The 62,878-nt window shown below is 63.9% G+C and overlaps 3 protein-coding genes across 11 annotated transcripts in view; all 3 read left to right on the top strand.

Annotated features, from left to right (window-relative positions):
* The first annotated feature begins 4,352 nt into the window (after positions 1–4,352).
* KLF16 (Kruppel like factor 16) lies at positions 4,353–13,862 on the top strand. The gene is made up of 2 exons (XM_042977611.1): positions 4,353–4,919; positions 13,445–13,862. Exons 1-2 carry the CDS (start codon positions 4,439–4,441, stop codon positions 13,744–13,746), a joined length of 783 nt encoding a protein of 260 aa, XP_042833545.1. The 5' UTR covers positions 4,353–4,438; the 3' UTR covers positions 13,747–13,862.
* A 7,731-nt stretch (positions 13,863–21,593) lies between these two features.
* Positions 21,594–43,307, top strand: REXO1 (RNA exonuclease 1 homolog). Its single transcript, XM_042977610.1, has 16 exons — positions 21,594–21,854; positions 33,233–34,974; positions 36,020–36,124; positions 36,899–37,112; positions 39,167–39,330; positions 39,736–39,867; positions 40,014–40,137; positions 40,860–40,973; positions 41,118–41,255; positions 41,372–41,485; positions 41,593–41,666; positions 41,858–41,968; positions 42,407–42,522; positions 42,619–42,757; positions 42,903–43,023; positions 43,118–43,307. Exons 1-16 carry the CDS (start codon positions 21,698–21,700, stop codon positions 43,204–43,206), a joined length of 3,654 nt encoding a protein of 1,217 aa, XP_042833544.1. The 5' UTR covers positions 21,594–21,697; the 3' UTR covers positions 43,207–43,307.
* A 3,146-nt stretch (positions 43,308–46,453) lies between these two features.
* Positions 46,454–62,878, top strand: part of ATP8B3 (ATPase phospholipid transporting 8B3) — an 18,373-nt gene continuing 1,948 nt past the window's right edge. The window contains exons 1-26 of one of the 9 annotated variants that reach the window (XM_042977607.1): positions 46,454–46,772; positions 47,929–47,987; positions 48,450–48,541; positions 48,970–49,083; positions 49,929–50,027; positions 50,254–50,315; positions 50,731–50,803; positions 50,908–50,978; positions 51,390–51,472; positions 52,701–52,859; positions 52,946–53,034; positions 53,520–53,710; positions 53,833–54,041; positions 55,724–55,755; positions 55,845–56,001; positions 56,376–56,567; positions 56,647–56,759; positions 57,251–57,385; positions 57,496–57,607; positions 58,455–58,530; positions 58,756–58,873; positions 59,097–59,487; positions 59,594–59,817; positions 61,859–61,942; positions 62,099–62,338; positions 62,531–62,669. In XM_042977607.1, coding sequence (XP_042833541.1) covers positions 47,939–47,987; positions 48,450–48,541; positions 48,970–49,083; positions 49,929–50,027; positions 50,254–50,315; positions 50,731–50,803; positions 50,908–50,978; positions 51,390–51,472; positions 52,701–52,859; positions 52,946–53,034; positions 53,520–53,710; positions 53,833–54,041; positions 55,724–55,755; positions 55,845–56,001; positions 56,376–56,567; positions 56,647–56,759; positions 57,251–57,385; positions 57,496–57,607; positions 58,455–58,530; positions 58,756–58,873; positions 59,097–59,487; positions 59,594–59,817; positions 61,859–61,942; positions 62,099–62,338; positions 62,531–62,669 — 3,304 coding nt within the window. In that variant the 5' untranslated portion in view covers positions 46,454–46,772; positions 47,929–47,938. Of the gene's footprint in view, positions 46,773–47,928; positions 47,988–48,449; positions 48,542–48,969; positions 49,084–49,928; positions 50,028–50,253; positions 50,316–50,730; positions 50,804–50,907; positions 50,979–51,389; positions 51,473–52,700; positions 52,860–52,945; positions 53,095–53,519; positions 53,711–53,832; positions 54,042–55,723; positions 55,756–55,844; positions 56,002–56,375; positions 56,568–56,646; positions 56,760–57,250; positions 57,416–57,495; positions 57,608–58,454; positions 58,531–58,755; positions 58,874–59,096; positions 59,488–59,593; positions 59,818–61,858; positions 61,943–62,098; positions 62,339–62,530; positions 62,670–62,878 lie in introns of all 9 variants that reach the window. The other 8 variants (XM_042977602.1, XM_042977601.1, XM_042977604.1 and 5 more) reach the window with 8 other exon arrangements.

Below are 62,878 nucleotides of genomic sequence, written 5' to 3'. Positions count from 1 at the left end.
TGCCCCTCCCCTGCTTGTGTTCTGTCTCTGTTTCTCTCTCTTAAAAATAAATAAAAATTAATAATTTTTTTTTAAAATAAAATTTTCATCTTGGGGGCACCTGGCTGACTCAGCCAGTGCAGCCTGCAACTTCTTGATCTCAGGGTTGTGAGTTCGAGCCCCATGTTGGGTGTAGACGTTACTTAAAAAAAAATTTCAGGGGCACCTGGGTGGCTCAGTTGGTTGAGCGTCCGACTCCGGCTCGGGTCACGATCTCGCGGTTTGTGAGTTCGAGCCCCACGTCTGGCTCTGGGCTGACAGCTCAGAGCCTGGAGCCTGCTTCGGATTCTGTGTCTCCCTCTCTTTGCCCCTTCCCCGCTCATGCTCTGTTTCTCAAAGATGAATAAATGTTAAAAAAATTTTTTTAAAAATTTCAGGGGTGCCTGGGTGGCTCTGTCAGTTGAGCGTTCAACTCTTGATTTGGGCTCAGGTCAGGATCTCACGGTTCCTGAGGTTGAGCCCCGCGTTATGGCTCTGCCCTGACGGCATGGAACCTTCTTGGCATTTTCTCTCTCTGCCCCTCCCCATCTTGCTCTCTCTCTCTCTCTGAAATAAACATTTAAAAACCCTTCATCTCGGAATACTTTGGGCTCTACAGAAAAGACAGCAGTGAGTCCCATCTACGTCTCACCTGGTGCCCCTCATGTTAACATCTTGTCGGAACCAAGAAGTTCACTTGTGTGCGTCAGCGTTAACCACACTCCAAACTGTATTCTAGTTGTTTCACTAATGTCCTATTCTGTTCAGCATCCCTCATGCTGTTTACCCATTTTGTCTCCTTAGTCTCTTAAACTAGGACACTCCTTCATGTTTCTTGTGCTTCATGACCTTGACAGTGTTGGGGACTAGTCAGGGGTTTTGTAAGATGTCCCCTGACCTGGGCCTGTCTGAGGCTACGTGAGGGTTATGGGTTTGGGGGAAGAACGTAGAGTCGAGGTGTCCTTTTTGTCACCTCCCATCAAGAGTCCTTGATGCTCCTCGGACATCATCCTGAGTTTGACCTTGATCTTGACCACCTGGCTAAGGTGGGGTCTACCAGGCCTCCCCACAGTCAGGTTACTGCCCTCCCCTTCCCTGCTCTGTTCTTTGGAATCGAGTCCCGGAGTACAGCCTACACTTCAGTGGGAGGGATGTGTTTAGAAAAGAAATTTTCATATAGAAAACCATAAAAAAGAAAGGACACATGGCCTGTAATTGCACTGTTTAGGTACCTGCTGACATTTAAAGAGAACAAATGATACATACACATGGGTTCCCAAAAAACTTGAATTGCATAAAGTATTATTAAAACTATTGCAGTGGGTGCCTGGGTGGCTCAGTCAGCCAAGCATCTGACTCTTGATTTCGGCTCAGGTCATGATCTCACGGTTTGTGGGTTTGAGCCCCAAGCCAGGCTCTGCGCTGACAGCACAGAACCTGCTTGGGATTGTCACCCTCTCCCTCTCTCAAAATATTTAAACATAAAAACAAAACAAAAAAAAAACTATTAAAAAGAAAGTCTTCACTCAAAAAAAAAAAGCTAAGGTCATTCCAGCATGTGTATACACACATTTGCACACTGGAGCTTTGATTCTGACCCTGACCTATCTGGGGCACCTTCCTCGCGGGCACACGGTCTGGGGCATCCGCAGCAGGGATGCCCCCACTTTTTGGAACCCTCCGCTCACCTGTGCCCCCAGGAGTCCCTCCCTTCCACAGCTAGTGACTGCCCCCTGCCCTGCTTGGGTCTTGCAGCCGGGTGAGAGCTCTCCTGACCCCTTGGGAACCATCAGGGCAGGGTAGAGACCGGCCCCCAGTCACGGGTGAGGAAACTGAGGTAGAAGAAAGCAAGCACTGGCTGCCGTGGGTGTCCCAGCAGGTGTGCACTCGGGCCGCCTCTGTATTTTCCCCAAACCCTGTGCTGCCTCAGCTTTGCCCACAGGCAGGCCACTTCGCTGTTCTCCCCCAGCCTTGGTGTCCTCATCTGTGAAATGGGGATGCCACTTGTAGGGTCGTCGTGAGAACAGTGACAAAATGAGGCAGAGGTGCGTGTGGGGTCAGAGTGGGGCGGGGATGGTCGAGCTGTGCGGGTGATAACTGAGCACAGGTCCCGCGGGTGCAGCACGGGCTCCCACGCAGGGACTCCTGCCCACAGAGCGGCCGGCACAGCCCACAGATGAGGTCTGAGATCCCAATTATTGCCAGGAGTAACGACTTGTGGGCCACCCTGTGGGGAACAGCCAGGACGCAGCCCTGACCGCTTTGCTCACATCCTCTGCAAGAAGGTGCCTGCCTCTGCCCTGAGTGTGGCCTCGACCCACACCTGCCGGGGGGACCGCGTGCTCCAGGCCCCAGGTGGGGCTGCTGATGCCACGTTTCCCCAGCCACCCCCCTCTTCCTCCACTCTGTAGGTCGGTGCCCACCTACCACCTATGCCCTGATCTGACTCCCAGCTGCCTTGCCCTAGACCTTGAGCCCCTTGAGGGCAAGATGCTGGGGGGAATGGCTCTGAGCTCAATAAACATCCCTGGAAGCAACAAATGATTCCCGGCGTCTTTCTTGTCCTGGTCGTTGCCTAAGTGCCCGGTGCAAGCTGTGGGTGGGGGAGCCTCAAGGTGCTTCTTGCCTTGTCTGAACTTGGAGGGCCCTTTCTGTAAAGACTGGGCAGCACCTAGGGGTGTGTGTGGAGGGGATGTCTAAGGCCCCTGAGGGCTGCTGAGTTGGTGGGAGACTGGGGAACCCCCCCCCCAGGTGGTTCACCTCCTAGACCTTTAGAGGCCCAGGGGCCCCGGGCCGGCAGGAACGAGGGCTCCCAGTGCCCACCTGGATGGTCCGCGGCCTGTCAAAGGGGCTGTTCATCTCTGCGGCCCTCAGTCTACCGTGTGTCCCTCTCCCGCCCTCCTCAGTACGGCCACGTGCAGGGTGGGGGTCGCAGGGAGGGGCCGAGGGAAGACAGTCGAGGATGGGGCCAGCCTCCGTCCACACGCGGGCAAGCAGCTCTGTTCCCAGGAGCCCACCCTGGCCATTGCAAGGCCCTCACAGCCAGCTTAGGAAGGGGCGGTGCTATCGTCACCAGGGAGGGGGCCACCTTGTCCCACTTCCGCGTGTCACCCCCCCACCCCCCCCTCCCGCCTCGGACTGCTGGCTAGGCTGACCCCCTGCGTCCTAGCCGCTGTCGAACTCCCCCGGCCTGGACGTCCTCAGGGCTTCCACAGGCCCCACTTTTCCCCTCCGAGTCCCAAGGATCCCTGCCCAGCGTCGGGGAACGATGTTCCCAACCCTTGTGTACCGCCGGGCCGGAATGCTCTGCCTCGCCGAGGGGTCCCGAGCCCGGCCCGTTGCAACCCCACCCGTCCCGATGCGCCGACCCCGCTCCTCCTCCAGCGGACACGGGCCTTCCCCACCCGTGAGCGGGGCGCAGGAAGAGAGACGAATGCAGGTTCACTGGGCGGGGCGCCCCACTCCTCCCTTGTCCAGCCGCGGGGCTCCGGGAAAGGCGAGAGGGGTTCCCGCAGAAGGGGGCGAAGGAACGAAGGGGAGCGCGGTCCGGCAGGGCCCAGGTCAGGGGAGAGAAGGTGGGGGGGGGGGGGGGGAAGGGTCGCGCACGTGGCCGGGGGGGCGGGGCTGGCCGCTTCCGCACCCCCACCCGGCCACGTGGGGAGCGAAGCCCTCCCCCATCGAGAACGGGGGCGCGCCCGGGGCCGGGGTGGAAGCGTCCGGGGAAGGGGCGGGCTCCCGCCGGCCGCGCGCCCTGGCGTGGGGTGGGCGCGCCCGCGAGGGGGCGGGGCGCGCGCCGGGGAGGGAGGGAGGGCTGCGCCGGGAGGGGGTGGGGCCGTCCGGGGAAGGAAGGAGGGACGTGCCGGGACGGGGCGGAGCGCTCCCGGGAGGGAGGATCATACCGGGGGAGGGCGGAGCTTGCCGGCGTGGGGAGGGGGTCCTCCGAGAAGGGCCCGGGGGCGCGCGCCGCGGGTTACGGAGGCGGGGTCTCTGGCTGGGGGCCCGCGTGGGGAGGGCGCGCTTGGAGAAGCAGGCGGGGGCGCGCTCCAGGGCCCGAGTGGGCGCGCCGGGGGCGGCTCCTTCGGCCCGGACCCCGCCCCCGGCGGCCGCGCGCCGCTGGCAGGGCGGTGGAGGGCGCGCCGGGCGGGGGGCGTGGCCGCGCGCCCCGAGGGGGCGTCCTCCGGGCGGGGCGGGCCGCGGCCGCCCCCGCGGGCTCCGGTGCGTCAGGGCGCGTCAGGCGGGGCGGGGCGGGCCGAGCGCGGGCGGCGGCGGCGGCGGCGCGCGCCGGCCTCCTCCTCCTCCTCCTCCTCCTCCTCCCCCTCCTCCGCCTCCCGCACTCGAGCAGCCGCCGCCGGCCGGACGGGCACCGCTCCCGCCGCCTCCTTTCAGCCCGCTCGGCCCGCGCCGCGCGCCTTTGCCCGGCATGTCGGCGGCCGTGGCGTGCGTGGATTACTTCGCTGCCGACGTGCTCATGGCCATCTCCTCCGGCGCGGTGGTGCACCGCGGGCGACCGGGCCCCGAGGGCGCGGGCCCCGCCGCCGGCTTGGAGGTGCGCGCGCCGCGCCGCGAGGCCGCCCCACCCGGGCCCCCGGGCCCGCCACCGCCGCCCCCCGCCGCCTCCGGCCCGGTCCCCGCCGCCACCACCGCCGCCGCCGCCGCCGCCGCCGCCGCCGCGCCCCACCTGCTGGCCGCCAGCATCCTGGCCGACCTGCGCAGCGGGCCCGGCGCCGCCCCGGGGGGCGCCTCGCCCGCCTCCTCCTCCTCGGCCGCCTCGTCCCCGTCCTCCGGCCGCGCCCCCGGCGCCGCGCCCGCCGCCGCCAAGAGCCACCGCTGTCCCTTCCCGGGCTGCGCCAAGGCGTACTACAAGTCCTCACACCTCAAGTCGCACCTGCGGACGCACACAGGTGAGCCCCGCTCCCCTGTCCCGCGCGCGCGCGCGGTCTCCTGCGCCCCTTCCCCCTCCGGGACCCCAAAACTGCGTGGCGCGTGGGGGGCGGGGAGGGGGGCGCGCCCGGGCCGCCGCCGCGCCGGCCGGGCGGGCGGGGCCTCGGTGGGTGGGGCGCGCGCAGGGGGCGTGGCGGCCACGCGGTCGGGCGGCGCGCGGTTGGCGGGCGCGACGGTGGTGGCTGCAGGCGCTCTCGGGGCGCGCGGCGCGATGGGGTCCGTGGGCGGGATCGGGGCTCCCGGACCGTCCCCTCCCCCCTCGGCTCCGTTTCTCCTTAATTTCCTGTGGCGTTTGGGTCTGGGGAGTGGATATTGTGGTTGGAGCACGTAGCTCTGAGATGGTTGTGTTTTCCTTTCCCTGTCTCAGTTTCCCTATCTGGAGAGGGAGGAGGAGCCGCGCCGCCGCCTCCGGGGTGGCATCGAGGATTCACCCCCGAGGGCAGCAGAGCGCCTGGCGCGGGAGCCGGGGTGGGGGGGGTGCCCGCGCGATTTTTTTTTTTTTTTTTTTTCCTTATGAGTTTTAATACGGCGGAGGGCGGGGCTGAGAGTGAGGGTTGGGGCCAGAGTCGGGGTGGGGTGGGGAGAGGGATTTGAAAGGGGACCCTTGAGGGAGTCAGGTCCTCATCGCGTTTGGAGGCAGGCTTTGGGGGAGGGTTCAGCGACATTTGTCACCTCTCACAGCCGAGCGGGGGGGGGGGGGTGCGGCGAGGGGACGCCTGGAGGAGTCTGAGGCAGGGCCGCCGTCATCACCCTGTCACCCCCTCCCTTGTCCCCCTCTGGGTCCACCACCCTCGACGCTGAGAATGGTCTCCAGCTGGGAGTTTGGGGTGTCAGGGGGAAGGTGGGTCTTGGTGGCTGGCCCGGGCTTGAGTGTGGAAGGCGGTCCTGCCCTGGCGGTGGGCATCTGGCCACCGGCTGTGAGGATGTACTTCGATTCCAGCCCTGCCCCTCTCCAGCACGAGACCTATTCCGGAGCTCAGTTTTTTCATCTGTGTAAAGGGCTCACGAAAGTCTGCCTTCTGAACGTCACTGTTTCTCCTGTCGCAACACTGGCTCTGTGGACACACTCTCATTGTGGAGAGAGGGCAAGAAAGCAGGGCTGGCCATAGTGGTGTGGTGGGGACGTGGTGGGGCAGCCTCAGGCCATTTGCAAGGCCTCGGATGCCAGGCGCCCTCCTCCCTGCTCTACCCCCCTCCCCGCCTCATGTCTTGTTCAGTCCCCATCCTGCCCACAGGGACATACAGGCTCTGCTTGCTAGTGGGCGTAAGGCAGGACAGGGCAGCCGGGGCAGACTTGAGGGGGGAGAGTCTGTATTTCCTGCAGGATCCTCTGTCCTCTTCTGAGCAGTCCCTGGGTGTTACCTACACTTTGAGGCACTGAGGTGTGTGTGAGGGACTCCTGGGGGGCCGTGAACACAGAGAGGCATCTTTATTTGGATCTGAGGGCAGATTCCTCTCTGGGTGGGGGGCTGGGGTCAGAGCAGAGCCCTGGCTCATGCAAGGTGAGTTTGCCCGTCTGAACAATGGGGGTGCTGGAGCGGGAGACCAGCCAGAGAGGGACCTCGTTTCTCCCACTGTATTCCTCCGCCTGTCCTAGGTAATTGTTGCCTGGCGAGGCTCTGGTGCACTGATTTGCTTTTCCCTTCTGGGTCGGTTGAAGGGGGTGGCCAGGCCACCTCCTACAGCGGCTCCCAAGAGACCCTCCTCTAGGGTGTCCTGGAGTGCTCCAGAGCCTCCATAGGCCCCCCAGGCAGTGGCGGCCGGCTCCCTAAGCCCTGGGAGAAGAGGGACTCCTTACTGGGCCCAGGACGCCAATGTTGTCATCCATGTTTTAAACGAGAAAATTGGGCTCATCCGGGGAGTGTCCCAGGGGAGGGTGGCCTCCCTGGATGGATCCCTAGTGCCAGTAGGAACTGTAACTCCGGGTATCCTCTCCCAAAGTCCTCTTTCATAATTATGGTGTGGGGACCCAGAGAACGCAGCTCCTGGGCCAACCCTGCTATTCCTGAGATTGGAAATCCTGGACTTAGGCACCCCTGGTGTTCTGTTTCTCGAGGGTTTCACACACTTGTCTGCATAAGACTGTGGGTTCAGTGTATCTGTGACCCTCCCCCCCCCCCCCCCGGACCACAGAGCCCCGCATAGCTTTTCTGGCACCTAGTTGGGGGGGGGGGGGCGAGTCGCTGCCCTCATACCTGGCTTGGGGGTGGGGAAGCCATGCTTGTCCCTGGTGCCCCAAGGCTAGCTTGGTGTTGCCCATTCACAGGGGCTGGCCTGGGGACAGATGTGAGGAGGAACAATAATTAGAGGTCAGCTGTCTGCCGATTGTCCCCAGAGGCCTGTCTCCCCCTGCTCTGCCTGAGGTTCACTCCTCCTCTCAGTAAAGAGAATGAAGTCCAATCCCAGCCTAGTTCCATTTTACAGATGAACAGACTGGGATCAGGTGCCTGGCCAGGGTCAAGTGTGGTACCCCCACCGTCCCTGCTCCGCTTGGCTTGGGGGTGGTGAGGCTGGGAGGGCAGTGGAGTCTTTCAGAGGGCCACCCAGCTGCAGGGGCAGGGCTGTCCTGTGCTCCCCCGGGGCCTGGCCTGCAGCCCCAGCACAGAGCTCTCCTGTGTGGGGTGGGCAGGCACTTCGGAAGCTTCAGGAGAAGTTGACGCTGTTGCTATGGATACGGAGATGAGAGGAGACGGGGCGGGGGTGGGAGGAGAGGCTGGCTGGCTGCTCCCTGCTCTCCCAACCTCCAGATCCGGACCGCTCCCCTGCCCCAGAGCCCCCAGCTCTGAGCACGCGGTGAGCCCTGCGCCTTCTGGGGCCTCAGGCTCCTTCCTGGCAAGAGGGAGCTCAGATCGGGAAGTGGAACTTCTAGGCCAAGGTCTGATCCCCGGGGCACAGCTGATGGGCACCCTGGGGAGTTCTGCAACATCCCTGGCCTTGCTCACTCCATCCCAGGAATCCCAGGAACGTACCCGGTTGCGACCAGTGACAGGTGTCCCCTGGGGGAGTTGCAAGGTCACCCCCCAGGAGGGACCCCCTGTTTTACTCTAAAACCCACTCTCCTTAAGTTTGAGGAAGATCAGGTAAGGGTCCAGTGTGCAAGGTACTGCGGGGAGAGCCCAGTCCCTGTGCCCTTAGATTCCGGAACCTTGGGAGGGGGTGACAGTGGCAGTGACGGAGGAAGAGGCTTCTCAGCTGACAGCATGGGGTCCTGTGGGGCAGGAAGGGGTGTGTCCCCAGAGAGGGGACCACACCCTGGCCTCAGGGGATGGGGGCAAGGGCCCTGGGGCATGAGTTTTGAGGATGAGGTGGAGAAGTGAGGTGGGGAGGGTCAGAGCAGGTGAAGGGTTACATTTAATCCCAAGGGCAGGGTGGAGGGTGGGCAGGAAGGCAGGCCCGGCTTTGCAGAGGAAAATCCGTTTATGGAGCAGGGATTAGGGTCCCGGGAGAGGGGTTGAGGAGGGCTGTGGTAGGGGAGGGAGAGGGGTGGGCCAACCCACAAACCGGGGCCAAGTAAGAAGCCCCAGGACCCAGAGAGTAGGAGGTGGCTAGGGTGAACCCTAGTTTTTCTGACTGAGCAGCCCAAAGGGGGGCAGGGCAGCAGAGGTGGTGTTCTTTGCTGAAGAGCCCCCCCCAGGGGAGAAGCAGATGGGGAAACTGAGGCCAGGAGGGGAAGCAGGCATCGCCCTCCCAGGGCTGAGCTGGCATAGACCCCACCCTCTCCCCCTGGCAGAGCTGTGAGCTCCTTTAAGGACAGGTGGGGTTCAGGAGACTGGTGGCTTATAGGGGGCAGGGTAGGACACTGCCAGGCCAGAGGGGGTGGGGGTGGCCTGTGAGCTCCCTCCTGTAGCAGGCAGGGTGCAGAGAGCAGCTGGAGCTGACTTTAGGTGCCCGTGCTGTAACTGGGGAGTGCGGGAGGGCCCCCAACATTGTGGGGGGCGATAACCACCCCCGCCCAGGCTCCCTGATAAACGTGGCCCAGATGGCCTGGGAGCGGGCAAGTGATACCAGTTCCAGGAGCCGGCCGCCAGGGGAGTGAGGGCTGGAGGGCCGGCCCTCACTGTCACCCTTGCCCAGCACTGTTCTCCCCATCACACATGCTGGGGGGGGGGGGGGTGGTGGTGGCTGGGGGCGGTGTGACCCTCTCATCCCCAGGCACCAAGAGCCCCCATGCCAAGGATGCCCGTCCGGGTGCCAAGCGGGTGATGGCAGTGTGGGTCTTCAAGGAGGAAGGGGGGATGAGGGGCTGCACGTGGCTGGCCCTTTAAACAAATGGTAGTGGGAGCCCCTACCTGGGGGGGGTGGGGGCAGGGCGGGGAGGAGGGGTGAACCGCATGATGAACCAACAGTTAAGCCAGCAGCCCAAGCTTGGCTGGGAGCTCTCCCAGCCGCAGACTCTCTCCACAGATGCGTTAGGTGCCCATGGCATGCCAGGCCTGTGCCCTCGGCTTTGCAGTCAGGTGAGGGGGCAGATATCACACCTAGGAGATGCTAAGCACAAGGTTATTGAAGCTAAGAAAGGGGACAGTGAAGTGCACCAGCGGGGTAAAAGGTAAACACTCTGGCTTTGATCCTGGATCAGGGAGTAGCTTTGGGAGTTCCCGAGGGCAGAGCACAGACTGGGCGGCTCAGCCCCAAGCCTATGGGCTATTGCACCAGTCCAGGCAGGAGCTGGAGTCTAGAGCCAGGGTGGGGTCTGGAGATACTGTGAAGGCGTTACTGATGGGATTTGCTGCCCGGTACCACGCAGGCCAAGGTGAGGGATAGAGAGATGGCTGGGGGATGCCTGCCTTAGTTTTCGTGGCAACAACACAGTGCTTGAAAGGGGAACCCTATGGGAGGAGCTGGGATGTGGGGTGGGGTAGGTGGTAAGCCTTGGCTTTTCGGGGGCAGGGCCCAGGGGGTGGTTAAAGTCACAGAACATGGGGCGTTTTGGTGGCTCAGTCAGTTGAGCGTCTGACTCTTGATCTCAGCTCAGGTCGTGATCTCACAGTTCCGGGGATGGAGCCCTGTGTCAGGTCCTGCGCTGACCGCACGGAACCTGCTTGGGATTCTCTCTCGCTTTCCCGCTGCCTCCCTGTCCCCCCTCGCTTCTGCACACTCCTTTTCTCAAATAAATTCAGGAAATAATAATAATAATAAAATCCCAGAACGGGGCACCTGGCCGGCTCAGTAGGTGGAGCATGAAACTCTTCGTCTCGGGGTGAGATTGAGCCCCACGTTGGGTGTAGAGATCACTTAAAAACTATGAAATAAAATCGCAGAGTAGACAAGCCTCCCGTGGGCTGGTCTTTGTAAAGCCATAATGGCTACTTGAAGGGGACCCCCTGCCCTGCTCTCCAGACCTCAGCATCTATTTTCCACCTTTCTGCTGTTATTTCCAGAACTGCTCTCTGGGCTCTTTCTGGACTACCCGGGGGCCGTCTTCAGGTAGTCTCAGCTGCTCCCCGCCTTCTGTAGCTCTGCGAGAGTGCTCCCTCACTTGTCCTCCCCCATGCAGTCTTCCTGGTAGGTGGGCGTTTGTTCCGGTCAGCTGGCAGACACCCGTCCCTACCCCTAGGGATGACCTCAGGAGGTCACGGTGAAGGTTAGTTGTCAGAGCCCTGGTCCTTGGCCCCTGGCCCTGCGGGGGGAGGTGGGGCACCCACCCCACGCAGGCCAAGCCGTCCTGGCTCAGGGACCACCTTTGCTCTGTCCTGTATCAGGTCTCAGGACCTCTTGGCCTCCATTTTTCTGAGCCTGTACGGCACTGTGGTGGCCCCAACTGTCCCGAGGTCACCCCAGCCCAAGTCAAAAGGTTATGTCCACCAGGGCCCCGTCCACCACATCTTCCTCTAGTCCCTGTTCCAGTCTGCTTTGGGGCAGCCGGTGGCCGTACCTAGGGTCCCCTCCGGCTCTGAGCTTCCTGGTTGCTCCCCACCAACCTCCTGGCTAGTGGGCTGTGGGAGGGTGACAGGGCCTGGTGTCTTGCAGGCATTCGCTCGACGTTGTGGGGGCGGCGGGAAGCCTCCGCGCCCAGGTCTCCGCCACCCGCGTGTGCACGTGAGCGCCCCAGCAACTGGGTGTGGGGCGGGGCTGGCGGGCGTCCAGCCGGCGGCAAGTCGACCCCGACCCCCCACCCCCCACCCCCCCGCCCTAGAGGGAGCGGGACCACGTGAGCGAGGCCGGCTGGGCTGCGGATGTCCCCGCCGCCACCGAGCTACGTGCGGCAGCTGTGTTCCCGGCGGCTGCATGTGTCCTGCCCCAGTGGGCGCTGGCACCGCTCTTGCAACCTGCTCATTGCAAAGTAGAACTGCCGGAGGAGGGGAGGCTGGGAGGCGGGTACTAGTCCCGCCGCCCGAAATGGGGAAGTGAGCCAACTGCGGGGCGCGCCAGCAGCGGGATGCCCGCCCCCCCTCCGCCCCGCCTGCGCCCTGCAAGATGGCGACAGGACCGCACGCCCCTCGGAAGGGGCGCCGCTCCCCCTGGCACCAGGTCTGGTCTAAAGCCAGCAGCCCCGCCTCCAAAACCGGACTCCCCTCCCCCAGACTGCAGCCCCGGGGAACTGTCAGATCCAAGCCTTCCGCCATCCAGGTGGGGTAGGGGTCCTTTCCGGGCTGTTTTGAGCTCCGTGGTTCCGTAGACGAGGCCCTTGCTGAGACCCCTCCCCCTGCCTTCTGGATTGTTCCAGGGAAGGGTGCAGCCCCAGAGATTTAGGGTCTGCGAGGTCTTGGGCATAGTTGTGTAACCTCCCCTCCCCCCCGGGGGTAGGTGACAGCTCACCTGGATTCACAGTCTCCTGGGGCATGCCCTGCCCCAGGCGTGAGCCTGAGCCACAGGCAACCCACAAGAAATCTTCCTGGGGGGACCGCTGGACTCCACCTCCTCCTTTGGTGCTGGTGGTAGCCAGGAAGAAGGGGTGGGGGAGGGGAGGTTTTGGTCCCGCTCTTTCCTGGGCCCTGGGAGATGGCAGGAGCCCCTCTGCCTCTTCTGACCCCTACTCCCCTCCCCCACCCCTCCCCAGCGGTTCTCCCCGGGACAGTCCCTTAGCTTTCAGAGCAGAGATGTCCCTGGCCTACCCTGTTGCCCCCGCGGCCACAGGTCTGTCCCGTGGGCCTTCCTGCTGGCTCCTGGTTACCTCCACCATCGGTCCTGTTTGGGGAGCCTTTCTCTGATCCTAGACCGTGTACCTTCTCCTGGGTGTGTTCCCTGAGACAAGGTCAGCCTGGATCACTGCAGGGCCAGCATGTAATCCAGGATGTGACCACCCTGACCGCTCTGTGGCCTCCCCCAATTCCAGCGCTCTACCTTCCTATGTGGGGCTCCATCCAGTGCCACAAAGGGTATAGCACAGGGGTGCGGGCATCACGGATCGGTGTCCACACCCCCACCACACACACACTCCAGAACTCGTGGACAAAGCAACGCCTGGGGAGTCCAGGGTTCCAGGCGCGGGGCGCAAGGGTGCAAGCTCCAGGGTGCTTACCACCCTTGGCCTGGGGCGTGGCGGGGTCCCCGGTGGACCCTGCGTAGAGGTGGGGCCCTCGGCGCTCCCGGGTCGGCCGGGGAGATGCTGATAATACTCGCTGGGGGTCGGGTTGAAGCGTTCTGGGGCTGAGACCCCAGACGCGAGGGGTGGGTGGGGACAGGGGCCCCGGGGCTGGCAGCGCCGTTCGGTTCACGGCAGGATGGGCGAGGCCAGCCGGGGAGGTGGGAGGGGTCTGCAGAGGAAGTTGCAGGGTGGCGGCCCGCCCCTCCCCTCACGGTCTGTTCCGCGGGGGCGGGGTGAGGCCAGTGGCCGTGGCCTCCAGGCCCTCCCCTTCCCGGCGGCCGTCTGTGCCTGGGCCTCGTGCCCTTCTCCTCCCTCTGCCCCCGTGTGGGGCTGCAGGTGGCCCTAGAGGCCCTTCACGTGTTCTCCATCTATAGAGGGGCCACAAGGGTCAGGGGGTCGTTGGGCCACGGGGATCCGCCCAGGCACCCCCACACCGACTTTGCGTCCGGGGTGGTCATTTTCAAAAGGAGAGGGCCAACGGGTTGTGAACACCTGAGAGCCTCCGGTAAGCTCCAAAGGAGAGCGGAGGTGGAGGTGGGGACGGCGGGATCCATTTGCATCGGGAGAAGCCCCTGCAAAACCCCGCATGCGTTCCGAGCAGGCGCGCACGTGTGTGTGGCTCGTGCACCGCGAGACCCTGTCACGGATGTCACGGAGGCGGTGCGGTGGTGCCGCGGGGGCGGGCCTGGAAGGGCTCGGGCTCCGCACGGTCTTCTTTTAACGCACGGAAACTGCTCGTGGAATTACTACGAGTTCATGGGAAAGAAAGGGCAGGAATACTAATTAGGGGTTCTTGAAGCGAGTGGGGCTTTCCTCTGCACATTTCCACGTGTTGAATTAACGCCCGGAGTTCAGCCTCTAGAACCGGGGCGCGGGGGGGGGGGGGGGGACGAGTTGCCCCGCCCCCCTCCCCCCCTCCACTGACCCTGCTGTCTGCCCTCTGCCTCCTCTGCCCAGGTGAACGCCCCTTTGCCTGTGACTGGCCTGGCTGCGACAAGAAGTTCGCGCGCTCCGACGAGCTGGCGCGCCACCACCGGACGCACACCGGCGAGAAGCGCTTTCCCTGCCCCCTCTGCTCCAAGCGCTTCACCCGGAGCGACCACCTGACCAAGCACGCGCGCCGCCACCCCGGCTTCCGCCCGGAACTGCTCCGGCGCCCGGGCGCCCGCAGCACCTCGCCCAGCGACTCGCTGCCCTGCAGTCTGGCGGGCAGCCCCGCGCCCAGCCCCGCGCCCAGCCCGGCCCCCTCTGGCCTGTAAGGGCCCTAGTCCAGCCCACCCTGCCGCACCCCTGCTGGGCCTGGGCCTGGAGCACCAGCAAAACGCCTGCTGTCCACAGCCCGGGGCGGGCCACGGACCGACGGCCGGTGTCCCCGACACTGGGGGGGGGGGGGGGGGGGTGGCCCTTGGGAGGGGTGGCTGGGGCCCCGTGTGTGTAAATAGCCATGTCGGATAACTCTCTTCCTATGTGTTAAACAGGAACCCCAGGTGGGCAGCCGGCCGGCGCTCCCCTCCCCCCATCGCCACCTCCCTGCTTCGGAGAGGGTGGGTCTGGGGGGAGCGGCCCAGGAAAGGGGCACGTAACCAGTGCTCAGACTTGGCCCCCCAGCCCCCCTCTCCAGGTTGGGATGATGTGTGCAAAGAGCCATAGATGAACCGGGGGTTCCCGCGGCCCCACCCCCACCCCGCCCGGGGCCCCCCACCCCACTGAAAGCCATTGGAGACGTTCAGGGAATTGGGGTGCGGCTCCAGCCGCCCCCATCCGGGTATTCAATCTCAGGTGTCCACAGATTCTGCCCTGCCACCCAGCTCCCCAGCAGTGGGGGCAGGGTGGGGAGGGGGGAGGCCGGGAGGGGGGAGGCAGTAGGGTCCAGGTTTTGCTCCTAAAACTGGGGTAGGGAGGGAGAGAAAGGGGTTCTTCCAAAGAGCATTTTGACTCTCGTTTGGGGAAGGTGGATAACACGGGCTGGGGCAGATGCCTGCTTATTTATTTTCCTCTGTCTCTGCTGGTAGGAAGGAGGGGGCCGGTGAGCGGCCCCCCTCTGGGTGGGTGTGTGAGTGTGTGAGTGAGGACTGCTCCCTTCGGGGTAGAGTCCCCAGCATTGGCCTTCCATAGCATCACATGACAATCAATCCCTCCTGTTTGGGACCATGACAGTCATTGAGCATCGGGCAGCCCTTCCCTGCAGGTGCCCCTGGACCAGAGGTTGAGGTCCTGCTTTGCAAGGGCAGGAAGCATGAGGGCTGACCCCTGAACCCCATGGGATAGCTCGCTTTTTTGGACCGGATAGAATATTTTTTCAGGCGCCAATCCCTTTCTTGATCTGGGCCCCATGGGTGGTCCATTGTCCTCAGGGGGTGTGGGTGTTGGGGGGAAGGTCTGTATGATTCCTACTTATGGTAGGGAGGGGTAAGCGCCATGACTCCTCCTGGTGTCTTCCCACTGTGGCTTCGGTCGGATTTCATTTTGGGTAGGGACTGAGGGCCGTGCCCTAGAATGGAACAGACCCAGGGTCCCTGTCCCAAGACCCTGAAAGGACCTATCGCCCACTGTTGGCTGCAGGAGGTTTTTGGCACCCACGTGTGTTCCAGAACCCTTCTGTCTCCCCACTGGGGGCTGGGGATCTGGATGGCGGTGTGGACTGGACCTGCCTTAGCAGGATCAGGGGGTGGGTGCCTGGGGTCCTGGGGAGGAGGCCAGGGAAGCCCTTTGGAGCTGGGCTGGGAAGGGTCTTCTGGCCCAGTCTCTGGGCAGATCTTGGCAGGGCTGGCCCATTCGTGCCCTTAAACCCTCCCTGCCAGCAGTGTTGGTGAGATGCCTTAGTCTGTGGGGGCAGGCTGGGGTCCCATTTTCCTTTATGTCTTTATGGACGTCCTCCTGATTGTCCCATCCCTGGCTGGTGCCTGTCCACAGGACGTGAAGTGTGGGTCTGAGGGCCCAGGAGGCCGAGGACTCGTCCCTGGCCCCTCTCCCATGTCCAGGGGTCGGGCCAGACCTGTGCCCCTCCTCCCCCAAGGAGCTGGAGGTCACTGGGACCCGGTTCCAGCCACTTCGCTGTGGCATCTCAAGGGGAGGGCCCCAAGGGACTCGTGCTGTCAGGTGGCGCCCCCCCCCCCCCCACCTTACCCTGCCCTGCCTGGCCTTTTCCTTGTATTTAATTAAACAAGCCCTTTTTTAAACCCGACTCTGGTGACTGTGTGGTCTTTCTCACCTCTGGCCTTCAACCGGAGAACTCTCTGAGTCTCCGTCCCACGCAACAGGGTAGCCCCCAGGTCACCAGCGTCCCGCTGCAGAAAGTGAGGCAGTGGGGCCCTGAATCTCCGGACCTGGTGGGGGCATGGGATGACGCCCCCTCAGCCCTAAGGCCTGGGGAGGGGGCTGCTGGAAGCAGAGCGCGCTGCCGTCCCGTGTCACCCACGCCTCTCGCAGCTGCACCCCCCTCCTTCCCGCTCGGTTACCCGGCAACCGAGGCGCGGTGACACGGCGCCCGGGGCGTCCCGCGCCCGCCCCCTTCCGGCACCGGGAGCCGGGCGGCAGGGGAGCCTGCGCCGCTGGGGCTGCTCGTGGGCGTGACAGGGCTCCTCCCCAGAGTGTCCCCCGCCCCCGCTGTCTGTGCCCCGCCTGGCCCCTGTGCCCAGGGGGCTGCCCACGTTCTGCACGCCGGCCGTGTGCCAGCTCCCGACTGGAGGCGGCCGAGCGGGGGGGCCCCTTGGTGAGGGCTTGGCGTCCCCGGGAGCACCGAGAAGCCGATGAGGGTCTCGGACCCCTTCCTAGGAGATAGACACCCAGATTCCAGCGGTCTCCCGAGCCCCGAGGGCGGGTGTGGCTTGGGCGGGGAGCCAGACCCTCCCCAGGGCCTCCCCGGAGTCCGTCCCCGGGGAAGGCGGAGGCTGCGCCCTCTGGCGGCCGCCCCTGTCATTGCACCGCCGGCTCCTGCCGCGCCCTCCTCGGGGTCCGGGGTCCGGCCCTGGTGGCCGCGCAGGTGGCCCTCGCCCTTTCTCGAGGTCGGCCTCCCTGTTGCATCCCCTAGCTCCTGCTTCACTTTGTCCCCCTTTCTACCGGCTTCTGCCCCGCAGGCCCGCCGACGTTGTTCCTTGGACCCCTGTCCCACTGTCCCTCTCCAGCCCTTCTGGCCTTTCTGCCCCTTTGGGCAGAGTTCCTGGAATTCGGGGAACGCAGCCCCTGCCTCCAGTCTCTCTTGGACACCATCCCACGTGCTCTGAACAGCTCGAAGATGTCCCCCTCCTGCCTTCTCGACACTCCCTGGTCATGCGGCCTCGGGGACCCCTGACCCCCCAGGCTAATGTTCCCCTCTGGCTGTGCTTCTTGTACGGTCACCTCCCCTGTGTGCAGACGATACTCCCTGGTCCGACACTAGGACCTCACCCTCAACTCCAGACCCTGAAGGTGCCAACTCTCACCCCCAGGCCGCCCAGTCCCATCCCCCCCCCCCCCCCACTCGGGCACTGGTACCTCCATGTTTCCTGGTGCGGAGGCCCAAATCCTTGACCTTGACTCAGTCTCACTACCACACCCATTTCCATCAGGAAATCTCCCCGGAGTTTTCAGAGCACATCCGAAATCTGCCCACTTGTACCCGGTCCTGGCGTCCACCCAGTCCACCACCTCGTCTCCTCATCTCAGGCAGTCTCCCCCGCCCCTGGTCCCCGGGGTCGCGCGGCCCCACCGTCGCCCCGCCCCCGTCCGCCCTCCCCTCAGCGGCCACCAGAGGACGGTCGTGAGCGCCCGAGTCAGGTCCCGCCCCCTAATGCCTACAGCCCTCGGAGGCTCCCACCTCCCTCCGTGTGAAAGCCTAAGTCCTCACGGAAGTCCCCAAGGCCCTGTGCGACCTGCCCCCATCCCCTGCATCCCTTCCATTCCTCCGTGTTTCCCTCTTGCCCACTCTGCTCCAGCCACGCGGACCTCCCCTCGGTTCCTCCAACACGCAGGCCTGGTGCTGCCCCCAGGGCCTTTGCACAGACTGTGCCTGCTGCCTGGAATACCCTTCCCCCTCTTTAGAACTGTTCATATCCCACCGTCCTCAGAGGACTACACGGACCACCTGTTAGTCCCCTACCCTGTTCTACTCCCCCTGCCCCCCCCCCCATAGCACTTAAATCATGCTATATCATTTACTTATTTCCGATTGTCTGTCTCCCCCATTGAGAACACTACTCCCACCGGGGTCGGGACCTCTGCCTCGTTCACCGATGTTTCTAGCACTGTATCTGGCATACAGTAGGTACTCGGTGAATATTTGCTGAATGGATGACCAAGGCCATCCTCGGGCGTGGATGGAGACCAGGCGGGCTCTCGCAGAGGGGGGCCCTCGCTTCACCTCGCACGCGCCGTCAGACCACTCTCAGGGGCGCACCCTTCTGTTATTGGCGATGACAGGTGTTGAGAGACCCCTGCATGAGGGGCCTCAGGGCCTCAGGTGGCTGAGGTGAGGAGGGCAGTAGGCTGGGAGGGTCGGTGGCAATCACCAGCCGCTGGACCCAAGGGTGGCCAACTGTTCATACAGAGGCTGGGATGGCAACTTTTAGGTAACGTCTCCCCAAGTTTTAAACATGGGCGGCAACAGATTTATATCATTTGAAAAACTAGTACAGCACTCAAAAAACCTAGTCCCCAAACACGCACATTGAAAGCAAACACACGCTGCACAGCAGCACAGAGCACACCGCCCAGAGACGCCGCAGCCAGGGGCCCTTGACAGGTGAGCGGACATGACCGTGTCCACCGCGCACGCGCACATCCCTCGGCCGGGAGCAGGAGCGAGGCGCCCACGCCCAGCGCCCCGCGGACGGGACCCTGAACACAGGCGCGCCGCGGGACAGACTGAACACACGACGCTCAGGGAGGGAACCAGACGCGAGAGGCCACACGGGGTGTGAGTCCTCGTGTGTGAAACGTCCAGAACGGGCTTGTCCACGGCCAGGAGGGGGGCTGGGGGGGGGGGGCGGGGAGGGGGAGGGCGTGCCGGGGGAGGCGATGGCTGATGGAGATGGGGTTTCTTTTTGGCTTCAGAATATTCTGGAATTACACAGAGGTGACGGTTGCACAGAACAGTGAATGTACCAAATGCCCCTGAATTCTCACTTTTTAAAATCAAGTAATTATTTTTTTTTTGTAATTTTTTAATGTTTATTTTTAAGAGAGAGAGAAAGTGCCAATGCAGGAGGGGCAGAGAGAGAGAGAGAGAGGGAGAGACCGAGAATCCCAAGCAGGCTCCATGCTGTCAGCACAGAGCCCTACAAGGGGCTCAAACCCACGAACCATGAGATCATGACCTGAATCGAAATCAAGAGTTGAACGCTTAACCAACTGAGCCACCCAGGCACCCTATTAGTTTATTTAGTAAAGTTTATTTAGTTTGCAAAAGAGAGAGAGAGAGAGAGAGAGAGAGAGAGAGAGAGATTGCAAGTGGGGGAGGGGCAGAGAGAGAGGGAGAGAGAATCAGAATCCCAAGCAGGCTCCATGCTGTCAGCAGAGAGCCTGATACAGGGCTCAGACTCACAAACCTGATCATGACCTGAGCTGAAGTCAGATGCCTAACCGACTGAGCCACCCAGGTGCTGAATTTTCACTTTTAAAATGATTAATTTGGGGGGCAGCTGGGTGGCTCAGTTGGTAGAGCATGTGATTCTTGACCTCAGAGTCATAAGTTCAAGCCCCATGTGGGGGGTAGAGGTTACTTAACAATAAAATCTTAAAAAATAAAATAAAATGATTAGTTTTGTTAATGTGAACTTCCCCTAAATAAAAAAGGGGAACGAAGCGGGGAAGAATTTGTCCAGGATGCCCTGTTGTCCCATCCACCCCTGCCCGCATTTCTTGTTTTCAGTCACTAAAGTCTTATCCCAGTTAGCACACATCACATGCGGTTTTCTGCACCCGCCTAGAACTGAGGACACATTCCTTCCCTGAACATTCATTGATCCATGTTATAGATGTGTGTTTAGGTCCTGTGTCCAGCCGGGTCCTGTGGTCACGGGCCCTGGCCCTGAGGTTCCCTTAGTCCGATGAGGGGTGGGTGGAGGCAGGTGTGAAAAAAATTTGTTCGCTGTCGGGGATAGAAAATGTCGTGAGGCTGCCGTGGCGGGAGACCCTCGGGGAGAAATGTGGTTGTCAATTGGAGAAACCCCACTTCATCCTCCTCCGTGGCTCCCAACCCTTTGTGGCTCCCCATTGCCCTCCTGGTTTGGACGACAAGCACCCTCACACATTCACAGCCGCAGGTTGCCTCTTGCCTGGACACTTGCTCAAGAAAGAGTGTCTGCGCTCAGAATCCCCCCCCCCCGCAATATTCCGTGCACCCTCCACTGTCAACGCTTACTGCGTTTGAAACCAGGGGCTCTCGGTGATCTGGCCAAAGAGGCAAGGGCTCTCCGCCCTCAGGGCCCACTGACCAGCCACCAGACAGACTTCGGACAAAAATCAGATCGTGTCCTCTGGAGAGTCGTCTCTGACCCTCTCCACCCCACCTGCCCTCCATTACTGTCCTTCTTAGTCAATTAATTTGTAATTGCGGTAAAAATACGTAACAAAACGTTCCCTTTTAACCACTTGCGAGAGTACAGTTCACTGGCATTAAGCAAATGCACACTGCTGTGCAGCCACCCCCACCATCCATCTCCAGAACTTTCCATCTCCCCAAACTGAGACTCAGTCCCCATGAAGCACCGACTCCCTGTCCCCTGGCCTCTCCTGGGCTCCCACCATCTACTCTGTCTCTGTGGACGGGGCTCCTCCAGGGGACCCCCTGTGAGCTGGGTCACACAGGATGTTGCCCTTCTGTGTCTGGCTTCTGTCACTCTGCACAGTGTCCTCCGGGTCCGTCCACGTGGTGGCAGGTGGCAGGACGTCCTTTCTTCTTCAGGCTGAATAACAACATTTCATTACATGGACAATCCGCATTTTGTGTGCCCACTCACCTGTTGATAGATAAGGGCTGTTCCCATCTCTTGGCTGTTGCAGATTATGCTGCTGTGAACAGGGGTGTACAAGTACCTCTTCAGGATTCTTCTTTCCATTCTTTTGGATATACAACCCGAAGTGAGATTGCTGTATCACAGGGTAGCTCCATTTTAAACTTTTTGAGGAACGACCATACTATTTTGGCTGCACCGTTTTATAATCCCACCAACATACATAGTATGGATTATAAATATGTTTACATATATACTATATATAAGTTTATATACTTATGTGTGTGTGCATATATATATACATACATATATATATATATATACACACATATATATATATACATACATATATATACTGTGTGTGTTCATATATATATATATGAACTTGAACTCAGGACCCTGAGATCAAGAGTCACTCGCTCCACCGACTGAGCCAGCCAGGAGCCACATTCTTACAATTTTTCATTAAGATGTTGGCCTAACCCTCCAGGCTCCAGGGACCCTCCCCTCCCCACCATATCCCTCATTTGTCCAGATCAAGGTAGCATCTAGGGTAGACCTTGGTATACACTAGGCACGCAATTTTATGTGAACACATGAATGAGTGAGAACGGGATTCTTGTGGGTCCGGGACAAGAGTCCAGCGGGGAGAAAGGAAGCACTCATTGACTCAAGTCGGCTGCACACCAGGGCGGAGGTAAGCTTTAGGGGTAAACGGAGCAGGTTTCCCAGGCACAAGACGCGCCTGTAGGGCTCGCCTCGTCCAGCAGGGGGCACTTCAGGGCAACGTGTTCCTAAAACGCAAATTAATAGCAAATGCATGACAGCTGGTCCTGACGGACTTCGTTGTTGTTGTTGTTGTTGTTGTTGTTGTTGTTTTTGGATCAGGCGCGCAGTAGACAGCCCAGGCGCCGTCGGGGCCTCGGGCTCAAGATGGCTTTGCTGCCATAGCTCAGGGCCGGGCGGCGGCGCCGGCGAAGCCCCTGGAGGCCGCAGGCGGGGCCGCCCGCACCCTCCGTCCCTCCCCCCGCGGCCACCTGTCCCTGCCCACGGGTCCGCGAAGCGCCTCGGTTCCTCGAGGGCTGGAGTTTCTGATCAGGCGCGCTGCGGGCAGCCGCTCCCGGGGTCCCTTGCGGCGGCGTCCCGGGGGCCTGCGGGGGCCTCGGAGCAAGATGGCGGCAGCGGGGTCCGTGAGGCGCGGGCGGCGGCGACCGCGGCGCCAGTGAGCGGCCCGGGGGCCCGGGCGGCTCCGGGCCGGGGTCCCGCTTCGGGACGGACCATGCTACGCTCCACCGGTTTCTTCCGGGCCATCGACTGCCCCTACTGGGCTGGGGCGCCCGGGGGGCCCTGCCGGCGGCCCTACTGCCACTTCCGGCACCGCGGGGCCCGGGGCCCCGGCGCGCTGGTCGGCGGTGGAGCGGCGCCCCCCGCGGCAGGTAATGCCCGACCTGGGCTTGGCTCCCCGACCCGGGGCTAGACTCCACGGCTGGGACTTTCCCGGCTCCTCCGTTCTCGTCCCAGACCCCTCTCCGGACGCTGGTGGGCGTCGTCTCGCCAGCCGGGACCGGGACCACCCACCCCGGGGCCCGGTGCAAGTCGCGGCATCTGTGCGAGCCTCCGTTTCCATGAGCGTACGGTGTAACCGTGAGGGGGCATGCCGTCCTAGAGCTGTCGCGAGGGTGCAGTGAGCTAGCGCAGGCCGAACGCTGAGCACGGGGCTCGGGAAACGAGCGCGGCTGACACTGGTCCGCAGGCCCAGGACTCCCCTGCCTTTACTCGCACCCGAGTTTCTCGCTGGGGTGACCATCCCCGCCGCGCCCCCAACCCCAGGTGCTGTGGCAGCTCTTGTTTGCTGCTGCGTTGCGTTCCCCCTCCGCGCCTCCAGTAGTGGGGTCGGGAGGGTCTTAGGAGCACCTACTGTGTGTCGAGCCCTGTGTCAGACGCAGCTGGACAGGGAGTAAGCCAAACCCGAGGGACTGGGACGGGAGGGCGGATAGGCTCCCAGGAAATGACCTTCTTTCGGTTGGGCAGAGAATGTTAGCGGGCTGCACGTCGTATCCTCGCGGTGATTGTCATTGTCATGGCAGAGTTTGGTGAAAGCTGGGAGCTCTTCTTGTAGGAGGTGTGGGATTTCAGCGGAGACTTTAAGAACGGGGCGGGGCGGGGGGGGGGAGGAGGACATCGCAGGGAAAGGCTTGGAGGGAGGATTAAGTGGTGTCATTCCTTCTGAGGGAAACTCAGGCTCCCGCTGGTGATCTCTGTCCTTCAGGACTGGCTCTCCCTTTCCATCAGACCCAGACTCCCTCATTCAGCCTCAATTTCAAATTCCCTCTCTGTCTTTCCCCAGGAAAAATGTCTTTTATTTCAGAACCGTCTTCGAAAGAGGAGTGGGCCGGCTGGGATTAAATAATAGGCCTGTTTTCCCATTTTGCCAAGGAAAGAATAGGAGGGTTTTTTTAATTTCTCGCACGAATTTGTTTAGCCCCCCGCACCTGCAGCTGACGGTTTACAGACAGCCAGATGCGAGCGTTCATTGTCTGGCCCCCCACCTATTCTGGGCACGGGGCATTCAGAGCTGCGAGCCACGGGCGCGGCCGTCAGGAACCTGTTGAGAAGACAAAACAGAGGTGCCCCCTGGCCTCAGCATCGGGTCATTATCACTCCCGTCTCTCGTGGGGGCCAGGAAGGTGGCGGACAGCACGTTGGAGGCATCTGGGAGTCAGCGCCCCGCTGACGTGTGGAGGCGCGGTTTCTTGACTCCATTTGTTTGCCTCTTGGTGTCATACGCATTGCTTTGCAAAGAGCCCCCTGGGTTTTGGGTTCCTCTGGGTGAGTCCAGAGAGGGCCGGCCCACTCCCTTATGCCCCTGACGTTCTGACTTGGCCCCAAGTCTGCGTGTTGCCTTCCAGCCTTCCGTTCTGGGGTGTTGATTTCTGTCCTCGTGTGTCCCTCCCGTGGTAAGTCACTTTTCAGATTTCTTTCTACGTCAAGAATGGCCAGTCAGTTTCCTAAAGGATCATTTCTAGGAGCCTGTTTGGTGAGGAAGTCCTGTGTGCCCCACTTGCTATAGGGGAAAAATGCAGCTGTCTACCCCTTTCCATGGTGGGTCTGCATTTTCTTTTTGCAGGGAAGGGAGGGAAGGGAGGCAGGGGAGGGAGGGGAGGGAAGGCCTGCTTTCTGGTGGCGCCGCTTCTCCTGCAGAGGGGCAGGGCCAAATCCCAGCTCAGCCTCTTCCTTGCCGTGCAGCCCCTCTGACCCTCTGTTTCCTTCTCCGTGGCATGCTTCTGGGGTCGCTGCCCTGTGAGGACGCCAGGGGAGAGTGTGTGCCTAGTCCTTTCCCTCCCTTTCAGCTTCCCCCTGCTCCAGATTTTGACAAGCTCAGTTTCCTGTGGGTCGGAAGAGGCCGCAGCGGTCCAGATGTGCACAGGGAGGCGCTCTTGCCAGGGTGGGCTGGGCCAGCTTTGCTTGGACTCATTTTTAAGCAACAGCGTTGCTAAGGTGCTTGGTGGACGCAGCCTGCAGGAGGGACGTTGGGGTCCCCGTGAGGCCCAGCACCTCCAGTCTTGGGCCGCTGGGTGCCTGAGACTTTTGGCAGAGTCTGAGGCCCGTGAGGGGCCGGGGCAGGGATCCTGTTCCTTCCAGACCTTCAGCTCCAGCCCCGTGCCTCCCAGTGTGGGATTCAGGATCCCCACCTCCGAACTTCGGTGTGATATTGCCCAGTTTCGGCAGCACGCACTTGGGCAGGCTCTCTAGGACTCTGAATGGTAGGGATGATTGTCCCCATTTTACAGATGAGGAAACTGAGGCCCAGAGATGGGAAGCCACTCTCCTGTGTGCACGTGGCCGGTAAGTGGGGTTATGGGATTGAGTTTGGGCAGTCAGGCCCTCGCCCCACGCACCACCTTCCTCCAGTTTCTGCTGCCCAGCACCTGCGTGGCTCGCACACGCCTGGGCACCCACTGTGTGTCAGGCTCAGCGCTCTGCGCTCTGCCCTGGGGCCGGCAGGTCACAGCGAGGCTTGGGAGACACAGAATTGTGACACCTGAACACGAAACCTGAGGACAGGCTGGAAGGCAGGAGCGGTCACGGCCGTGGCAGGGGCGGCGGCTCTCGGGGCAGCCCTGCCCCTGGGCTTCACACTTAAGCCCTTGAAGGCCCTGCGTGGTCTGGAGCCCCGAGAGCGAGCACCGCTTCTGTAGGGCAGCTCTGAGCCCACAGAGTCCTGCAGAGGAGGGGGCTGGAGCCAGAGAAATAATGCCTCCCAGCAGAGGGTGGGTTCTGTTTCCTCCGCGAGCGGACTCGGGACAGGAAGGGCACGGCCTCAGCGAACAGGCAGCCCCCGAGGCGTGGCCACGCTGCCCCTCTGCTGCTTCCTCTGTGGGCGGGGTGCCGGTGGGTTTCAGGGGGCGACTCCCCCCACCACGGAAGTGTGCTTTCCTGCGTCCAGCCCGTCAGCGCCGTGACCGTTTCTGTGCCCTGAGGCCGCGGGAGAACCCCAGCAGAGCCTGGTGTCTGAAGGCCTGGCCGGGCCGAGCAAGGACCCTGCACCATTTGCTCGCTGGTGGGCACGTGGGCTTGAGTTGGGCGTCCTGCAGGGTCTGGGTGGGAGCTCTCAAGCTGGTTGGAGGAATAGTAGTCCCCCGTCCTCGGGGCCAGGCCTGCCGTGGGGGGTGTGCTAGGTTCCTAGAAATGATCCTTTAGGAAACCTACCCCAGCTGCAGTGACAACAGACGTTCCCCGGTGTCACCCAGTATCCCTTGGTCATAGGCTGATTCTCACTGCAGCCACTTTACTTTGTTTTTCAACTTCAGCCCCTGCCGCTCCCCAGATGCCGCAGCCCCCAGGGGCCCAGCCGCGCAGGCCTCCCACGGGAGAAGCCGTTGGTACCCTTGGTGGTGCTTCTGCTGTGCCGTTGCTGGTTTTCTGTGAGGATGGCATTAGAGGAGAGATGTGGGGGTTTTCTGGGACCCCGGGTGCGCCCTGCCTGTGGTTTCAGGGGCGGAGTCCCAGCCGGTGAAGCCTGCACGTTACCTCTGTTCAGAGCACTTCTTTTCAGGACTTGGGTAACGTTTGTTTTAAAAACATTGGACGATCCCCCAAAATCCGAAGAAACACGTGGAAATTGCTGCAAATCCGTGCCTCCTGGCTTGCGGTGCTCCCCCTGGCCTGAGCTGGAGGAGGCCTGCTGTCCTTTCACGTAGCTGTGACCCTGCTGCACTGGTGACGTCGGATCGTGTTTTCCGAGGCTCCGCAGCCCCAGTGAGGAGAGGGGCCGTCCTGGGACCGAGTCCCCAGCTTTCCACACCTGGCAGTCCTCTGGATGCCCGAGGAGCCTTAAAAAACCTGCCTTCGCACCCCGAGCCGGTCTGGAGCCACACGCCTATCGCTGTGTCTGCACATAAAGCTGCTGATGGCCCTGTGACCCTGCCCCCGGGGGACTCGGAGTGGTGTCTGGGGAGGTCTGTGCTTGTCGGTTCGGAGGAGCTCCTGGCGTGGAGCGGGTGGGGGCGCCCCTCCCCGTGGTGCTGAGCACCCAGCCCCCGCGTGGGGCTGGCTGCGCGGGGTTCTCCAGGGGCTTCGGGGAGGAGGTGCGGCCAAGGCGGGGGCGCGCGGCCCCGAGTGAGGGCGTTCCTGGCTCCGCTTTCTGTTGTGCAGAGAGCCCGTCTGGCCGGGGGCCTCCAGCAGGTCAGCGGTACCGCCTGGGCCTCAGTTATGCCTTCCGTGCAGCGAGTAATGACACGGGCCCTCGGCGGACAGAGCTGCAGGCACGTTCTCCCGCTCTGCAGCCCGTATCCCCTTTGCAGAATAACCCGTGGGGCTGTCGAGGGGTGTGCGCACGGGGATTCTTTCTGCTCCGTGTGCGTGTGCAGTGGGCAGACCGGTCGGTGTGATGTGGTGCACGACGAACAGCCGGGCGCTAAGAAGCAGATGGGCAGCGGGTAGGAGGCATGGCGGAGCCTGGAGCCCCCCGGGCGGACTGCCGGGGAATCAGGGAGACGTCTCCTGGCCACCGCTCTCCTCCTTCGCGATAGCTGCGTCCTCCAGGGTTTCTGCCGTTGGCTTGTGCCTTTTGAGGAAGCGGGCACGCGTGCTCGCCGTGTGAGGGCCTCTGGTCTGGCGGCCCCCCAGGCGCTGCAGGTTTCTGGAAACGGCCACGTGGAGCACCTGGGGGAACGTGCTTTTGCTGTAGTTTGCTGGAGAACAGGGTGGGAGGCTGATGGGGGGCCCAGCTCTGGGGGTGGGGCTTGGCCTGGACACGTGCGTACACAGGCAGGTATAGCTGGGTCTTGGGTGTCTTCTGTAAAATCGGGAGCTAGCCCCAGGACCCTGCAAGGGCTCTTCCGGGGATCTGAATTCAGTACATACCTGTGGACCAGGATGGGGCACCGTGGAAGCAAAGGATTGGTGTCCAGCACAGATAGGGGCTGGGGTCTGGGGGAACTGCAGGTTGCAGGGACATCGGGCGGGTGTCCCCAAGCAAGTGGTTGCCGAACTGGGTTTTGAAGGGTGAGTAGAAGTTTGCCTGGCGGCTGGAAACAGGGGTGGGCAGATGGTAATCCCTGGTTGGGACTGGGAGACAGTGCAGTGAAAGGCCTGGAATCTTCTGTCCTGTGGTTTTGGGGGGAACTGGGGCGGGGGAGGGGAGGCTGCACGCCAGCATCGCTGCCATCCCCGGCGGCTCCAGCAGGGGTCAGTGTTGTGACACTGATTCTGACTCCTCCAGCACGGGCCCCTGAGTCCTGCTGTGGTCTGGGAGTCCGCCCCACAGACTGGGAGGTGGGGGTGGGTGCAGGGGACAGGGGGAGGCAAAGCCCAGGAGGTAACGGGGAGGGCGTGTCTGGGTAGCACTGGGACCGCTTTCACTCCAGGCACATCCGGGTGAAGCTTGTCCCTGTGTGTCCTAGTTGACGGTCACACAACACTGTTGTTTGTCCTGGGAGACCTGTGTGCTCTTCTCCAGCGGAGTGGCCCAGAGGGCCCTCAAAGAGCAGGAATGTGGGTGCTGTTTCAGGAGACAGGGCCCAAAAGCTCTGGGGCTCCCATCCCCACGCACCCATGAGCACAGGCCTGCCCAAGCAGCTGAGTCCCACCTCTTCTGCAGGGACAGTCTCGGAGGGCTGCCTGGAGCAGCCGCGGAGACAGTCCATCGGGCTCTGGGCAGGAAGCTGTCCAAATATGTGGGTGGGGGAGGGGCCGGCCCACCTGGGAAATCTGTCCTCATCAGTCCCCGCCTCCCCACCCCCCCCCCCCCCCGCCCCGGCCCAGCACCTTCCTGGGGGGTCAAGTAATAGAAGCCGCTGATGCTGATGGGTGATGTTGGTGTGTGGGCTCTTAGGGGCCACAGCCGGCTCCCCCTGTGTCTTGAACCCACGTTCCAGGAATGGCCGTGACGGGCATGGCCTTCCTTCCCTGCCAGCTTCACCTGGAGCATCCCGAGGACACTGTTCCACGTTCTGGGCCTCCCAGGACCTCCCAGGAACCTGTGTTGTGGAGGAAGGTGACCCCAGGAACATCCACTGGCCAGCGTGTTGGAAATGCACCAGGGCCAGAGCGAGAGAAGTGCTGAAATCGTGTGTTCGGACTCTGAAAGTGATCTGCGCCTGCCGCGGACTGGCTGTGAGGGCAGAAGGGGGGCCGCGGTGTTCCATGCTCGTGGTGGCCTGGCCGCAGGAGCAGAGGGGGCGCCGCAGAGAACGGGCCACGGTCAGCTGCACCCCTGGGAGGCCCGTTGTTGCCAGTGCGGCCTAGTCCTTCGAGGGTGCCGTTCTGTTGCGTTTTTGTGCTCTTTAGGGATTTCTGGGTTCTCTTGGTTTTTTTGGCCTGTGCCGTATGCTTCCCTGTGTTTTTGCAGCATGGTTGAGCCCCGTCGTATTTACACTCCGCGACTCCACGTGGGTACTGCTGTCCTGGTCCTCCCAGGATCAGGCCCTGGGGAGAGCGCGGAGTGCCGAGCCACCGGTATTCCCAGGTGTGCCTGGGGCCCTCGCCTCGAGCTTGCTTCTGGGCTGGGGGCTTTAGAGCTGAGGGGAGGCTCCAGGGGGCAGAGGGCAGTGAGGGGAGGCCGTCCAGGGGTCGGGCCGTCCAGTGTCATCAGCCCAAGGTGGAGGTGGACCCCAGGCCCCGCTCCCCAGGCACAGCCCGGGTGTCCCTCACGTGCACTCCCAAACACCTGCTTCTGTTGGCTGTCACAGTTCTCTTGCTGCGTGTCCGGGGTGCCACAGGCAGCCACAGGCCTCTGCCCTCTGCTCCGGAATGAGTGAGTGGCCAGGTACTTTTTCCCTGGGCTTCAGGCTCCTGCTCTGTCCAGTGGGGCACTTGGATGTCCAGGAGTGGGGTGTGGGGGGCCCCGGGAACAGGGACTCTGGGCCTGGAGGGGAGTAGTGACAGCCAGCCCCTCTGAGGACCTGGGGACTGCCCTGCCCCCCATAGGGGTGGTGAGCGCTCAGAACCGCTGTGCCCCCGTTGGTTATCCACCCTGCATTCCAGCCGAGCCAGCCAGGGCTGGCCGACAGCTAGTGTCCTTTCTGCCACCGTGGTCTTCTGGGGATGTCCGCCCTCTCTGCGAGGCCTCGCGCCCTATGGAGTCCTCAGAACGTGGCTGGGTTTACTGTCTCCACTTAGGCCCCACACAAGCAGCCAATGTGTCCTGCTTATCTCTGGTGCTGTAGGGACCGTCTCCTCCTGTGCCCCCGTGCGGGGTCAGCCGGCTGTCTCCGCCACCGCCACCGCCAGCCGGGTTGGAGGAGAGCCCCGCTGATGGCTTATCCGAGCTCAAAGCCGGGGTGGGACCGCTGTGCGCTGTGTGCTTATCGGCTTTGGACCTTGGGCCGAGTAGAAGGAGGGGAGCGGCGACGGCCAGCCCTTCAGAAGGCAGCGCCGGCTCCCCTTTCCGGAGGGGGGAGAGGACCCAGGCTTTGGGGTCAGACCTCTCCAGCTGGGCGGGGCTGGCAGCTAGGCTGGCCAAGACTCCGGCTCCTTATCTGTGGAAGGAGGGCTGTGTCCGTGCCTGAAGTTCACGGTGGGGCTCACGGACCTCCCCCAGTGTGGCCTCCGTGCTTGGCTGTCTCGTCGAGTCCGCGTGCGTTGCGGACGGGAGGCTGCGCGCTGTTGTCCAGAGCGGAGTGAGGCACAGAGGCGCGGGTGCGGCCAGAATTGGGTGTCTCCCGGCAGGGGGAAGGGTCGGAGTGACTGGGGCCGGCTGCCCTGTCCTGCTGTTCTCTCAGCCCCGTGCGGTCTCCATAGCGAGCCTTGACCCAGCCCCAATGGGCTCTTGCACTCAGTGACCCACAGCCCTGGAAAGCGGGGGTCTGGCCTTTCCTTGTGGGGATGTGGGAAGCAGGCCTGGAAGCCTGTCCTAGAGGCTGGTGGTCAGAGAGGGTGTCGGGCCTCCACGGCCGGGAGAGCCAGAGGAGGGCGGCTCTGTCCTTCAGCAGGGCAGGTCTGGTGGACGCGTGGCCTCCGAGGGCACAGAACCGAGGCTCAGGCACCGCCAGGGGAAGACTTGGCCTGTGTGGGCTGGCGGCAGGGGTGGGAAGAGGCATTTGGTGACTTTCCTTTTCCAAAAATCAGCCCAATTGATCTTGCTTTTCCAGGGCCAAACCCCCACGGGAGCGCTCTTGGCTCCCGTCCGGATCAACCCCCTGATCATTGGAAAACGCCTTCCACGGTGCCCTGAGGGCCGGCCTCGCAAGGTGCCACCTGCCCAGAGCCTTCGGCTGTGCTCCCGCAGGCGGGTGGGCACTGCCCCCAGGGCACCCCGCGGCTTGCAAAACATTTTCTTGGGGAGCTCCTCCAGTTCCCACAGGCTGTGCCAGGGACCCGGCCCTCCGAAGCAGGGCGGGGCAGGGGCCTCGTGCCTGGAACAGGTAGCTTTTGCTCTCCCCTCCCCCAAGCCTCAAGTAGCCTTGGCTGGGGCTCAGCGGGCGCCTGCCTGCAGGGACTGAACTCTGGGCTCCCTGTGCCACGAGGTTGTAACAGAGCTCCTGGCAGCTGCACTCAAAGCTCCTAGACCTGTCTAGAGACCCTCAGGCTATTGATGAAAACTTACAGGACCAGTGGGGAACCAGAAGCCCCACAGGGGCAGGCTCTTGGCCTTGACCTTCTTAGGCCCACTGAGGGTGTTGCTTTTTGCTTTGTGGTTTTGAAGGCAGCCTCCAGCTGGGGCTGAACGCGCCCTGTGTTGGCAGGGCTCATACCAAGGGGCTGGGTGCTTGGACTGGGCTCAGCCGGGGGCTGCACCCCCTTCAGAGTCTGAGCTGCTGAGACCCCAAGTGCACTCGCCCCTTCCCGGTTGAGAGGCCAGGGTGCTTGGAGGCTAGAGAGGGTGGAGCGAGGCGGTGTGACTGCCCTGACAATGCCAGTATGGGCTCCAAGGTGGAAAACGAGACGGCCTCCCTCCTGGCCTGTCTGCCTCCGGTTCCCCAGAGCTGAGGTGGCCTCAGGCTTTTTGTGGGGCCTCCTCTCTCCCTCCCTTGGGGGGAAACCCTTCCTTTCAAAATGTAAAGTGGCTTCATTACTTGGAACCAGGCTAAGGGGCCCCTGGCTGCCCTGCATTGTTTGTAGCCCTTTTCCCTGGGGAAGGGTAGGGAAAAGACCCCCATCGGTGCCTCCCTGACCAGCCCCTGGGGGAGGGGCATTGCCGCTAGGTGGACCCTAACTCCCATCTCCCCCATCAGGGGGAGGGCTCTTAGCCAAAGGAGGGCAGCGTGGGGAGTGAGGTGGGCTGGGCCGGAGGCCCCTTGAGACCCGCCAGTCCAGCCCCTCCAAGCCCCTGGTGGACGTGCCCAGTAAGTGCCCCCCAGCTTGTGGCTGGTCTGGGCGCTTCCGCTTTGCTGGCAGCCAGGACTTCTGCGGGGAGGAGAGGGCAGGGCACTGTCTTCCCTCTGTTCACTCAGGGGTCGTTAGGCTGGGGCGGGTCTCCCATTGGTGCCTTTGGACTGGTTGGGGGGTCAAGGTGGGCTGGGAGGGAGGCCCCCCTCTGGGTGGTCCCTCCACCTCTTACCAGGGGCCGCTGTGCGCCCTGCCCCCAGTCTCCCTCCCCCGTACCCTCTAGTTTTCAGCCGTGAGGTGGGGGGCATGGAGTGGCTGCCCCCCCCCCCCCCCCGCCGGCTCTGGTTTTGCCTCCCTGTCTGTGTCTGAAGCATTTCTGTCCGCTCCTTTTCTCCCGAGTACGACTTAAGATGTGGGCTCCAAGGCAAAAGGCAAGCCACAGGCCGCAGTCTCTTCCCTCCCTCGGGCCCCAGGCGGCCCCAGCCCCAGCCCCAGCGCTGTCCCCTGCAAAGCTCCCTGTCCCCTGAAGGCAGGCAGGCAGCCACACGGTTTGGTTTCCTTTCCTTTGTCGAGTTTCCTGGGGCCACGGTGGCCGGCACCACCACCCGGGGCCTGAAAACAACACAAGATTTCCTTACCTGAAGAGGTCAGAGGTACAAAATAGGTCTCACCGGGCTACATCCAGGTGTGGGCAGGGCTGGTCCTTTCTGGAGGTTCCAGGGGAGAGTCGCTGCCACACGGTCAACCACAGGGCATCGGATCTATTGACATTTTCTTCGGTGATGGTGTAGAATTATCTCCGGTAAGGTCTTTTAAGTTTGTGAGTATAGTTGACCTACACTGTTACGTTACTTTCAGGCATACTGCTTAGCGGTTTGAAAAGTTTGTACGTTACGCTAGGTTTTTTTAAAGCACATTCTACGCTTTAGATGGGATTTCTAACAAAGTCTCTGAATTCTGGAATACGTCAACACGGCGAACTTGAATCTGGTGTATTGTCCCTTTCTTGGAACGGTGGGCTTCATTTGGTCACATTTTATGGAGAATTTCCGCACCTCTGTCCATGAGGGAGAGTCTCTGGTGGGTTTCGTGCCGACGTTGGTGGCACTGGTCGTGCTGGTCTCGTAGACCATGCCCTGGAACCTGGAACAGAAGCAGGATTGTCTGTCTCACAGCCGCCCCGGGGTGGGGGTGGGGGTGGGGGGGGGCGGGCATGACTGTTCAGACTGATAGAAACGGTAAAAGGACGTAAGGTGGGGCGCCTGGGTGGCTCAACCGGTTGGGGTCCGACTCTGGATCCCAGGCTCGTGGGTTGAGGTGGCCGCTGGCTTGCTCTCCACCCTACTTGGTGTTCTCAGAATGCGATGTGAATGGAAATGCTTTTTTCCGCTTTGCTTCGTGGGGCCGCAGCACGGCCAGCATTCTGCCTTTCCTGTCCCCTCACAATCGAGTGTGGGTGTCCTTCGTGACTCCGTGCTCCCTGACGGTGGGCCCCTCGGTGGCTCCGTGCTCTCCTGGCGCGTGCACGGCCCCGTGGACGTAACTGCGGGGAGCAAGTTTGTGGGACAGAGCCCTAGAGGTGACACCTCTGGGGTGGCCCTGACCCAGGAGAGGTGGGCGAGGGCCGTGGCTGCTCCCTGCCTGGCCGGCCAGCCTTCCGCGCACACCCTCCCGGCTCCCGTCCGTAGGAGGCAGCACGCCGTGGCTTCGGTGTGGGCCAGGTCCGTGGGACTCCCGTTCTCACTCCAGCTCCTGGAGCTAGTTGTCCAGTCTGTGAGGTCGCCACTGCCCCACCCCATGCCGGGAGGTCTGTGGACGAGTGGCCGTGCCCCCGGGGGCCCGGCCCCTGTCCTGCCTCCTGGCCGGGCGGCCTCCCTAGGGCTTTGCCAGAGGCCCCACCCCCAGTTGGTTCTGCTTCTCTGCTCTTCCCCGGCGGCCTCCGGGGCGACGCCCGGGTTGAGGCTGTGGCCCGACGTTGGCCCGCGTGGCTGCGGCTTCTTCGGGGGGCCTGCTCACTGCCGTTTTCTCCCGCTTCCCGTTTCAGGGCTTGGATATGACCCGTACAACCCCGAGCTGCCCAAGCCCCCCGTGCAGAGGGAGAATGGCGCCCTGGGCAGCGGGGGGGAGCCCCGCTCGGACATCCTGGAGCTGGAGCTGGTCAACCAGGCCATCGAGGCGGTGCGCTCGGAGGTAGAGCTGGAGCAGCGGCGCTACCAGGAGCTCCTGGAGACGGCCCGCGAGCACCGCTCGGCCGAGGCCCCTGCCGTGGCGCCCCGAGGCCCCGCCGCTAGTCCCGCCGCGGGCCTGGACGAGGACGCCTTCCCGCTGTCCTTCGATTACAACCCCGGCGGCCGCCCGGGCCTGTTGAGCCCCGATGCCGGCTACCAGCCCACTCCCCTGGCCACCGCCGCCGAGGCGGCCGGCAAGTACTCGCTGGCTGTGGATCGCGCTCAGGGCCACGGCGGAGGGGCTGGCGGCGCCTTGGAGTACGTGCCCAAGGCCGTGAGCCAGCCCCAGCGGTACAGCCGCCCCGTCCCCAGTGGCAAGTACGTGGTGGATGACTCCAAGCCGTCCACGGACCTGGAGTATGACCCTCTGTCCAACTTCTCTGCCCGGCTGCTCAGCAGGGCCAGCTCCAAAGACGACAGGGCCCCCAAGCGGCCCCGGGGCTCCCGGGGTAGCGAGCCCTACACGCCCGCCCTCAAGAAGCCCTGCGACCCCTTTGCCGGCTGCGACGCCAGGTTCTCAGACTCGGATGACGACGCCGCCGCTCCGGGTGATGGGCCGGTCACCACGAGCCCCCCGCGAGCCCAGGCGGGCCCCGAGGGCAAGGCCCCCGGGAAGCCGGCCTCCAGGGAGGTCCAGGAGACCGAGGAGGGCAGCCTGCGCGAGACCAAGGAGATGGCCGTGCAGTATGACGTCGAGGACCTCGGGCAGCCCCCCAAGGGTCCCGGTGGGGAGCCCGGGGCCAAGCCTGGCTCCCCGGCCAGGGCCTCGCAGGACCCCAGCGGCCCCAAGGAGGGGAGACCCAAGAAGAAGAGAGGCGGGGCCCTGCCCGCCCCTGGCCGCAAGGACGGTGTCCGGAGGAAGGACCGGGGTAAAGACGGAGAGCAGGGGCGGCCTGCCGGGAAGCCCTGTGCAGACCGGCGGGGCGCGCGGGCCGGCAGCCCCCGGCACAGGGCCAGGCAGCCCGAAGGGACCAAGAAAAAGCCATCTTCGGCCACCCCGGTGGCCAGCTCAGGGAACAGCCGGCCCGACCGCGGGGGTGCCCACCAGCTGCCAAGCAGGACGGACGGGAAGACGCCGCCGGGGAAGCTGGCCGAGCGGAAGGCCCGCTCGCTGGACGAGGGTGCCTCCCGGGACGCCCCCAAGCTGCAGAAGCGGGCGCTGAGCCACGCGGACCTCTTTGGGGACGAGAGTGAGGATGAGGGCCTGGGCCCGGGGCCCGCGGCACCCCCCGCCCTGCCCTGCCTCAGCTCGGACTCGGACTCGGACTCGGACTCGGACCACAGCCTGGGCTGCTCCCCCGCTCAGGGGCCGCGCAAGCGCCTCAAGGCCCCGCAGCCCCCCTGTCCTGCCCCCGCCCCCGCCCCCGCCTCCCCCTCCCCCCCCTCCTCCTCCTCCTCCTCCTCCTCCTCCTCCTCCTCCGGGGCCGGCGGGGATGTGGACTACTCAGCTTTGGAGAAGGAGGTCGACTTTGACTCCGACCCCCTGGAGGAGTGTCTGCGCATCTTCAACGAGTCCACCAGTGTCAAGACAGAGGACAGAGGCCGGCAGGCCCGGCAGGTGCGCCCTGCTGGGGGGGTGCTCCCCTCCCTCCCTGTCCAGGAGCCCCTGCTGGCGCCCTGCTGCCCCTGCACCTTGTCCGGAAACCGAGCGCCAGGTCCCCCAGGCAGGGCCCGTGGCTACCGAGGCCCGGAAACCAGGGAGACCGGGCAGAGTTGTTGGGGGGGGGCAGCTCCCCTCTCCTTCGCCCTTCATCTCCCGCCCCCCCTCCTTCCCACGATCTCTCTTCCCCTCCCCCCCACTTCCCTCTCCTTTCCCCCCTTTCTCCACTTCCCTTCCCTCTGCCTCCCTCCCTCCCCCTGTGCCCCTCTCATCCCCCCTCCACCTGCCTCCCTCTCTCCACTTTCCCCAGGCTACTCCTCTCGTCCTCCCCTCCCCACTTCCCTCCCTTTTCTCCTCCTCCTCCTTTCCCAACCTCTTTTCCACTCCTTCCCTCCCCCCTCCCTCTCCTCTCACTCTCCTCCCCCACCCCCCAAACTCCAGTGTGCCCACGTCCTGCCACCAGAGGGTGCTTGCTTTGAACAAAGCCAGAGGGGCTCGTCCCTGCTCAGAAACCTGCAGCTTCTGTGCGTGGCACAAGATCGGGCCGCCTGCTTGGTCCTTTAGTGCTCTGCTCTGTTCACAGACCTTTGAGGTGTTGCTGTTCAGATTTTTTCTCTCTCTTCCCACATTTCTGAGTTGCCCCGTGTGAGCTGGCGAGGGAGGGGAGCAGGAGGCAGTGGTTTGGGCCCGAGACCACCTTGGCCGGGGCCTGGGTCACACTCGGGCTGGGTGCGTCTGCGGGAGTCGCGTGCAGGACTGGCCAGCACTGGGGTTTCCCCATCTGTGAGTGGGCAGAGCACGCCTCCCGGTTGGGGGTGAGAGCCCCACATCGTGTTTCCAGACCCGGTAGGCCCTCCCTTGACTGTGTTCCCGCTTTCCCACCTCACTCTCCGTGTCCTTTCTGAGTTACATATTCGCAGCGGGGAGGGTAGAGGAGTCGCCGCGCTGGTGTGGGGGTGAGGTCTGAGGGAGGAACCTCATCGAGGATTGATGTGTGTTGCAGCCTCCCAAGGAAGAGAAGGTCGAAGCCCAGGGCCATTCGGGCCTCACCACTCTGTTCCCGGGGCAGAAGCGGAGGATTTCTCATCTCTCCAAGCAAGGCAAGGAGGTAAAGTCCACTGCTGGGCCCTGAGGGGAGGCCGGTGGGAGAGAGAAGGCCCCCGGCCTCTGCTGACGGCTTCCTCTGGCAGGCACGTGCCTGGCACTCCCCATGTGGTGGCAGAGACGTGCTTGGAGCCCACCTCTGGTCTTCGGTTCGGTGCCGGGGGGGTGGGTGGCGCGGGGCACGGAGGGGCACGGGGTGGGGGGGGGAACTGCTGGCTGTGAGCTGTGCTGTGTGATCTTGGACCGGTGGCCCGACCTTGCAGAGCTGGATCCTACCCCGAAGAGAGAAACAGCTGTCGGTGGCAGAGGGAAGGCTGGGGCAGAGGACCGGGCTCTCTGCCAAGCACCTGGGAGCTCTGGTGGATTCTATCACCAGACCCTTCCCCTGGCTAAGCTGAAGGCCAGAGAAAAGGAGTCAAGTGGGATTGGATTAGCGTGCCAATCCAATCAGGGGCCTAATGAGTCCCACCCACGCCGCGCCTATATCAGGGCCAAGGGCAGGGCCTAGGCATTCCGAGGCCAGGAGCCAAGAGAGCAGGGCAGCCGAGGTGCCCTGGGACAGCGAGGCAACATGAGTTTGAGGGCCAATGCGTGGAGCTGGCTGGTTCCTGCCAGGGTATCTGAGCACTCAGAGGAGGGCGCCGGGGCCGCGTGCCTGGCCCCGGCCCCGGAGCCCCTGCCTTCCTGTCTGTGGCCCTACCGTCAGCCTTTTGCCCCGTGTGGCCTGCTCTGGGTGCTCCCAGCATACAGACCCCCCCGGGAATTTGTCATCACCCAGGCAGAGCCCGGGAGGAGAGGCCCAGCGCCCCCTGCCCGGCCTCCCACCGCCCAGGAGGTGTGCTACCGGCGGGCCCAGCAGGCCCAGAGGGACTCCGCCGCCTGGCTCCAGGCCACCCAGCAGCCGGCCGAGAAGCCGTCGTCCTCCGTCCACATCTCGGCCCCCGGCGAGAAGAGGAGGATCGCCCACGTCCCCAACCCCCGCCTGGCTGCAGGTGAGTCCCGGGGCACAGGGGCTCGGGGGTGTGACAGGAGCCCAAGGCCAGGCTCTGCTTCTGCCAGCGATGTTGAACTCCAGCAGGACCCAGCTGGGGCCTCAGTGTGCTGGTCTGTGGAATGGGGATAAAAGTTTCCCTCCACTGTTAGCAGCAGGCTAACTCAGGCCTGATGCAGTGCCCGGCGGCTCCGGGCCTTTCCCGGCCTTGGTGTTGGTAGCCGGGAGCTGGCTGTGGAGGGTGTGCGGGGTGCCTTCTTCCCACCCCTTGTCTGTCTAACAGACCCAGAGAGTCTGTTGTGCCGGCTTCCTGCCTCCCTCTGAGGCCCCGACCCAGGGATCTCCCTGTGACTTCCACTCTGTCCCTGCCTGCCTGGTCTTTTTGTCCTTGCCTCCCCCGGGCTCCTGAGTGGGGGACCAGGCTCTACACCGTGATCCCGGGAACGGGGGGGGCTGGCCTCGGTGGTCTTTGGGGCTGGGGTCAGCGAGGCTGTGGCCCCGGAGGCGCTCAGCTTGGTTGAGTTGAGCCAGCTGGTCTGGAGGCCCCCGGGGCTGTGTTTCCTTCTGTCTTGTGTGTGCTTCCCCCGCTTGGTCTTGTCTGAGGGTCCGGTCAGACCTGCGTGGTCCGACCGGCAGGACACTCGCTGGCGTCTGCAGCTGGGGGATGTGGGGGGGCCCCTGGCTGCTCGGCCACCGGGAGGCCTCGTTCGGATGCACATTCAGCTTCTCTCGGGTTGTAGAGGCCCCCTGCCATCTGGCCAGCTTCGGGGGGCACGGGGGCGCGTCCTTGCTGCTGGTTCAGATACTCCCTGGAGTCACCAGGGCCTGAAGGGTGGGCCCCACGAGGTAGTCCTCCACAGCCCTCCCCTGCCTCTCCCTGCTTTCGGGTAAACTGTCTGGCTTCTGCTCCTTCCCCTCCCCAGGGCTCCCGAGTTAGAACTTGAGGGCAAGAAGTGTGCACTGTGGATCTTCAGTCGTGGTTTAGCTGCAGGGACAGGAGAGCACCCCGAACCGTGTGGATCCTGGGACGCGGACTCTCTCGTCATCCCACCCCTTCTGCACGTGACCGGGTCCCCTGGGTCATCCTCCGTGGCTCGGGACAGTCCTTGCCACAGTCATCACCAGACATACTTGGGGTGGCATTAACTCGCAGATGGCCCGGCATCCTTAGACACGGTGGCAACCTTCCCGAGCTGCAGGGGGTCACCCCAAGTTCAGGAGTCCCCTCCGATGCCTCGTGCTGGCTTTCCTCCCCATGCACACCCCGGGTGCCGCACAAACAGTCCGTGTGTAAATGAACCTAAGAGCTGTCTTTCCGTTCCGGAAGAGCGCGCGTTTTCCGCCCGCTCTGCAGAGGCCGGCCCTGGCGTGGGATGGGCCGCGGCCGGCTTGTGGTGCCACGGTCCCTCCAAGAGGCCGGGGGCCCGGGCCCTGTGCTCTCCTCATCCGCTCCCGTTCTTTTGTCGGCACAGAAGCCCCGTGCAGGCGCGTGCGCACACCCGCACCCCGGTCTCCGGCCCCCGCCGCCTCCCCGGAGCCCTCGGAAACAGCCCAGCAGGCGGGTGCCCTCCTCCCCGGGGAGGCGGGAGACTGTTTGGTTTGTGACCTCATCAAAGGGAGAGGCAGAACACACAGGCAGCGGAGGGCCGGCCCCGCCGGTCACAGTGACTGGGCCGGGGGCATCCTGTACCCTCTGGTCCGCAGCCCAGGAGCGAGGGCCTTTCCTCCCTCAAAGGTCAATGCCTCGGAGTCGGGGGCCGGAGCATGTGGCAGAGGCTTCCCACGCGCCCTGCCACTCGCCGGGCCGCCCCGGCGGAGACGTTGCCTGAGCCGGCCTCCGAAGCCCCATTTGCGTTCCCCCCTTCTCGATGGACTTGCCCGAACGCACATAGAGCCTGATGTCATTCCGTAGCCCGTGCCCCACAGCCCGGCCCGTCCCCCTGTGCTCCGAGATGCACGTCCTGCTGACGCTGAACGACCGCGGCTGCTGGGTGCTGTGCAGCTCGGTCATGGGTGTGCTCTCTTCCTGCTCTCACGTCCCCTGTGCCCCGCCAGCCCCCACAGGTGCCAAGAGGACCCTCGCCGCCAGCAGCGGCCAGCCTCCCAATGGCCCCGAACCGGGCGGCCAGCCCCTGAAGGCGCGCACGCTGTCCGGCATGGCGTCCAAGACCACCGCCACCGTCACCCCCAAGCGTGTTGCCCACAGCCCGTCTTTACAGGTGAGCGCCCGCCCCCCCGGGTCCCCTGCCGCGGGAACCTGGGCGCCTGGCTTGCCGACGCCCCTGTGCCGCGTGGGTGCTCCTCCCCTTCCGGCTCCCTCTGCTGCCTTTGCTAACCGACTCCCCTCGCCCAGGGCGGCTTCAGTTCATAGACACTGAGCAGCGGGCACGCTGCCATGTTACCCCCCCCCCCCCCCCCACCACGCCTGCCCTCAGTTTCCCCTTTGGCCAACCCTGCCGTGGCTGTGCTGGCCTCAGTGAGCCAGGGATGAGCTCTCTCAGGCCCCGAAGCCCAGAGTTCCCAGCAGGGTCCACCCTGCGTGTGCGGTGTCCCGTGGGTTCTGCGATACACGTCAGGGGACCAGGCACGGTACAGGCCGTCTCTGATGGGTCTGTCTTCTCTAGAGTTTAAAGAAGCCCATTATCCCAAAAGAGTTTGGGGGCAAAGTCCCCACGGTCATCCGCCAACGGTATCTCAACCTGTTTATTGAGGAGTGTCTCAAATTCTGCTCTTCAAACCAGGAAGCCGTAGAGAAGGTGCGTGACCCTGGGAGGTGGCCGCGGGCCGGCTGGGGGGACAGCGGGCTGGGGTGTGTGTAGGGGTGGCCAGGTCCTAGGCCGAGGGGCCGGGACCTTCCACTCCCCCGAGCACAGGGCCACAGGGCTGTGGTGTGTGTCCTCAGGCGCTGAACGAGGAGAAGGTGGCCTACGACCGCAGCCCCAGCAAGAACATCTATCTGAACGTAGCTGTGAACACCCTCAAGAAGCTCCGGGGCCTGGTCCCCAGCCCCACACCTGGTCTCAACAGTAAATCGGGGCGGGGCGGCCAGGGGGTCACATCTGCGAGATCCGGGTCTGTGCCTCTAGCAGAGGGCCACGGGCTCCCCCGACGTGCTGGGGCTGCTCCCCACCCGGGCTGTGGGAGCGGTGGGGCGGGGACCCCAGCCGCCAGCTCTCTGCCGCTCCCGGGGCTGGGGGGGCAGACGGGGACGAAAGCCTGCGGGGAACGTTGGTGGCGGGTGCAGGCTGCCGCTTGTCGGGCCTCTGTCGGAGATGGCTTGGTGCCGTGCCCTCAGAGCGGCCTCTTCTCGCTGTTGACCACGCTCCTTAGAGAGCCGGGTCTCTCGAGCCGAAGGCCACCAGCTAATGGGGCGCCCTCTTCAGAGGCGGAGCTCGGTGGGGCCCGCTCTGTGCGTTAAGCTCGGGGTGGGGACGGGGAGGACGTTTCAGGACTGCCTCTCGCGGGCACGCTGCCGTGTCCGTCTGCAGGCCTCCCGGCTCTCCTGCTCTTGCCTTGGCCCTGGCCCCTCCACCCCCTACAGCTCCCCCTGGGCAGGTTCCAGGGGCCCCGGGAGGCCCGGGACTTCCAGGCCACCTGCAGCCCGTCCCAGAAGAGTTGAGGTCACAGGAGGTCAGGCCTCTCCTGACCAGCGAGGAGCAGGCCAGGGGACAGGGCAGTACGGAGGGGGAGGGTGCACTTGGGAGGGACGAAGGAGACTGAGTGTAGTTTTTACCCCTCCCCCTTCCAGAAACCAGCGGCCGGAGGGTTGTGTCCCACGAGATGGTGCTGGGGGGCAAGTTGGCCACCAAAACCAGCTTCTCACTCAGCCGCCCGAGCAGCCCCCGGGTGGAGGATCTGAAAGGTGACCTGCCTACCCCTCCACCCCCCCTCTCCCCCCGGGCCACCTGGGGGCCCAGCAGTGGCTGCCGTGGCCGAGCTCCTGTCCCCCCCGCCACGGCTGTCCTGGCCTCCCTGTGGGCTGACCACCTATGCCCGCTGTCCCCAGGGGCCGCCCTGTATGGCCGCCTCAAGGAATACCTGCTCACCGAGGACCAGCTCAAGGAGAACGGCTACCCCTTCCCTCACCCCGAGCGGCCGGGGGGCGCTGTCATCTTCACGGCCGAGGACAAGAAGCCCAAGGACTGTGAGTGGCCTTCAGCACCACCTGTGCTCGAGGAGGGGTAGGGAGATGGTGGCTCCGGGAGGGCTGCGTGGGGACAGGGCGCGGCAGGGCCTGATGCTTCCCCTCCCGCCCCGTAGCCGCCTGTAGAATCTGCTGCCGCTGTGGCACTGAGTACCTCGTGTCCTCATCCGGCCGCTGTGTGCGCGAAGAGGAGTGTTACTACCACTGGGGGCGGCTCCGCCGGAACCGAGGTGAGCCCCCCCCCCCCCCCCGCCCCGCCCCAGCACAGCGGGTGTCGGGGCTGTGCCTGGGGTACGGGGGGGAGGCTCGGCCCTGACCGCTGCCACCTCCCTTCCAGTGGCTGGCGGCTGGGAGACTCAGTACACGTGCTGCTCGGCTGCCATCGGCTCTGCCGGCTGTCAGGTCGCCAAGGTAGGTCTTCTGGGCCCGCCGATACTCCCTCATCTCGGGAAGGGCCCCCAGCCTGCCTGGAAATGAGGTGCAACCCGGGCCGGCCCCCTGATCCCCCGTTTCTGTCCTTCGATCGGAGAAAGCCCGGCACCAGCCTGGCCCCTCGAGCCTGCCGCCCTCACCCACCCTCCCCTCCCCTCCCCTCCCCTCAGCAACACGTGCAGGACGGCCGGAAGGAGAACCTGGAAGGCTTTGTGAAAACTTTTGATAAAGAGCTTTCGGAAGATGCTCACCCGGGCGTTTATGCCCTTGACTGTGAAATGGTGAGCTGGCTGCCGTGGGTGTTCTGTTCGGTGGTCGTCCCGCTGCTGCGCCCACAGCTTTGAGGTGGGGGCGGGGGTGGGGGGTCTTAGGATAGAGAGCAGGTAGAGGGAGGAGCCGGGAGCAGAAGGGGGATCCTGCCAACGCCCCCCCCCCCCCCCCCGCCCTACCTGCGCCGTGTGCCGGGCTGCGTCCGTGGTGCCTCCTCGAGGCCTTGCCGGCAGCTTCTGAGAGAGGGCTCCCCCACCGCCAACCCCCCCCCACCTCCAGCCAAGTAGACGCTCTGACCTCACTCTTCAGCCCACGCTGCGTGCCGTATGACACGGCCCTTGCTGGGTACTGGAATGCCGGCCAGAGGGCTCGGGGACCAGCGGCCTCGTCCTGAGAGCGCTGGGTGCGGGGCGGGGCGCACGGTCACGGGAGCCCTCTCGGCCCCGCAGTCCTACACCACGTATGGCCTGGAGCTGACGCGCGTCACGGTGGTGGACACAGACATGCGGGTGGTCTACGACACCTTTGTCAAGCCGGACAACGAGATCGTCGACTACAACACCAGGTGTGGCCGCGCCCCCCCCCCCCCAGCCCCCCCCAGGAGCGGGCACCCCGCCTCCCTCCCTGGCTACCTTCAGGCTCCCCGCTCCGCCCACGCCAGGTTTTCAGGGGTCACTGAGGCTGACCTTGTGGACACGAGCATCTCGCTCCGGGATGTCCAGGCCGTCCTGCTGAGCATGTTCAGCGCCGACACCGTCCTCATCGGACACAGCCTAGAGAGCGACCTGCTGGCCTTGAAGGTACTGCCCGCTCCCGGGGGTCCTGGGCCTGGTGCCCTCCGTGGGGGGCAGTGGGAGCTGTGGGGGCGGGTCTGAGCCCCAGGCACCTTCCTACCCTGGCCCTCCCGGGGCCCTGGACCCGTGGTCTCTGCCCGCCCGCCCACAGGTCATTCACCGCACCGTGGTGGACACGTCCGTGCTCTTCCCGCACCGCCTGGGCCTCCCCTACAAGCGCTCCCTGCGGAACCTCATGGCTGACTACCTCAGACGGATCATCCAGGACAACGGTGAGCGGCCGGCGGGGGGCGGGGGGGGGGGGTGGGCGGGAGCGGCGGCCGGGCCGGGGGCGCAGCCACTCTGACGCGTCCATCCGCCCCGCAGTGGACGGGCACAGCTCCAGCGAGGACGCCAGCGCCTGCATGCACCTGGTCATCTGGAAGATCCGAGAAGACGCCAAGACCAAGCGGTGACCGCCGCCTGCCCGCCTCTCCCGCCTCTCCCGCAGCCCCGGCCCGGCCTCTACCCCAGGCCTCTTCCAAAACAGTGCAATAAATCTCGAGAGCTAACCCTGTCCACGTCGCCGAGACATGGAAACAGAGAGAGCGGGACGAGCCGGCGGCACAAGAGCCCCAAGCCGAGACCACCTGGAGCCCTGACCCCCCCCCCCCCGACGTGGCCCCCTTGCGCCGCCCCCGCCTCTCCCCCCACCCCCCCCAACTCTGTCCTCCAGAGACTGCTGCTCATTCCCAGACGGGACCGGGACGGACCCCACCCGGCACCCAGAGGGCCCTGCGGAGTCCCTGGCAGCCAGGCCTCCCGCCCCTGCCCCTTCTCCTGCCGGGCAGGCTTTTCACGGGTGTGTTTGAGACAGGGGTTGTCTTTTTTTATTTTGTATTGTTATTTTTATTATTTGTAATTTAAACCTGGCGATTCGCACAGTTGTCTTTCCCCACCGGAAAAGGAAGACCCTGGTGCTGCCTTCCCCGTTGGGGGCGGGGGAGCGGGGGGGGGGGGAGAAGTCGGGGGGCCAGAAGCCGGCACCTTGGCAGCCACCAGGACGGAGAGTCCAGTCCGGCCCGGGCCGAGCGGGTGGAAACTGGCCTCCCCAAACCCACCTGGACTCCGTGACCTCTGGGAACGAAGCCAGCCCCCCCCCCCCGCCACCCCCCAGGGCCTCGCCTTTGGGACCCCTCCAGGGCCCACCAGCCTCTGGACCCTGTCTTCCTGCTGGAGCCCCGCCCTCCCCCCGAGGGGCTGTCTGTAAAGGCCTGCAGCCCCCCTAGGGCCCTGACCCCTGGTCCCCTGACCCGAGGCAGGAACAGAATAAATGTTTGTATGGATTTTAGATCTCCTGGCGTCTGGTGGTGTTCTTGGTGCCTGGTGAGGCTCCACACTCAGCTGCCCCCAGGGTCGGGTCTGCCCCTAATTGGGGAAGCAGAAATAGAACCTTGTTCGTCTTCCCGAAAACCATCTCCTGCGGTCCCCGGGCCCGTCACGCTTCTGGCCCCCTTGGGGCTCTGTGATGGTGGAGGTGGTGACCCAGTCCTGTGAGCGGAGCTGGCTTGGCTGGCCGTCTCGCTTATCCGTGGGGCGGGGAGCGAGGAGCCCTGGAGAGCCACCGTGCTGTGTCTGAGGAGCTAACGCGGATAGGGGAGGGTGGCCACCTGCCCGCTCCCCAAGTGCCGGCCCGCTGCTCCCGGGAGGTGCTTGTGTGCACGGGGCTCAGTGATGGACTCGGCCTGTCACTTGTGCCTCTTGCGGGTGTTGAGGTCTCCACGGTTAGTCCATTTAAGACGCAAAGTGTAGCCAGAGATGAGCCCGTGGAGGGGCAGGTGGGGGGCGCCCTATGTGTGGAGGCAGGAGGGCTTTTGGAGGAGGGCCCCTGCCACTCCCACTTTGGCTTCTGCTAAAGGCCAAGAGGGCAGGTCCCAGGCTGAGGACACGGCAGCCTCTACCCCCGAAGCACCCTGGGCCAGCGCTGCCGAGGACTGGGTGCCCTCCAGATCCTGAGGGGCCCTCACTGGGGAGTGGCGACTGAGTCGGGGCCCCGGCCACTGTTGTGTCCCCCTGAGGCTGTTCTGACCATTTGACTTTCTCCCACCTCTTCTGTAAACAAGTAACTTTCCAAATAAATGGTGCAGGGCCATTTCTGTTTCTGTGTGGTGTCGTTCCCTTTCCCCAGAGCATAACGAGCCCCCCAGGGAGACCCAGAGGAGGGGTGCAAACTTTCAGCTGGCCAGTGAGGCTCTTGGGGCTGCAGGGAGGGAATGGGGTCCCCTGGGTCCTTCTCATTAACCACTGGGTACGGGCTGGGTGTTTGTTGAATGAATGAATAAAAGGTTTACCAGTCCCCACCCCACCCCCCGCCCACCCTCAAAGGCCAAGGAGGGTGTGCAGACCAGGCTTCCTAGGAAGAGGGAGTGGGGAGGTTGCTGCTCTGACAGGGGTGGGGGGGGGGGTCACAGCCTGTGTGCTGTCCTCACCACCCCATCGCTCCCTCATCACCAACATTTGCTCATAGGTGATGCTATGAAGGGCCCCGGTGCCAGGTGGAGAGGGGAGGCTGGGCATGGAGTCCAGCGCAGGGCAGAGGGGGGAAGGTGGTGACAGTGTGAAAGTGCCCAGAACCAACTACCTTCCTAATTTCCATATTTCCCAGAGGATTTCTAAGAGTGAAAATATGAAAGCGTTCAATCATCTCTTGTGTCCGCCCAAGTTCGCCCCTCCCCCTGAGTCCCCACTGCTGGGGACCCTAGCTTCAGCAGCCCCCCCAACCTGGCTCAAGCCCTCCCCCCCCCCCCCAGCTCCCCCAGCCTCATGGCTGTCTCCCACCCCTATCACCTTCAGGAAGGCCCTCGGAGCCCTGGTCGCCCGCTGGGTGGGCTCACACCGGGCCAGAACTTCGTGGGCTTCCTCTAACGATCTCCTTTACCTCCCCCAGCCGAGCACCTAACACTGCACCTGAGCTTAGAAGGTGCTCATTAATGGGTGCCGGATGAAGGAGTGAAAACCCAGGACGAAGCTCAGACCTGTGATTACCTGTGCGTCCTTCCTGTGTCCCTAGCCCCACTCTGGTCCCGTCCAACCTCGGCCAGGGCCAATACACTCTAGGGAGGGTCTGCTTTACAAGGTTCCGCCCCTAAATTACGGGCCGATTAGTACCCAGGCCCGAATCGAGGCCCCCTATCCCGCCTTGCGGTGCAAGGTCCCGCCCACTGATCCTCCCCAGTCCCAGCATGCCCTTATCTTGACATCCCTCAGCTCCTTGCAAAGACCCAACCCTGGATCTGGGCCTGCCGCTCCCCACCCCCGCACCGCCGCCTGCCACCACTCCAGAGGCCCCCCCCGCCCCCCCGCCAAGGCTCCATCTCTGCCGGGTCCCCACCACCCCGGTCCTCTCCGTAAGTCTCCGCCCGCCTCGCCCCACCTTGACTTCTGTCTAGGTTCGCCCGGTGAAACCCCGCCTCACCTCCTGCCTGGGAGCTCTCTGCAAGACCCCACTAGCCCTGCCCCCGATCCCGCGGGCCCGCCCTGTTTCTCAGGACCCCGCCCCCCGGCCCGCCTCGGGCCCGCCCAGCACGACAAAGCCCCGCCCCTAAACCCACCCGGTCCCGCCCCTCGGGCCCGCCCGGCACGGCAAAAGCCCCGCCCCTAAGGACCGCCCAGCGTGACAAGGCCCCGCCCCCGGGCCCGCCCCCGCGCCGCCCCAGCCCCGTCCCGCGCCCGCGCCGCCCGTTTCAGGCCGGTTGGCACCCGGCTAACAGCTCCGGCACGTCCGCCGCCCTGGCCGCCCGAGGACCACCCGCCCCGGCCCGCGCGGGTGAGCGGCGGCGCTCCCGCTGCTGTGCGTCCTCGGGTGCCCTCGCACCCTCTCTGGACTGCGCCAGGCCCGAGGGCGTGAGGTCGCGGCGGCCGCGGCGGGGCGTCCCTGGAGGTTCTCGCGGAGCGGAGCCCAGTGGGGGTGCCGGAGCGCCCGGGGTCCTGTGGAGGCCCCGGCGTCTGGGCCGCCGCCGCTGCGGGATGCTCGAGGCTTCCGGTGAGCTGAGGGTGGGAAGGAAGGGGAAGCCAGCCCTGGTGGGGGGCGTCTTCCTGTCCCCCCCCCCCCCATAAACGTGGGGTGGATTCTGTCCACCTCAGCTTTCCTCCGACCCCGTCTGCCCTCCGCTGGGTCTCCCGGGCTCTGGGTCCCACTGGCTAAGCCTCGCTCGCCCTGAGCCTCGCTTTTCCCCATCCGGTGAATGGGCACTGGCCCGGCTCAGGCTCCCGGGAGCAGCAGAACTGGTTCTGAGCCAGGTCCTCCCACTCGGGGCCTGGGGACACGGTTGGCTCAGATGCCAGCCGTCTTTGCCCTGAGAGGTTCTGAGTTCAGCAGGCGGCCCAGACAGGGAGAGACGCAGAGGAGGGAGGGGGAGCAGGACTGGGATGGGGGACGCCCCAGGTAGAGGGGGAGCCCAGAGGAGGCGCCTGAAGAAGCGTGGACGGTCTGAGAAGTACGAGCTGAGACCAGAACGGTGAGGACGCACTGACCGCGCATGCGGGGAAAGCCCCTCCAGGGGGACAGCCAGCCCAGTGCCCGGAGGCGGGGGGCTGCTGAGTGCTGGTGGCTGCTGTGGGTCCCCTGGGCAGACTCCGATTCCCGGCGTCTAAGGGCAAGGGCCAAGCATGAACTAGAGGGTGGGAAGGTTCCAGGCTCCGTGGGAGGTCTGGGGTCGCCTGCATCTCCTCCGTCAGGGTTAGCTGCCCCGAGACCATGCTCAGACCTCTCTGGGTAGCTTGGCCCTCGTGTCCGTGAGATCTAACATATAGCCCTGGGGCCCCACTTAGTCACTCAGCAAACACTGGTGGAGCACCTCAGAGGGCTGGGTGTGCCGGGCGGGGATTGGGGCAGGAGGGGCGGCAGGAAGACCCCGGAGGACGTGGGTGAGGGCCTCCCAGGAGAGCTGATGGGGGCTGGCGGGGAGCAGCGGCCCGAGGTAGAACCCCTCACCCCAGCGATGGGCCGTAACACGGGAAGACGAGGCGACCTTGGGTGCGAGGCTGTCGCAGGTTTGGGGGGCAGCCTGGGCCCCGCCAGGCCTGAGGACGGCCAGAGAAGGACACGTCCGGCGGCTGGAACGTCAGAGCCCTGGGACGGGGCAGAGAAGCGGGCACCGTCCGGGCTGCTGGTGCGACCTGGGGCCCTCTCCCCGCAGCCCCACCAGCATGGGCAGTCTCGCCTACCGAGAGGACCTCGGGGAGGAGAAGAACTCCGGTGCGTGTCCTGGGTCCTGGCGAGGGGGCCGAGGGCCATCACGAAGTGCAGTGGCTGAGGGGGGGACCGAGGAGGCCCAGTGTGGGTGCTCGCCGGCTGACGGCCCCAAAGCCGATGACCGAATGCTAGACTCAGGATTCGGGGCCTGCAGCCTTGGACACCTTGGAGCCCGGTGCTGGGCCCCAGTTTAGCGCTCTGAGGAAGGAGTGGGTGTGAAGGGGTCTCCCAGAGCCTGTTCTCCTCTTGGCCCAGGGACTGGCGCAGGGCGGCGGGACGAGGGGCGCTCCCCCTGAGTTTACTGTGCGCGGGGGGCCGCGGGCCGTCCTGTTTGTTTACCAGCTCCCTGTCCGTGAGCTGAGTGTCCCCAGGGCTGGGTCCCCCCGGGGCCCCTCGGCCCTCCTCTGGGGTGTCGTTAGCCTGTGTTTGCTGCCCTGCGTGATGCCCCGCTCTCTCTGGCTTCAGCGTTCACCTGGGAGCTGGAAGCCAACAGCAGGGACTACAACAGCCAGTTCAAGGAGAAGTCTTTCCTGTGCTGGCAGAGGAGGAAGCATAAGGTGGGCGCCCGGGTCTCTGCCCCCCTCCCCCGCAGCACCCTCCCCGAACTTCAGTCCCCAGGACTGTAGCACCCCCAGCTGGGTGCTGGCGCCCCTCCCCCCTTATCCCACCCCAGTTTGGGTTAAGTTATATTAATATGAAACCTCTAAAGTGTAATATGTTCACGGGGCCCCACCTAAAACCTCTTGCGTGCGCCACGCTTTGGGAAACGCTGAGCTCACGGCTCTGCTCCCCGAGTCTTTGCGCCCAGGACGGGCTCAGTCAACGCTGGCTTAAGGCTTTGCCTCCCTTGGGCGCTCAGTAAAGTCTGGCTCAAGACCTTGCATTCAGTAGATGCTCAATCAATGCTGGTAGCGGCCAGAAGGCGGGGCAGGCGGGCGAGGGGCCTCCCGGCCGGGCAGCAATCCCACGCTGGCTGTCGTTCCAGAGCAATGTCATCCACACGGCCAAGTACAACGTCTTCTCCTTCTTGCCCCTGAACCTGTATGAGCAGTTCCACCGCGTGTCGAACCTCTACTTCCTTTTTATCATCATTCTCCAGGTGTGGAGGGGTCAGCCGCCTGCCCACATTGCCTCCTCCAGGGAGCCCTCCCTGACTACCCTTTGCCCCACGGCTCTGTAGACCCAGGGCAGTTTCACTGTGCATTTGTCTGTGTGGTTTGTGGAGCAAGGTCTGTCCCCCCACGCTCATTGCTGGGTCCCCACTGCATAGCCCACGGCCTGGCACAGAGGAGTCCTCGATGCATGAGGAATTATGGGAGGTGCGTGCGTGGCTCCTTCAGGTCAAGGAGGGCACGCCCCCCCCCCCCGCCCCCGTCAGGATGGACAGCTTCAGACATACCGCCTTTGGCCCCAGCCCTTTGAGCTAAACCCAGAGGGCAAGGAGGAATCAGGGGTCAAAGCGCGTTCTCAGGACCTGTGGGGGCCCTTCCCACTGCCTGGGCCGTCTGGGTGGGGCACGAGGGGGGCCGGCATCCAGCCTGGACATCTTCCTCTCTCGGTGGGTGGGCAGTTTCCAGGGAACCCTGACCCAGCGTCTCATTCTGTTCCGAGTAAAGATCCAGTAAACGTTTATTGAGCACCTACTGTGTGCTGGGCACTGGGGACCCAGCAGTGGCCCTGACGCGTGTTTTCAGGTGCCTCGGGCAGGCAGGGGTGACATCAAACCATGTGGTAGGGACCAGTGATGGGGACCGGGGCCAGAGGGACAGGAGGGTGGTTGTCCCAAGGTCTGGGGGGAGAGGGGCCTGGCCCTGGGCTGGGGTGGTCAGCAGGTGGACACGGGATGCCAGGCTGTAAGGCTGGGTGTGCCGGGTGGGAGGGCAGCGGGAGGCGGGCAGGGTGGTGCCTGGGGGGGCGGCCGGCATGACCCGCCCTCCACGTCAGGGCCTCCCCGAGATCTCCACGCTGCCCTGGTTCACTCTTTTTGTCCCGCTCATCTGCCTCCTCGTCATCCGGGCCACCCGAGATCTGGTGGACGACATCGTAAGTGGCCGGGGTGCCTGGCGAGTGGAGGGGGCCGGCTGGGTCCTCAGAGCCCTGGGTGTGGGGGGTGCTGGGCTGTGTGGTAGGTCGCATGAGAGACCGCCAGGGGCGTGGTGTGGGCAGGCAGAATCTGCCTTCCTGCCCAGCAGCCCTTCCCCCCCGGGGTGGCGTGGGGGCCCGGCTGGGGGCAGGGCCGTCCCTCTGACCCGCTCCCCTGTCAGCCCAGGGGCGACACAGAAGCGACAGAATCATCAACAACAGGCCTTGCCAGACCCTGGTGGGGAAGAGGTGAGGCCTCGTGGCCCCGCGTACGTGTGGGGTCCGTCCCGGGGCAAGAGGCCCCCAGCACGGCTTGCCGGGATCGGGGACAGGCCAGGGAGGAGTGCCTCGCAGAGGGCCCGGAACCTTCTGTGTTCCTGGACATCCTGGCTGAGCCTGACAGCGGCCCAGCCGGCACTGCTTAAGCGCCTGCTGTCTACCAAAGCCGGAACAGGCCCTGTGATGGGGGTTCAGCTGAAGACGGGGGCGGGGAAGATCTGAAAGGGCCTGGGACCCGGGGCTGGGGGGCCAGGAAGGCCGGACCTCCAGGAGGACCGGGGGCGGGCGGCCAGGACCTGCAGACTGGAAGCCCCGCTCTCCCAGCTGGGGTGGCCAAGGCTGGGGCTGGGAGGGACCCCCCTCACTGCCACCCCCGCCCCTGCAGCTTCCTGTGGAGAAAGTGGGAGGACCTGTATGTGGGAGACGTGGTCTGCCTGCACAAAGACAACATCGTCCCGGTGAGCTGGTGGCCGACTGCAGGGGGGGGCGGGCTGCCTCCTGCTTGCCTTCCTCCTGTGTCCCCCCTGAGCAATGCTGTTGCCCCCACCCCTCCCAACCCCAGGCCGACTTACTCCTGCTGGCCAGCACCGAGCCCAGCAGTTTGTGCTACGTGGAAACTGCAGACATCGATGGGTGAGCCGTGGGCCATCACTAGGGGTCTGGGGCTCTGGATGCAAGAACTTCCCCAGTGGCCGAAGAGTTAGGTCATTCGCCCCGGGAACGGTGGCGGGGTGCCTGCGAGCCAGCTGGGCCAAAAGGTTAGGCCAGAGCAAGGGACCTACGTTTGTGCCGACATTTCTGGAGGCCCTCGTGTGCGCCAGCCTGAGCGTGAGAAGGCCTAGGGCGTGGCCTCAGCCCTGTGGCAAAAACGCTGTGCGTCCTTGGGCGAGGCCCTCTCCCTCTCTGGGCCTCGGCGTTCTGGTCGGCAGCCGGCACACCGTCGGTGCTTAGCGAGAGTGTCTGAGGGACTCTGGGAAGGGCTGCGGGTGCCTTGCCCTGGTACCGTCCATCCATCCCTTCACCTGCTCCCCGTCTCATCACCAGGGAGACCAACCTGAAGTTCAGGCAGGCCCCGCCGGTCACCCACCACGAGCTGACCAGTATAAGGAAGATGGCATCCTTCCAAGGTGAGAGGCAGCAAGCAGGGAACAGCAGACACCCCTGCCCCGTGTGGGCCTGCCCCTCTGGGCAGCGGGTGCAAAACTTCCCCACCTCGCTGGGTTTGGGGGCGTGGCAATGGGGTGTCTAGGGGGTGTTGGGTGTCGGGATTCATGTTTCACGGCCCCTCAATCAACGTGACTTTTGGGACATTCTCTGTATTGTTACGATACACAGGGCAGCATCTTATCAGGCTTTACAGTTTATTTATGAAACACGACCGCTTCGAGTCAAACAGTCTTGGTGGTTTAATTGAAAAGGCGGCCTGCGCACATTGGCTCGCGATTCGCCTGCACGGTGGCCCAGCAAGGGGATACTTTATTTTTTCCTGTCTTGTTGCAAAGGCAGGCTGCTCTGATTGGTTCGGGAGCCGAATCTCTGTCCTGAGCCACAGCCCCGTCGCTCCTGACATCCACGCACCGGCTGCATGTCTGATATCTGGGGAAAAGCCTCGCTCGTGGGGAGGGTGGCTGCACATGTCCCCACCGCTCCCTCTAGGCCCTGACTGAGCGGTGCTGGAAGGCATGGCCCCATTTTTCAGAGGAGGAGACTGGGGTCACAGAGGTGGCAGGAGGTGTGGGCTTGCTCCCTGCCAGGGTCCCGGTCCACACCCCATGGCCATTTTAACCCTGCGCTGGTCCAGCCTTTCATCCTGCCTTGATTTGCTCGAACACGAGCGGGACTGCTGGTGGGAAGGACCTCTCCCACCACCTTCTGGAAAACGACAGTGCCTGCATTTGTCCCCTGTGGCTTCAGGGAGTCGGATGTTGGCGTCCCTTCCTTCTTTCCCTCCTTACACATTTATTGAGCACCTGCTGGGGGCCTCAGCGTCACCAAGACCAGGCTGGCACCTACCCCCACAGAGCTCAGGTTGATGATGTCATCCCAGGGTTGTAACCATGGGGAAGGGGGCTCAGGGAGGGAGGGCTTCTCTGAGGAGGTTGAGTCCGGGGGGCCGGGGGCCGCGCACCCAAGACCCCTGCGGCTGGAAGGGGCCGGCTCTGGAGCAGGAGGAGGCTGCCTGGGGGTGGTGCAGGGGTGAGCGGGGCCGGAGTGGGGCAAGGCGGGCCCCGTGCGGGTGGCTGGGGCCGGAGGGGGACAGCGGTGTCCCCCCCGCCCCAACTCAGAAAGGGCAGGCCGAGCCCCCCCCCCCAACAAGCCTGTGGCTACCTGACCTCCCCCCCACGTGGCCCCCAGGCAAGGTGGTGTGTGAGGAACCCAACAGCAGGTTGCACCACTTTGTGGGGTGCCTGGAGTGGAACGGCAGGAAGCACCCCCTGGACATCGGCAACGTGCTCCTGCGCGGCTGCAAGGTCCGGAACACGGACACCTGCTACGGGCTGGTCATCTACGCCGGTGCGGCCCGGGGCGGCCCGGGGCGGGGCGGGGGGGGGTGCAGGCCAGGAGGACGGGTGGGCGACAAGCAGACGCAAACCCCACAGGTTTCGACACCAAGATCATGAGGAACTGTGGCAAGATCCATCTGAAGAGAAGCAGGATAGACCGTCTGCTGAACAGGCTGGTGGCCCTGGTGAGGCGCCCGAGGCCCCCGCCGTCCTCTTCCGGGCCTCCGTTTCCCTCCTGTGCAAAAGCGCGTGCGTCCTGATCCTCAGACGGGTCTGTGGGCCGGAGGATCTCTTGTTAGGATGAGGGCCAAGTAGTGACGTCCTGGTGGCCCCAACTCTGACACCTTCCAGGCCCGCAGGAGATAGTAAGATGGCCTGCGCTCAACTTAGGCGGCTTGCGGGTTTTGCCCGATTAGTTCTCTTTTCTGAAGTTATTGTAATAATAATTGAAACAACAGCAGCTCAAGAGGCCGACAAAGAGCCTGCAAGTTCCCCTCCCTGGGTACGCACCCCCCCCCAGCGCCCCTGCCCTGGGGACCCACCCCCACAGCGCCCCTGCCCGGGGGACCCGGCCCGCCCACCCGTCCCCACTGAGTGCCCCTGTCGGTGAGTCCCCGGGGCGCCCCTGTGTCACCCGGGGTCACCCGCATGCCCACCACTTGCCTTCCAGATCTTTCTGTCCCTGGTGCTGATCTCCGTGGCCTTGAGCTTGGGCTTCTGGTCCAAGGTGAAGGAGTTCAAGGCCAAGCACCACTACGTGTCCCCGAGGCACGTGCAGAGCGTGGCCGCCGAGACCTTCCTCACCTTCTGGGGCTTCTTCATCCTGCTCAGCGTCATGGTGCCCATGGCCATGTTCATCATGTGAGGCCCTGGCCGGCTACCCCCCCCCCCCCCCCGCCCCCGCCCCGCCCCTTCCTGCCCCCGCCCCTTCCTGCCCTCCCCTCAGGAGCGGGGGCGGAGGTGTGACCCGGAGTGTGTCGCAGGGTCGAGTTCATCTACCTGGGCAACAGCATGTTCATCAACTGGGACGTACACATGTACTACGCGCCACAGGACGTGCCCGCCAAGGCCCGCAGCACCAGCCTCAACGACCAGCTGGGCCAGGTGGGGTACGTGTTCTCGGACAAGACGGGCACGCTCACGCAGAACGTCATGACCTTCAAGAAGTGCTGCATCGCCGGCATCGTCTACGGTGGGTCCCACCCCGCGGGTCCCGGGGACGCCGGCCCCACGCCCTGTGCTTCCGGGCCACGGAACTGTGGCCGCGCGGCATCGTCCCACGTTGCCCACAGAGCGATACTGTGGGCCTCTCGGCTCACCCGGCCCCGGTCGAGACTCGGGTCGGCCGTTGCCCCGCGACGGCAGCCTGCGTGTGGACGCGGGCCGTGGGGTGTCAGCGTCTACACGTGTCACGGAATAGGATTCTTTCGGTTTTCACAGACAGACCTCTCCTTGGGGACGCTGAATGTGCAATTTCTTTATTTTATTTTTTTAAGTTTATGTATTTTTGCGAGGCAGGGGAGGGAGAACAAGTGGGGTGGGGCTGCAGAGAGGGAGAGAGAGAGAGAGAGCGAGAGAGAGGGAGAATCCCAAGCAGGTTCAGCACTGTCAGCACAGAGCCCAACACGGGCCCGAACTCACGACCTGTGAGATCACAACCTGAGCCAAAATGGAGAGTCGGACGCTTACCCGACCGGGCCAGTCCTGAATTTGGAATTTCATTAACATTTTCACGTGGCACGAGATGATCGTCTTTCAATGTTTTCCCAGACATTTAGAAATCTGAGAAACTCCCTCTCTCTCTCTCTTTTAAATGTTTATTTAATTTTGAGAGAGAGAGAGAGAGAGAGAGTGAGCAGGGGAGGATGAGAGAGAGAGGGAGACACAGAATCGGAAGCAGGCTCCAGGCTCCGAGCCGTCAACACAGAGCCCGACGCGGGGCTCGAACTCATGAACCGTGAGATCATGACCTGAGCCGAAGTCGGACACTCAACCGACCGAGCCACCCAGACGCCCCTCTCTCTCTCTTTTTAAAAAATATGTATTTATTTTTAAGAGAGCGAAAGCAGAGGAGGGGTGGGACGAGGGGGACAGAAGATCTGAAGTGGGCCTCGCGCTGGCAGCACAGGGCCCGATGTGGGATTTGAACTCACAAACCACGGGATCGTGACCTGAACTGAGGGCAGGTGCTCGACCAACTGAGCCACCCAGGCGCCCCAGAAATGTGGAAACCATTCTTGGCTCGCAGACCACGCAAAAAGTGGTGGGGCAGGGTCCTCTTGGCCATCATAAAGTGGGGGACGTGGTTTTGGCCAGGACGTGACAGAGCACCCACCGGGGTAGTAACGGGAAGACGGAAATGGGCCCGTGCCCTCTGGTAAAGCCCACCCCACCCTCAGCCGGGGTCTCAGGGGCGATAGGGAGCAGCAGGGCCTGTGGCAAGCAGCATCGGCCCCAGGCCAGGTCTTCTGATGTTTCTAGAAAGGCTGTGGACCCGGTGTGTGTGTGGGTGTGTGTGTGTGTGTGTGTGTGTGTGTGTGTGTGTCATCACCCCAATCTTTCAACGTAGGCAGGCAGGTCCAAGTTGTGAAAAGACACCGTGAAGAGATCAAACAAAACGCCTGCATGAGGCTGGGCTCCACCCCGGCCGTGCTGCTGGGACCTCTGGAAGCCATGCCACTCTTTTCTCTCCTTCGTGCAGAAGGCAAAGCTGTGGCCAGGGGGGGTCCTTGGTTGTTGGGGTGTCGGGTCCAGAGGCCCAGGCCCACTTGTCTGGCCGTCTCCAGTGGCCGCGGGAAGCCTGCCGGGGGGGGTGGGTGCTGCGGGATCCCTGTGGGCGCCGCGGCTGAGGCCTGAAGCTGGGTCTTTCCCCAGGCCCCGACGACGAGGAGGAGGCCCCATGTAAGGTGAGCCTCGGCCGCCCTGCAGCACGGGATAGGGGGGGGGGTGAGCAGGGGCCCACCCAGAGCCGGCCTGTCCCCTCCCAACCCCTCAGGGGAACCCCTACCTCTGGAACAAATTTGCCGACGGGAAGTTCCCTTACCGGAACGCGGAGCTCCTTCGAGCCGTTCAGGGCCGCACGGACGAGGCGGTGCGGGAGTTCTGGCGTCTGCTGGCCATCTGTCACACTGTGATGGTCCAGGAGAAAGACCGTGAGTGCGCCCACCTCCTTTTCCCCGCCTGGGGCGGTGCTCCGGCCCTGGGGCTCCCGAGACGGTCCAGCCCACTCCCCAGGGCTCCCTTCCTTGGGCTTGGAGGGTGCTTAGGCCCTGTCCCAAGCCCCACCTCTTCTGGGCCTAGGGGTGTCCAGGCCCGAGGCTCGAGATCTGTTGCTGTGGGAAGCGGGGGGCCCTTCGGACCGGGGTCCACGCACCTACCTCCCTTTGCCGGGCTTAGAGCTTGTACCAGCCCGAGAGACCACCGTCCTGTCTGGTTTCCTCCTTTGCGCTCTGGAGACGGGTGGCGGTCCCGATGGAGGAAAGCTCTCGGGGGACACGCCCGCCCCAGCCGCGGTTCCCTCCCCCAGCAGACCAGCCGGTGTACCAGGCGGCATCCCCGGACGAGGAGGCGCTGGTCACGGCGGCCCGGAATTTTGGCTACGTGTTCGTGGCGCGCACGCAGGACAGCATCACGGTGATGGAGCTGGGGGACAAACGGGTGTATCAGGTCCTGGCCATGATGGACTTCAACAACATGCGGAAGCGCATGTCGGTGCTGGGTGAGTGCTCGCGCCCCGCGCGGGGGGGTGGGCGGGCAGGGGAGAGTGTGTGTGGGCAGCCTGGCCTCTCCCTCTGCAGTCCGAAACCCCGAGGGCGCCATCTACCTCTACACCAAAGGCGCCGACGTGGTCATCTTTGAGCGCTTGAGCAAGAAAGGCATGACAGAGTGGACCACGGAGGAGGCCTTGGCTGTGAGTCCCTGCTGGGGGCGGGGGGGGAGGCTGTTGGGGTAATGCAGGGGGTGAGGGGCAGGGAGAGGCGGGCAGAGGAGGAGAGTGTGCAGAGAAGTGGCAGGCACCCAGGCTGGCCACGTGCAGTTGTCCAGGTTGTGTGCGGTACGGACATCCCAAAGCCCAGGGATCAGGGGAAGGGTCAGGGGCTGTCGGGGTCCCGGGGAAGGGTCTGGCCGGGCTGTGCTGAGGGTCTTGAGGAACAGTTAGAAATGGCCATGCAAAGCCGAAGCAAAGGGAGGGGGTTCCCGACAAGAGGAAGGGCAGGTGCAGAGGTGTGGAGGCAGGACAGAGCTGGGTACGGGGTGGGGGTGGGGGGCTGAGCCAGAGCAGCCCCCCTGGGGGTGGGGGGCAAGGTTCGGGGACCCCAAGCAGGGAGCAGGGCCGGAAGAGTGTCAGGGAGGCAGAGTGGCGACGGGGTGGTGCCAGGGCCCCCCCCACCCGGCCCCCAGTCCTTTGCCGAGGAGACCCTGCGGACCCTGTGCCTGGCCTACAAGAGGGTGGACGAGGACACGTACGAGGAGTGGCGCCAGCGGCACCGGGAAGCCAGCCTGCGGCTGCAGAACCGGGCCCACGCCCTGCACCAGGTGTACGAGGAGATGGAGAGAGGCCTGCAGGTGGGCGGAGCGCGGAGGGGCCGGGCCGGGCGCCCCGCCTCTGCCAGGGCGCTGACCACCCCCCCCGGCCCCGCCCCCAGCTGCTGGGAGCCACAGCCATCGAGGACAGACTCCAGGACGGCGTCTGCGACACCATCCAGTGTCTCAAGCAGGGGAACATCAAAGTGTGGGTACTCACAGGGGATAAGCAAGGTGGGTCCCCGGGGCGCCGAGAGAAGGGGGATGGGTGGGAGAGCGCCCCTCACCTGCCCGGACAGGCCACCGCCCTCCTGTCCCATTTGTCCGGGCTGGGCGTTGCCCTCCGCGTCAAGCCGGGAAGGGAGGAACGGGCACGATTAATGCTGGGGTCCCCCCGACACCTCCATCGGGCGGGCTGGCCCTGTGCCGAGGCTTCCTGAGTGGCCGGGATGCCCCTGTGTGACAGGTGGGCGGAGCCGGGCTCAGAGGGCTGGGAGCAGGCGCTGGAGGTTACCCAGTGAGTGACTCGGGGGCAAAGTGGCGTGGGCCCGCCGGTCCCTTGGTCCTGGAGCCCCGAATCTCCTCCACTGCCCTCTGGGTTCTTTGTGGCCCCCGGGGCCGCATTAGGACTTACGTGGGCACCAGGCACATGCACACAAAATACTTAAAATGACGTCTTGCAGCTGCGTTGGGATCAAGACAAATATCCGAGCTGGATCACAGTCATTATCATTATGTTTTCTTCTGATTTTTAAAAGAAATTAAGTCATTTGTGTGGGTTCCAAGAAGGGCCCGTGGGGTCTAGGCATGCTATGCCCAATGACCTCTTGGCCCCGCGCCCCACCCTCCCTTCGTCCAGGAGCCCAGCCCCGGCCACGCACCAAAGCGGAGCCCCCTTTGCTCAGAGCGGCAGCCAAAAAACTCAGGGCTGGCTGCCATTGGCCGGCCTGAGTCACGGGCCCTCTTCTGAACCAATCCCCGTGGCCAGGGGGAGGGGCATGCTGATGCGGTTGTGGGGGCCCGGGTCCACGCAGCAGGGTGGGCGTGGCCCCCAGGGGCGCTGAGCTGGGCTGGTTTGCAGAGACGGCGGTGAACATCGGTTTTGCCTGCCAGCTGCTGTCGGAGAACATGCTCATTCTGGAGGAGAAGGAGATCACGTAAGAAGTCGGGGTGCGGGCGGGCGGGCGAGCCGGGGATGGGGAGGGGGCCGCACCCACGGCATACGAGCGGCCCCGGGGGGTCTGCGGAGTGCCCGAAGCCGCTGCCCGGTGGGGCTCCCGGAGGGGGGGGGGGGGACCCCGGCACAACGAGGCAGGGGCGTGGGGGGGGGGCGGGAGGCCGTGCCCTGCGGCTGCTGACCCGCCCCCCCCCCTCCCCCGCAGTCGGATCCTGGAGGCCTACTGGGGGAGCAACGACGGCCTGCTGGCCGGCCAGGGCCTCCTGCAGAGCCGCTTCCTGCAGCAGACCAAGGTGGCCATGGTCATCAACGGGGAGTTCCTGGTCAGTGTCCGCTCGGGGCCACGGCAGCGCCCCTGGTGTAGGGCAGGGGGCTGGGAGGCGCACCGGCCGCGGGAGCTGCTGGACGGGGCGAGGCGGAAGGGGCCGGAGCAGGGGAGGGGCGGGTCGCGGTCAAGTCCTGCCTGGCTTGGGCCCGCGGGGCCTTGCCCGGAGCGGAGGGGTGCAGGGTGACGCGCCCCCGCCGCGCCCCGCCCCCGCCGGCCAGGACCAGCTGCTGCTGTCCCGGCGCAAGGAGCCGCGGGCGCTGGTGCGCGACGAGGACGTGGACGTGGACGTGGAGGAGGCCTGGCAGGAGCGCGGCGAGCGGACGACGGACTTCCTGCGCGCCCAGAGGGTGTCCCTGATGTGGCGGACCCTCGGGATCCAGCTGAGGGGCACGGGGCTGGGGCCGCGGGTCAAGGACTCCGGCGCCCGCGACGGCCCCGAGGTGCGGCGCGAGCGGGCCTTCGTGGAGCTGGCCGCCCGTTGCCAAGCGGTCATCTGCTGCCGCGTGACGCCCAAGCAGAAGGCTCTGATCGTGGCGCTGGTCAAGAAATACCAGCGCGCGGTGACCCTGGCCATCGGGGACGGCGCCAACGACGTCAACATGATCAAGAGTGCGTGGCGGGGCGGCAGGGGGGCGGCGGCGGGGTGGGGGTGGTGGGGGTGGAGGAGAGCCCGGGCTGACCGGCCGCGCGCGCGCCCGCGCGCGCGTTCCCGCAGCCGCGGACGTCGGCGTGGGGCTGGCGGGCCCGGAGGGCATGCAGGCGGTTCAGAACAGCGACTACGCGCTGGCCCAGTTCTGCTTCCTGAAGCGCCTGCTGCTGGTGCACGGCCGCTGGTCCTACGTGCGGGTGTGCAAGTTCCTTCGCTACTTCGTGTACAAGACGCTGGCCAGCATGATGGCGCAGGTCTGGTTCGCCTTCTACAGCGGCTTCACCGCCCAGGTGCGCGGCCACGCGCGCCGGGCGAGGGAGGAGGGGTCCTGCCCCCGCTCTGTGCCCAAGGTCTCCGGGGATGCTTGGCGCGTTGGAGCTTTGAAGCCGGGGGTGGGGGTGGGGGTGGGGGCAGGTGCTCCAAAGTCGTTCCTTCGAGGGGAGAAGAGGAGGATTTGAGCCACTGAGGGGTTGGGGGGTGTGTGTGTGTGGGGGGGGGGCTGGGTCCCTGACCGCAAGACTCTGGAGCTTTGGAAGGGCAGTTTTCCCTGCGGGCCAGGAAGCTGTCTCAAAATAGACGGCCCGAGAGAGGGAAGGAGCTCCCTGTCCCCCAAACCCCAGCGTGTGAGAGGGAGCTTTACCGGGGGCGCCGTAGGTCAGTAGATACTGCTTGGCTGCCCCACTGTTTTGTTTACAGGTATTTCTTCGATGTTTCTGTAAGCTGGAATGTTCTTAATTTGCTTTTGGGATTGCTCCCACCAGCAGGTGTATGGAGACAAACTTTGCTGGTCTGTTGGTTGGTTCTAGCAGCTTCCTTGTGGATCCTTGGGGAGTTTCTGCATATAGGATTGTGTCCTCTGCAAAGAGAGAGTCTTACTTCTTGCTTTTCTTCCTTCCTTTTTCTTCCTTCCTTCCTTCCTTCCTTCCTTCCTTCCTTCCTTTCTTTTATAATTTTTTAAGGTTTATTTATTTTTGAGAGAGAGAGAGAGAGAGAGCGCGGGCAGGGGAGGAGCAGAGAGAGAGGGAGACACAGAATCCGAAGCAGGCTCCAGGCTCCGAGCTGTCAGCACAGAGCCCGACGCGGGGCTCGAACCCGCGAACCGTGGGATCGTGACCTGAGCCGAAGTCGGACGCTTAACCGACGGAGCCCCGCAGGCACCTCACTTCTCCCTTTTCTGTTCGAGTAACATTTATTTCCTCTTCTTAAGGAAATTGCTCTGGCTAGGACTTCCAGTCCAGTGTCGAACGCAGGCTTCCTCTTTGGCTCTGGATCTTCGTGGGGGCGGCGTTCAGTTTTTCCACATTTGTCCCTTCTCCTCTGTGCACTTTTTCAGTACCGACGCCTGTCCGTGTAGACTCGCGGATATTACTTTCTTGTATATTTTGTCGCGGGCATCGTCCCCGATTTGTCCTTTTGACGTGCACCTGGTCTTTTCCGACTACACCCCCTCTTTCTGGTGCTACCAGAACTGCCCCGCTCATTTTGTACTTTCCCTGCCCCGACCCTGCAATCAGCGGGTTCCATGAGGAGCCCTGGCTCTTGGTAGTTAGACGCCAAGATCTAAGTGCTTGGTGTGCTCATCGGTCCCGGGATGCTACAGGATTACTCTGTCAGTTGACAAGAGCCGGGAAGTGGACACATATTAACCTCGTAGAGAGGCACATCCGTCGCCATGTCTTGTCTGTATCTATCCCTCTGTCTTTGTGAATACTGGAAACGGAGTCCGCAGCAGTATGTTTGAGTCCAGTCCCACGGGACCGGGCTCAGCTTAGCCTTTTCCGCGGACCCGCTTTGTGATTCTTTTCTGCCCCAGTGACAACCTTGATTCTTGTAAAACGTTTGGTTGTTACTTAGGCGTTCACTTCCAGCACGCGCATGAAGCGGGTTTTGGAACTGAAGCCCTTATTCTGTCACCTGGATTGGATTTGTCATTAGGGGGGCTGCTTGTCCCTGAGGGCTCTTCCACACGGTGATCCCCCGAGACCGGGAACGGCCAGCAAACACATTCTCCAGCCGTTCCCCCCCCCCCCCCCCCGTAGTTCCGCATCGCAGCCATCCAGCTAAAACAAGGACTCAAAGGCGAAGTTTCGAAACAATCAGACTACGTTTTCCCCTCTGCCTTGTTCTCTTCCGGCCTTTATCAAGCCTCCTGTGACCCATCCCTGGCCTTAGCACCAACCTTCATCGTGCCTTGACTTCCCAGCTCACCTGGCATCCTCCCCAGGGGGTCCAGCCAGCTTGGGTGGGTCTCCTCGGGTAAAGACACGTTTCTGTTTCTGGCCATTTGGCTCCTGAAGGCTGACCACGTTCTCCCTCCCCCTCCCGTGCCAGCCTCTGTACGAAGGCTGGTTCCTGGCACTCTTCAACCTGCTGTTCAGCACACTCCCGGTCCTCTACATTGGTCTCTTCGAGCAGGTGAGCCAGTCAAGGCCTCGCTTCCTCCTCTCCGGTAGACGCCCCTGTCTCTGCCCTACGTTCCTCCCCCTGGGGGCCGGGAGCGGGGCTGGGGTCGTCCCCCACGCGCCACCGGGTCCCAAGAGCCTGCCCCTCCCCCCTGTGCCCCACCCCCAGGACGTGAGTGCCGAGCGGAGTCTGGAGCTGCCCCAGCTCTACATCGCAGGCCAGAAGGACGAGCTCTTTAACTACTGGGTCTTTCTCCAGGCCCTTGCCCATGGCACGGCCACCTCCCTGGTCAACTTCTTCGTGACCCTGTGGGTCAGCCACGACTCGGCCGGGCCCACCAGCTTCAGTGACTATCAGTCTTTCTCTGTGGTCGTGGCCCTGTCGAGCCTGCTGTCCATCACCATGGAGGTAGGCGGGGCCACCGGCCTGTCTCCCCCCCAGTGGGGCCTTGGACGTGAGCCACCGAGATGTCACTGCTCAGGTGACCCTGCCAAGGGCCTGCTGTTCGTGGGCCCTGGGGACTCAGCCCCCACCCGCCTCCATGAGCCCTGCCCTGAGCCTCCTGCCACCACCCTGGCTTGCTCTTCTCTCCCTGCTCAGGCCATACTCATCATCAAGTACTGGACGGTCCTGTCTGTGCTGGCCATATTCCTCAGCTTCTGCTTCTACGTGGTCGTCACTTGGGGCTGCCAGAGTTTCTGGCTCTTCCAAATCTCCCCTGAGAACTTCCCGTTCCTGTGTGAGCCCCCAGCAGGGGATGGGGTGGCGGGCCCTGGGGACGGGTGCATCCATGCCACAATGTCCGCTTCGTGCCTCTGTGAGCCTCTGTCTTCTCGGCTGTGTGTGTGTGGGGGGGGGGGGGGGTGTCCCGTGCAGGGGGAATCGGTGCCTTTTGGGAATCTGCACAAAGGTGTCCGGGGGTGGAGGGAGAGGGCGGAGAAGTGGGTG

This window comes from Panthera tigris, chromosome A2 (assembly GCF_018350195.1).
Source record: "Panthera tigris isolate Pti1 chromosome A2, P.tigris_Pti1_mat1.1, whole genome shotgun sequence".
NCBI classification, from domain to species: Eukaryota; Metazoa; Chordata; class Mammalia; order Carnivora; family Felidae; genus Panthera; species Panthera tigris.
Note: the sequence above shows the minus strand (reverse complement) of the source record. Positions and strands in the feature narration are given on the sequence as shown.

Bases quoted from the DNA above. Each gene is read 5' to 3' on its own strand.
- KLF16 (XM_042977611.1), top strand. From the start codon at position 4,439: ATGTCGGCGGCCGTGGCGTGCGTGGATTACTTCGCTGCCGACGTGCTC. The intron at 4,920-13,444 runs GTGAGCCCCGCT...TCCTCTGCCCAG, and splicing joins GCACCTGCGGACGCACACAG to GTGAACGCCCCTTTGCCTGT.
- REXO1 (XM_042977610.1), top strand. From the start codon at position 21,698: ATGCTACGCTCCACCGGTTTCTTCCGGGCCATCGACTGCCCCTACTGG. The intron at 40,138-40,859 runs GTAAATCGGGGC...TCCCCCTTCCAG, and splicing joins CCCCACACCTGGTCTCAACA to AAACCAGCGGCCGGAGGGTT. The intron at 41,256-41,371 runs GTGAGTGGCCTT...CCCGCCCCGTAG, and splicing joins GGACAAGAAGCCCAAGGACT to CCGCCTGTAGAATCTGCTGC.